The sequence below is a fragment of the Lactuca sativa genome, chromosome 8 (genome assembly GCF_002870075.4).
Source record: "Lactuca sativa cultivar Salinas chromosome 8, Lsat_Salinas_v11, whole genome shotgun sequence".
Lineage (NCBI taxonomy): Eukaryota > Viridiplantae > Streptophyta > Magnoliopsida > Asterales > Asteraceae > Lactuca > Lactuca sativa.
The window spans coordinates 280,308,385-280,380,473 of record NC_056630.2 but is presented as its reverse complement, the minus strand read 5'-3'; the positions used below and the strand labels follow the sequence as shown (position 1 = coordinate 280,380,473).

General features: G+C 37.8%; 1 protein-coding gene and 1 long non-coding RNA gene across 2 annotated transcripts; both read left to right on the top strand.

Annotated features, from left to right (window-relative positions):
• Nucleotides 1-37,739: 37,739 nt before the first annotated feature.
• LOC128127549 (uncharacterized) lies at nt 37,740-41,199 on the top strand. The gene is made up of 7 exons (XR_008225428.1): nt 37,740-38,253; nt 38,630-38,702; nt 38,851-39,029; nt 39,113-39,243; nt 39,313-39,391; nt 39,494-40,539; nt 40,615-41,199. It is a non-coding gene; the product is annotated as an uncharacterized LOC128127549 (long non-coding RNA).
• Nucleotides 41,200-42,940: 1,741 nt separating this feature from the next.
• On the top strand, nt 42,941-43,869 carry LOC128127991 (uncharacterized). The gene is made up of 2 exons (XM_052766743.1): nt 42,941-43,402; nt 43,495-43,869. The coding sequence occupies exons 1-2, from the start codon at nt 43,049-43,051 to the stop codon at nt 43,867-43,869; spliced, it is 729 nt and encodes a 242-aa protein (XP_052622703.1). The 5' UTR covers nt 42,941-43,048.
• Nucleotides 43,870-72,089: the final 28,220 nt, after the last annotated feature.

Below are 72,089 nucleotides of genomic sequence, written 5' to 3'. Positions count from 1 at the left end.
ACATATAGTAATCAAAGTACAACAACCATTGCATTAATAGTAATAGTTTTACATAGTTTACATTACATAGAAACATCATAGTAATACAAGTAATAATAAAGGTGCAACTTGGTACTAAACGGTCTTTACCAAAAGCGCCTGGGATGTACCTGTCTATTGCTGACCTGAGAATACAAGTTATTTGAAAGCGAGTATCAGCATTTTTACAAATGCTGGTGAGTTCATAAGTCTTTAGTGGCATTTGTGTAAGTTCAAAATAACTTTATAAAAGTCATAGTTTAGAGTCTACAATGGATTAGAGTCCTTTCCAGAAAATCCTATATTTTCTTAATTAAAAGCAGTCTTCTACCAAGACTTGACAGAGTTATGTTTGTAAAAGTAATTTTTCCTTAAACACTATCATTATCAAAATACGGTGTTTGATTTTAAAGAAAGTAGGAGAATATCAGGGAAAATAACATATGCCTCAGCAGTGAGGACTGCTGATTAAGGCGAAAGAGATCATAGACTCTAGGAGAGTATCGAATGAACGAAACGTCTGGCTCAGTCTAACAAGAAGAGATACAGACCCCAGACGGTATCAAATGAATGATACGTCTAGTAAGGTCTAAAACAGTGGATACAGACCCTAGACATGATCAAATGAATGATACGTCTAGCAAGGTCTAAAACAGTGGATGCAGACCCCAGACAATATCAATCGAATGATACGTCTAGCAAGGTCTAAAAACAGTGTAATTCTAGGTGTGTATATTCGAGGTGTGTATTTTCTAGGTGTGTATTCCCAGCAAACAACGTTAAGCATCGTTACCTTAAGGTCATGAATTATAAGGTAACCCCGAGATACTCATAACCATACTGATAGACACTAGAGAACTCGACGCCCTGCAAGCGTCAAAATAAAGATGTGACATTTGTCACCCCTTGGCTTGGTAGGCCGTGGACTATAGCTAGTAGTCAGGGTGCGGGGGTGTCAATCCCGTATAGATCTATACACGCAATGTCCGCTCTCCCTACAGGAGACTCTGGTTACCAACTAGACAACAGAGAAGGCCGTGTCCTGAAGGTGTATCCCAAATAGTGGATTCTGATGTAAGTGTTGGACTAGCAGTAGAGACTCATAACTGAATGGATCGATGTAACCCATATGTCTATACATGTATACATGATATATAATTAATGATCAAATGACCTTCGGATGGATATCCGATCCCACCAGACCACATCTCAACGAAGAAAAGGAAATAGGGCAAACTAGCCTTCCTAAGTCCTTTAATCATTATTTATATAACTATACATGCACAGGCATACATTTAACTAAGTGGAAACGTATCGTGAAGTAGAAGCGTATCGTGAAGTAGAAGCATATCGTGAAGTAGAAGCGTTAATAAGTATAAGTGAAGTGGAAGCATTATCAAGTATAAGTGAAGTAGAAGCGTTATCAAGTATAAGTGAAGTAGAAGCGTATCACTAAGTAGAAGTGTTTCACGAAGTAAAAGCATTATCAAGTAGGAGCATTAACTAAGTAGAAGTGAAGCATTAGTATCCTAACCAAGTAGGAGTATAAAAACATGGAAGAAAACTTTGATGAAAACTTTGGAAAACCTTTATACTTAAGAAAATCACGGCTTGGTATTCTTTTGTAAATTAAGTTTGAAAACCTTTTGAAAACCTTTCGTAAACGAGTTTTAAATGAAACTTTGATAAAACATTCGGCATGAGAGTCAATTTGAGTAAAGCTTTGTACAAGTAAAGACGTTTTAGAAAACCATTTACAGTATCATACTTGGTAAAACAGTTGACAGTGTAGTAAATCCTTCTGCATGCGGGTTATCAATCACATGTGATTGATATGATAACTGGCATGTTTAACTTGTATTCCCCCCATAAAACATGTAAAACCATTTAAAAGGTTCATTTATGGGTATGAACTCACCTGTTGTAAGTGGATCGAACGAAGGTGCCGGGTGGGTGCTTGGTGTCAAGTAAAGACTTGAACACACTTAGTGACCTATTAACATATGATAACATATGTTTACATACAATTAGTACATATAATACTAATTAAACAAGTATACGCATCCTAAAGTGCGAAAAACACTTTGATTAAGTGCTTAGGGTGTCCCGGGTAACATTTAAGGGTGTGTATGGCTTAGATGGGGAGTTTACTTTCCTAAAACTCACTTTAAGTAAGTTCACGGTTGGGAGGCCACCTCCCCCATGATTTTACGACCGTAAACTCATGGGAGGAGTGTTTTTGAATGGTTTCAAGTCTCATGTGGTTCTAGAAATAGTCTTAAGGAATTATACATGGCTATAGGGGTGTTTAAGGGTCCAAGAGTATACTCCCTTGGAGTTTACGGCCCAAAGGCCACTCCTTGGGAGTTTACGGCCGTAAACCCTATGGTTTATGGTAGTAAACTCTCATACACCCCGTTTCCTTGATTTCTAGGCCTTTGGTTTAATTCTAACAAATTCTAGTAAAGGTATAGGGCTCTTTAGGGGGTTTAAACTCCCATTTTGTATGATTTAGGGGAGTTTACGGCCTAAGCACATGCTTGGGCTGTGAAATCTATTTCACCCCTCAAATGTTTGTGTTTAATTGCTCCAAACCCGAAATAGCAAGTCCCTACGCCATATCTTAAGTCCAAGGGTGATTTGGGATTGTTTTTGGACGTGATTTACAAGTTTAGAGGGTGTTTATGGCCTAAGCATGTGATTGGGCCGTAAACCCTCTTTTATGACCTAAAAATTGATGATTTGGGGTTCAAACCCTTCTAGGTTAAGTCCAAAACAAATCTCTAAGCTCAAAGGGAACAAAATTGGGACTTTTGGCCTCATTTTAGGGGCTTACGGCCTAAGGAGGTTCTTAGGCCGTAAACTCCTCCTTAACAGCCCTTATGTTCAATTTTTGTGTTTAAACCACAACCACTGATGTCTAGAACAAGTTAGGGTAGGAGATCTTACGTTTTGGAGGCGGAAACTTGCGGTTTTGAGTCGAAAACGAGCTTGAGAGAGAGGGTAGAGGGAGGAAATGGGTTTAGGGTGGTAAAAAGCTTCAATGAAGTGTTCACCCTCCTTTATATAAGGCTTGGGTGTTGCACCCGGTATACTACTACCCGATACTAATGTTTAACGAGGTTTAAACTTTTTACCCGGTTAAATGGTCGTAATAAAATTTAACTTTTTCCAATTAAATGGAACTGTAAATTATGTGTTTTTATTTATTTTATCACGACGATATCAACATAAAATATAAATAAATAAAACATTTATTTATTTGACGACCTCAAATTAACAGAACTTTTATAAAATGGAATATTCCGTTAACGGAAACGGGGTAATATAACGGAATAACTTTTGGGTTGTCACATCATCTCCCCGTTAGAGGGAATTTCATCCTGAAATTCAGGTTTAGGCAACGAAATAGGTATGAATGATCAGGTAGAGGCAGGAGGGTTCTTCCTATTCGGTTTGCCTTGCACTCCCAAGTGATCTCTAGCTTGTGTCTGTCATTCCAACAAACCTTCACCTATGGGATGCGGATACCGTCTCGTGTAGTTAGCGATTTCCTACAGATGTGTCTACGAAGTTAGGGTACTCAATGGTTTCTATCAAGATGAGTGGGATACAAAGTGTGACATCGGGCAAGCAATTGTCAAGTCTAAGAAGTGGATCGATCTGTGGTGAAACTTGTGGAATATCCGAAAGTAGTAGTGGTCTGATGCGGGTTGGATCAATCTCCGTAAGGAGTCTCAGATGGTCCTAAGCTCTCGGAAGGGTAGAGTTTTTCAGTACTTAGTACATAGTGTACTTCTATGGCGAGATCATCACTGGCGTGATTGCCATTCTGAAGTTCCAAACGTTCTCTATCATACTGGAAGTGTGGTCCTTCAGGTTGGTTCTTAGAAAGCTCGGGTTGTCCTTGGATTCGTGTTTCCTGTCAATTGGCTTTTAGAGACCTTCTAGATCATCGGATGGGTTGCGTGTCTACGGTATCTTTTTGTTGTAGAGTGGCTATCTCAATCTTGTGCAAGATGAACCTGCACTTCTGATTCTTGAGATATTCTAACGGAATCCCTCAGGGTTGGGGAGATAGGGTTTCACCAGACGAGTGTTGGACTATCTCGGGAGGTGGTTCTACTATTTTTGCGTGAGATAGTATTCGTGAAACACATGGTAGTCCAATGAATCTTGTAAGACATGCCCTAATTTCCAAGGCGTTGGTTTATTCTAGTGCGGAAAGCGCATGCTCCTGTATAACCCATCGACTAACACCTAGACTGGTTTCAAGTCTATAATCTCTTCGGGATCTGGGTTATAAGGCTTAACGCAACCTACTCTCGCACTTTATTCTAGTATTCTTGGCTGCAGAGGTTATCTTGTGGTTTTCGCTATCCTAGTGTTCACTTCGGAGAATGAAGTCTATTGTCTACAGGGCGACGACGACTTCCTCCACGCGGGAGGGCGGAGGCTCCTAGGCACTACTTGTCGGTAATCGGGTGGACGAAGTGCCTGAGTAGTGCGAACATCTTCTGCAACTACTCTTTCGAAGGTTTTGAGTTGCCTCGGTCTAGGTTAAATCTAGTGAGTATTAGGTTCCATTACTCGGAACTTTAATCTCCTCATCCACTCTTCTCAGAGTTTAACATCATTGCAGCTTTCGGAATTCTGGGATATCTGCTGAGATGCTTAATTCATGGGATTAAGCGTGAATGGATGGTCGTAGTCAATGTCCTTGACTCTTACGACTCAGATTTCTTTATCAACTGAGGGTGTTAGCTACTATGTTGGTCTAACCGGGAGGACTACAAATTTCGGATTTGTGGTCATTATAGTAGCTCATCCCGCCGTGGTTCTCTTGACTCTAGCTCCCATTCCATGGGATAGGATGAAGGGTCTTTCTATGGGGTTCGTGGTTGAGCTCATACTTAGCTTAACCACTAAAACTTGGTGTATGGAAGCCGTATATAATTGAGGTCTGGAGGATGTTCAGTTGTGCGACTCCACCCCAGACCCACAACCCAACGAGGAACAGGGAGTAGGGAGGAAGCACACATCTTAAATCTTTTTGTTCTCAATTATATACCACCTTTATGCATATACCCAGTTATAGTGGTCAGTCCCATGAGTTCTATCCTCTGGGTTCACGAACCTGATTTGTGAGGTGTGAAGGGTCTTTCCGGGGTATGTTTCGGGTGGTTATCGTCTTCTGGAATATCTGCAGTGTCTTTCGCTTCGGTTTCTATTTGTCTAAGGGGTTGGTTAACAGCGTGCGGTACCCTTCTCCTGGGTACTTCGGAAGGTCGAGATAAGAGGGACGACTGGCGGTTCGCATTAGGTCTCATTATCTTTATTATGTTTAGGTTCGAAAGAACCTATATTTGCCGACATGGCTTACGAAGAAAGTTCTTTTTACACAGCACTAGGGATTTACACATGGTTGCACTACGTTAAACCATGATTGATAGAGTCGTCGAAGTTGGCATACTTCGACATGATATAGAATAAGAGTCAATAGGGTCATGTGCTGAACGGGCACACCAGTTCTAGGCGTCTCGGGTTTTGTCCCGTGTATCAGTGTCAAAGATACTTGGACTGATAGAGTCGACGCGAAACTATAGGGAGTCCTAAGTGTTTCTGAGTAGAGTACCTTTTCATGAATGGCTTCTCACGAGGCATTTCTATAATCGCCTAACATATACTAGTCATGTATAATTAAGGTAGGGAGGACTATTGACTGAGTGACTCCGCCCTAAATCCACAACCAAACGAGGAACAGGAAATGAGGCGGCGTTCACTCACTCTAGGTCTATCCATCTTAACTATACATGGCCGTAACGTATATGTTTAGCCATTATAGTTTCACCTGATGAATTTTTAATTTTTATAACAGTGCTGCGACTTTCGCCTTACTGGGGAAATATTTACATTTGAATTAGCCTTTTAATTTTTCTGGTTAGTTATCTGAGATTGAGAGACGTACCAAAAATCCACCGGGTTCCTTGATGCTTCTCCCTAAGCAGTAGAGTTAGACTCCTCTTGTGTCTTTGTTGTTTCCTTCTGCTGGGCAGTCCCTTTTGAGGTGCCTAATCCTACCACATAGAGGGCAAACTATACTGGCCGCCACATTGGTGGTTGATGTAATAAACTCATCCGGGGCTCTGCAGGTACGTGAGGTGTGCCCATTCCTGTTGCATCTAGTATAGTAGAGTTCCCGACACATACCATGATGATGGTAGCTACACTTGCCGTAGTGGGGGAGGTTTCCTAGGTATGGTCTTCTTGAAGTCGGGGGGGGGGGGGGGGGGGGAAGGATTGACAGGGGCATTGACTGTCTCAGCTAGTTGCCCTTCGGAAGGTCCTTTAGTCGATGTACCTCCCTCCTTGATCTTTAGTTTTCTCTTCAGTGGATTTGGTTGAGGTTCTCGGGTGGCTGGGTATGTAGGTGTTGGTTGCTGCTGTCCATTGCTAGGATCGGAATTCCTGTCAGGGCCCTTGCTAACATTGGCATTGTTAGCATTCAGGTGAGCCATGACAGCCGGTACGGCTGCCGAGACTACAGCTTGGAAACGTTATGGGGTGGATGACGTCATATCAAGTATCACAACATATGCCATCTAGTAATCAAAGTACAACAACCATTGCATTAATAGTAATAGTTTTACATAGTTTACATTACATAGAAACATCAAAGTAATACAAGGAATAATAAAGGTGCAGCTTGGTACTAAACGGTCTTTACCAAAAGCGCCTGGGATGTACCTGTCTATTGCTGACCTGAGAATACAAGTTATTTGAAAGCGAGTATAAGCATTTTTACAAATGATGGTGAGTTCATAAGTCTTTAGTGTCATTTGTGTAAGTTCAAAATAACTTTATAAAAGTCGTAGTTTAGAGTCTACATTGGATTAGAGTCCTTTCCAGAAAATCCTATATTTTCTTATTTAAAAGCAGTCTTCTACCAAGACTTGACAGAGTTATGTTTGTAAAAGTAATTTTTCCTTAAACACTATCATTATCAAAAATACGTTGTTTGATTTTAAAGAAAGTAGGAGAATATCAGGGAAAATAACATATGCCTCAGCAGTGAGGACTACTGATTAAGGCGAAAGAGATCATAGACTCCAGGAGAGTATCGAATGAACGACACGCCTGGCTCAGTCTAACAAGAGGAGATACAGACCCCATACGGTATCAAATGAATGATACGTCTAGTAAGGTCTCAAACAGTGGATACAGACCCCAGACATGATCAAATGAATGATACGTCTAGCAAGGTCTAAAACAGTGGATGCAGACCCCAGACAATATCAATTGAATGATACGTCTTGCAAGGTCTAAAAACAGTGTAATTCTAGGTGTGTATATTCGAGGTGTGTATTTTCTAGGTGTGTATTCCTAGCAAACAGTGTTAAGCGTCGTTACCTTAAGGCCATGAATTATAAGGTAACCCCGAGATACTCATAACCATACTGATAGACATTAGAGAACTCGACGCCCTGAAAGCGTCAAAATAAATATGTGACATTTGTCACCCCTTGGCTTGGTAGGCCGTGGACTGTAGCTAGCAGTCAAGGTGCGGGGGTGTCAATCCCGTATAGATCTATACACATAATGTCCGCTCTCCCTACAAGAGACTTTGGTTACCAACTAGACAACGGAGAAGGCCGTTTCCTGAAGATGTATCCCGAATAGTGGATTCTGATGTAAGTGTTGGACTAGCAGTAGAGACTCATAACTGAACGGATCGATGTAACCCATATGTCTATACATGTATACATGATATGTAATTAATGATCAAACAACCTTCGGATGGATATCCGATCCCACCAGACCACATCTCCACGAAGAAAATGAAATAGGGGGAACTAGCCTTCCGAAGTCCTTTAATCATTATTTATATAACTATACATGCACAAGCATACATTTAACTAAGTGGAAACGTATCGTGAAGTAGAAGCGTATCGTGAAGTAGAAGCGTACCGTGAAGTAGAAGCGTATCGTGAAGTAGAAGCGTATCGTGAAGTAGAAGCATTAATAAGTATAAGTATACCACGAAGTGGAAGCGTTAATAAGTATAAGTGAAGTGGAAGCATTATCAAGTATAAGTGAAGTAGAAGTGTTATCAAGTATAAGTGAAGTAGAAGCGTATCACTAAGTAGAAGTGTTTCACGAAGTAAAAGCGTTATCAAGTAGGAGCATTAACTAAGTAGAAGTGAAGCATTAGTATCCTAACCAAGTAGGAGTATAAAAACATGGAAGAAAACTTTGATGAAAACTTTGGAAAACCTTTATACTTAAGAAAATCACGGCTTGGTATTCTTTTGTAAATTAAGTTTGAAAACCTTTTGAAAACCTTTCGTAAACGAGTTTTAAATGAAACTTTGATAAAACATTCGGCATGAGAGTCAATTTGAGTAAAGCTTTGTACAAGTAAAGACGTTTTAGAAAACCATTTACAGTATCATACTTGGTAAAACAGTTGACAGTGTAGTAAATCCTTCTGCATGCGGGTTATCAATCACATGTGATTGATATGATAACTGTCATGTTTAACTTGTATTCCCCCCCATAAAACATGTAAAAACATTTAAAAGGTTCATTCAGGGGTATGAACTCACCTGTTGTAAGTGGATCGAACGAAGGTGTCGGGTGGGTGCTCGGTGTCAAGTAAAGACTTGAGCACACTTAGTGACCTATTAACATATGATAACATATGTTTGCATACAATTAGTACATATAATACTAATTAAACAAGTATACGCATCCTAAAGTGCGAAAAACACTTTGATTAAGTGCTAGGGGTGTCTCGGGTAACATTTAAGGGTATGTATGGCTTAGGGAGTTTACTCTCCTAAAACTCACTTTAAGTAAGTTCACGGTTGGGAGGCCACCTCCCCCATGAGTTTACGGCCATAAACTAATGGGAGGAGTGTTTTTGAATGGTTTCAAGTCTCATGCGGTTCTAAAAATAGTCTTAAGGAATTATACATGGCTATAAGGGTGTTTAAGGGTCCAAGAGTATACTTCCTTGGAGTTTATGGCCCAAAGGCCACTCCATGGGAGTTTACGGCCATAAACCCTATGGGTTATGGTAGTAAACTCTCATACACCCCCATTCCTTGACTTCTAGGCCTTTGGTTTAATTCTAACAAATTCTAGTAAAGGTATAGGGCTCTTTAGGGGGCTTAAACTCCCATTTTGTATGATTTAGGGGAGTTTACGGCCTAAGCACATGCTTGGGCTGTGAACTCTATTTCACCCCTCAAATGTTTGTGTTTAATTGCTCCAAACCCGAAATTGCAAGTCGCTAAGCCATATCTTAAGTCCAAGGGTGATTTGGGAGTGTTTTTGGACTTGATTTACAAGTTTAGAGGGTGTTTACGGCCTAAGCATGTGCTTGGGCCGTAAACCCTCTTTTATGCCCTAAAAATTGATGATTTGGGGTTCAAAACCTTCTAGGTTAAGTCCAAAACAAATCTCTAAGCTCAAAGGGAACAAAATTGGGACTTTTGGCCTCATTTTAGGGGTTTACGGCCTAAGGAGGTTCTTAGGCCGTAAACTCCTCCTTAACATCCCTTATGTTCGATTTTTGTGTTTAAACCACAACCAATGATGTCTAGAACAAGTTAGGGTAGGAGATCTTACGTTTTGGAGGTGGAAACTTGCGGTTTTGAGTTGAAAACGAGCTTGAGAGAGAGGGTAGAGGGAGGAAATGGGTTTAGGGTGGTAAAAAGCTTCAATGAAGTGTTCACCCTCCTTTATATAAGGCTTGGGTGTTGCACCCGGTATACTACTACCCGATACTAATGTTTAACGAGGTTTAAACTTTTTACCCGGTTAAATGGCCGTAATAAAATTTAACTTTTTCCAATTAAATGGAAATGTAAATTACGTGTTTTTATTTATTTTATCACGACGATATCAACATAAACTATAAATAAATAAAACATTTATTTATTTGACGACCTCAAATTAACGGAACTTTTATAAAATGGAATATTCCGTTAACGGAAACTGGGTTATATAACGAAATAACTTTTGAGTTTTCACAAAATGTCTCATTCAGGAAGTCACCGTAGTCAAAACCGAGCTTCAATCTTCGATTGCTGATAAAGTTGTTTAATCCAAGAAGCTTGTTGAGGAAACTCACAATGCTTATGAATCAACCATTGCAGTGCTTCAGTCTACGATCAATCACCTCCGACGTTCCTTGACCGCAAGCTTTCATGGTCAAGAAATTCTGAAGCTCACAAAAGACATCCATCAAATGTTGTTCAACACAAAGATCCTCGACACTCAGCAACTATCTGATCTTTTCAAGTCTCAATTCAATAATGTCTTCACTAAGATTGATGGCCTCCATCAATGGTTTGAGGACCAATAAGTTACTTCCTCAAAAGGGAGAAGTAAACATCCAGAACCGCAACTCCATCAATCCCAATCAACAATCCCTAGTCCAAACTTCGGTCCATATCATTTTGCATCTATTCTACCAAGGATCAAGACTCAACAATATTCAATCTTGATTACTCCTCAAGCAGCAAAAACTCCCACTTTGGTGCCATCTCCTCCAAGATCTCCTCCTCAACAACAATAGATTCAGGTTGAACAACATGATTCTTCTCATCAAGAAACCCCTACTCAATTTCGGCACCTTGAGCCAACCATGTCATCAGAACATTCCAACGACTCTCGCATAACAAAAAAAAATTGACTGGAAAGCAGCCAAGTGTGCGGAGATGATATGGAGAGAACATGGGCTCGACACCACCATGGATGAAACCCATATCAACTCATGGGTTAATCCAACCCGTAGGCTTCTCAATGAAGACTATATGTCGGTGTTAACATATGATGAACCTCCTGAAGATGGTTACTGGGATAAACCCATCTCTCCAAATGCCATGTTCTTCACAATTTTTAAACCCTTCGAACAAAGCCTCCCTGATGATCAAAGGCTACCTCTAGAATTCAAACGTCTTATCATGTTTCATGGAAAGCATGGATCTAAATTCAAGGCTATATAGTCAAGTGATAGGCCTTCCGGAGTCAGGAACTACAAGATCTGAAAGTTCATGAAACCGAGTTCATTCAGTACACTCTGACAAGAAGAGGCTGTGATTATGTCATAACTGAGGCTGACTTTCCATGTATGAATCCAGAAGAGGTGTTCTTAATCGCAAGGGTGTTTCAACTCAAGTCGGAGAAACACTCCAAAATGAAGATAGCTTATGAAAAAGCTTGTGAGTACCTGAGCTGTACAGTGTGCGACCTTGCCAAGATAGATGCTGATATTCATCCGGCCCTTGTTAAGAAATTCAACCTTCCTCCACTTGATCCCGCACCCGTTTATAGTGAAGGATATCAAGAATGATCCTTGGGTGCTACCAACTTTCCAAAACTGGGAGTTCTGTTCAAAAGAGTTAACATCAATGTTAAGTACTTCGTTCCCATCACTGCGATACACCTCCTAACCCGAAGGAAAATGGAAGTCACTCTGACTTCGGTGCAGAGATCGAAGCACACAACTGACGAAGCCAAATTCGAGATTACACGAAGGATCAAATGGTTGGGTGAAGTTAGAAAATTTTGGTGGTTGCTGATCAAGTTTTTGAAACTCAACAAATGAGAAGGTTAAAGAGGCGACTTAGGGGGAAATTATTAAATCAAGAAAGTGACCCTCTTGAACTTCAATCTGAAGTCCCTCTCTCTACCGCAATGTTGCTTCTGCTACCGCAACGAGATGTGTTGAAGACATCCGCAACCTTCATATCGGAATAAAGACTTAGTGTTTTTAACTTATATATTTACTATGATTTGTCTAGTGTGCCTTGCATGGGCACTTCTTTATCGTCTTTGTTTATTCACCTGTAATGTTCTCAGAACTCTATAAATTGATTCTTCCGCTTCAGTTGCAATATACATCTCTCTTACATCTTATATCTTACATTTTCTCTCATTACTCTCTTATTTTCAAGATATTACAGAACTTAAATTGTAATCTTAAGATTATAATCTCTCATTCGGAGCAAGTCACTCTTGACTTAATCACTTTAAGCTGATCACACTTACTAACTTGTTTGAATGCAATCCTTGTTAAGAATCAGATTAGTGTTTACTTGATATAATAATTGTTGTCATTTATATTTCCTTACATTTTTGTCTTTACATTTCCACATCTAATTATCTAACTATCTAACTCTAACTTCTTATTATTGTTGACCTTTATGATCCTTTGAGTTAAACTTATTCTGCATTATAACTTGTTCTAACATTTGTTCAAGTGTGTTTCTTAAAAGTTTTTCTCTCAACACATTTTATCTAGCTCAAACCTATGTGCTAGATCCATTTGAGAGAAACTCAAAAATGGTGTCATGTGACAATGTCAAGAATCTTCTAAAGGAATCTTGTATGTTGGCCTTTTTCAAGATACTGTCATTTCATGCAAAAAGAATTTAAAAACCTTTAACATTCATCTTTATGAATCTCTTATAGATTTTACATTCCAAGAATGTATCTTGTTATTCCTAAGTCTTTCATTTTAGAAATACTTTCCGATTCAAGTTGAAAACCACCTTGCATAGTCGGAATGTCATTTCAAATTATTAAGTATGTCTCTTTCATATAAGATTAGGAATATCACTATCCTCCCACTAGTTCTTAGCAAACACACACTCACACATGATCTTTTTCATTTTGATATAAAATCATACCTTGTATCTTTATATTAAAATTGTTGGCTTTTGAGCATTCTAACACTCCTAAGTTTACATGCAACCCTAAATACCTTGGATCTATGTTTTCTCTATTATACATGCACATATGCGTATTCCAAGGTACTGTCCTAACTAGCATACAAACATTGATTCATATGGAATAATATAAGTTAGAAGACATACCTTTTGATGTAGCTTGATTCCATCGAGCTTAAGAGCCTAGTGCCTCAAGTGTGACACCTCAAATGGTTCACACAACACCAAATACATTTAGAATAACTTGAGAGAAATGAGACACTTCATGAAATCGGCTAGTGCTCACCATTCATACATAGTGGTCGATTTGGGAAGAACAAAATGCTTATAGTTTATGGTGCATTAGCCCACTATATAAGTATAGATGATTTACACAATCAACCCATATATTTAATTAGTCTCCTTTTTGATAACTTAATTAATTCCAAATTAATTCTTGATCAATACTAATTAACTAATCTTATTAATATATTCGAACTTATAATATATAAATAAACCTTAAGTGTTATTTCTTTCATTTTATTCTATCCAAATGCATGATGCCATGCAACCCAAATCGACCATGCCAATCGGGTCAAGTTCATACCAAATATAGTTATGTACTTAGACACTAATCCGAAGCATATGGGACACGATTCATGATGTCTCAGATAAAGATTAGACCAGTATTTTTACTATAATACTTCTATTTCTATTTTCCAAGTTCCTATAATTCATATTATGAAAAGGGATGCCATAATCATAATCGAATTTTAGAACGCAAATAATGTACCCATATATAGAATTTCTTTATGTTGGGCCATTCCAACATAAAATTCATATACATATATATATATATATATATATATATATATATATATATATATATATATATATATATATATATATATATATATATATCCTTAACTAAAGATGATTAAAACCTCAATCTTACTTTTAGACTCGAAATGAAGTATAATTTCCTCTCCCTTAATTATAGCAAAACTTTTCCCAATTAAACTTTTGTTTTTTTTTCTATAATTAACATTGCTAACTTGCAATACTTATCATAATTATCATGCTCCCACTAACATGATAATTATTAGCATAACACTTATGCTCCCACTAGATTTGACATGTACTCAGAAATCAGCTGGACTTCTAGAAATTAATACTTTATTGACTTTCTTACCAAAGTTGAGATTTCTTATATGAGATGCTTTGATAAAACTTTATCAAAATCATACACCTTTCCTTAGATAGCTCACATGTGTGTCTAAACAATCTTAGAACTATGAAAAGGGATGCCGTAATCATAGCCTCAATTGTTTAGACCTTTTCCATTTCTCACAAGTCCATATTAGTGTGTTGGTTAACCACACACGCTCTACTAACGACTTTGAGAATGCAAATATCACAATTGGTATCTACTTAAAATCTACTTAGTGAAAACGTTTCCTCACCATCATTTTCATGAATCCGAGAGAAACCTTATGACACTTAGATTTTATGGAGTATGAGCTCCTATCCATGTGAATTTGTCAAAACCATAATCACAAGACAAAGTTAGTGACAAATCCAAACTCATATGCTCCGAACTTGTGCAATCTTAAATTCTTGTCACCTGGCAGCACAAAGGTCTACCATTGCTTCTAAGTTGTTTATGCAACCAATTGAGAACTCTCAAAACTCATATGCGAGGCTAACTTTAACTGGAATGGGCATAGAATTAGGAATATGTCAGCACGATAGGTTATAAAACTCAAGTCTTGAGCAAGTAACAAAATACAAGTTTTATTCTTGATTAGAACCTTTTCCAAGATCGTTAAGACTTACACCGTCCTCTTGACATATAAGACTCACTTGCCAAATATTCAAGAGATAGTGCGGATTCTTTATCAAGACAAACACTTCATACAATTGACCTTAGTTGTTCTTTGTGTTATCCAAAACATCACAACTTATCAATTTCAAATGTACAAGAGTAGGACACTTTTACTCTTAAAGTTGACAAGTGTTATAAACCTTTATTTAAGATATGTCTCTCAAATTACAATATTGGAGTATGACTCTAAGACTTTTTTGGGAACAAAGTATGACTCATCTTCCAGATTTAACCATTTCAACATTTCTTGATTCCTCTTCTTAGCCATAGGAATGCACTAAGATGTCCTTAGAGGACCAATTATCATATGGTTTCTTAATCATTAAGATGATCACAAAACATGATACTAAAGTACTCTCCCATCTTCTCAGATTTGAGAAACTTTTATCTATCTGCTTAATTTGATTCTTCTCATTCGTTTTTCCACACATCGAAACTTTTCCAATGCTTCATAACTATACTTAAACTTGTAAGTATAACCATATTTGCTACACTTTAGTAAATCATGACAAATAGTCTTATTGATCTTTGTGGTGGACTTAACCAGTGCACAAGAATGTGTACTCGATCCCTTAGTCCTTTACTTGACTCACATATAGATGTGAACAGGGAATTAGTCTTAATTTTCCAAAGATGAAAATCATCATTCATCATACAACTTGCATGATTCCAAGTTTCGGTCCAATTGAAACTTGGGTGATGAGAATCTTTCCTTATTTGATAAATTTAGACATTACCACAAAGGACCGAGTCAAATTCCTATTTCCACTATTGCTATCAATGGAATCATATAAACAACAATTTTTTCCCACACATTCCACTGTAAGGATATTTAAAATAAATAAAATTAAAATTTTTTCCTTTTATTTTAAAACTTGCAGAAAACTTATCCTTACAATGAAAATGCATATGACAGACTTGTTGTTATCTATTCCTAAGCAATATATCATAACTCCTTAGTAACAACACAAAATTCTGATCACCGAACCATGCGATCGAAATCCATCTTCGCGATCAGAATAAGCATATACTTCCTTTAAGCTTCCTCTCTTTTCTATGATTCTTAAAACATCAACATGTGACCCATTCACATCATGTAATAAGGATCTCCAAACAGGAACTTAATAGAGTTAGACAATGGACTTTACATGAAGTAGAGTCAAACTTGTTGACTTTACTATCCTTATGATCTTTCAGGTAAATTTGGCAGCTTCGTTACCAATTCCTCTTCCTTTTGGCAATAGAAACATATGGATTCTTTGGTAATGGTACATGGGACTATCGCAAGCTTAGCCTTTCTCTTTACCATTTGGTCAAACGAGTTGACTGTGGCCGATCCCTTTCCATTGAAAGAGAAATCCTTTTCTAGATATCTAATGTTACCATTGTCAATGTCCATTGGGAAGTTGATCTCCTAATCAAATTTTCTTTACTAGTCCTCAAATCATTGCAGATTAAGAAGCACCAAGCAAATAGATAAGATCATTAAGGGTTATGTCATAGTCTGTTTCATAGTAGTCCCAAAGGAACTCACTATGTGACTTAGAAAGTGATTGAACATCCAACTTTCTTAAGACTTTGACACCCAAATCTCCTGGCTTGTCAATATGTGACTTCATCTCCAAGATGCGATCACACATAGACCTTGCTTGCTAATAGGGCTTGAGTGACCTTGAACTATTCAAAAACATGTGGGTTAGGGAGAATAATTGGAGGAGGAAAAGAAGTATGATTTCCATGATCCAACCATGGAACATCTTCCTTAGGAAAGCTTGTTCCAAAGGATTTGGGATGCTCATAGATGTCTAAACCAAACATCTAATCAGAGAAATTCAAGTTTTTTGATTTAAAGTCTTTAATATAACACCCAATATGAGATATTAAGGTTAGGACGCAACACAATATTTTATAACTTGGAAGAGGGATGCCGTAATCCAAGCTATAAAATATTTGAAGCTAGGCGAATGAAGATTCACCAATTTCCACCATGAAAAACGAAATAATGTATTAGGTTTTAATTGGATTTGAAACTCCTAGATCATTTGAGATTCATTGAACTTTTCAATGGCATGTTTCAATCTCGATTGTGCCCTCTAAAGTTTTGTGACTGGGATGTCAAGGATCACAAAACGAGGTGTGAATAACTATGCAAATATAGTTGGTACCCTTAATATTTACTCCTCAATAGATGTGCTGGTTAACCACACGCGCTCCACCGATACTATGATAGACATTAAGTTACCCTTTTCCTACCTTGTTAAATCAAGCTAGTGTGCCGGTTAACCACACCTGCTCCACTAACCAACTTAAGCAAAATGCAAAGTGTAATTTCATGGGTTAGCACCAAATTCACATTTTCCTAAGTAACTAAGATTGGGTATTAATAAGAGTTTGGTTACTTAGTATTTATCATTAATACTCTTAATGAAGGGAGAATTATAGTCCTTGTCCTACCCGTTCGGCTAACAACCCTCCACTAGTCAAGGAAGCGGTGGGTGAGAGTGGATACCCATTAAGCTACCATTTTATAGGCAAGAACCTTATACCCCCTTATAGTCTGGCTTCATGAATGAGGCCTACTAACAGTAAGACTGACTTGCTCTTATATATATATATATATATATATATATATATATATATATATATATATTATTAACTTATAATACCATAAATTATAAGGGTTGAATTTTAACTTTTAAAATTCTAAGGGATTAACTTGGAATTAAAGTATTCATAAGGGAAAACTTTACAAATTCCAAAACTCGTGGGAAAGTTTTGAAACTATTCAATCCCATAACTTATGTGTTTAAAGTAGTTTTAATTCAAAAAAGTCTTCAAGTTCCATAACTTGAGGACAAGTTATGGAAGACATTAACCTATTAAATGAATGACTCTTCTTTATTCATAACCTATGGAAATGTTTATGATTTTATGAATCTTAAATGTGACTTTTCATATAACTTGAGGACAAGTTACAAAAACACATTTTAGAACCAACTCTTAGATTAATTTGGATTGAAAACAATAATTTCACATAACTTTTCTATTAATCTAAGAAGCTCATAAGAACAAGATAATTCAATCAAACTTTTTCATGTAATTAGCCTAACCATTAAACTAATACAGAACATGAATCTATTGACAATTATCTTTGAAATTGGATTAGCATGAACATTACCACATCAAAAACTGGTTTATAAGCTGAAAAACAGCTTAGGGTAATGTTCGTAGTCCAATTCCAGCCAAAACAGTCGATGATATGCTATCTGGGGTTCCAACTCGTCGAGTGCATGATCCAACTCGGCGAGTTGGATGAGTTTAGCCTTGGACTCGTCGAGTCCCTTCATGGACTCGGCGAGTCTGCTGAGTAGACAGCAACAAACTTCGATTTTTTTTATAAATTTTAGCAAGTATAACAAGAAAACAAGCCTAGGCTTTGATACCACTGTTGGGTTTTGAGCATTCTAACACTCCTAAGTGTACATGCAAACCTAAATACCTTGGATCTATGTTTTCTATATTATACATGCAAATATGAATATTCCAAGGTAATATCCTAACTAGCAAACAAACATTGATTCATATGGAATAATATAAGTTAAAAGACATACATTTTGATGTAGCATGATTCCATGGAGCTTAAGATCCTAGTGCATCAAGTGTGACACCTCAAATGGTTCACACAACACCAAATACACTTAGAATAACTTGAGTGAAATGAGACACTTCATGAAATCAGCTAGCCCTCACTATTCATACATAATGGTCGATTTTTGTGAAGAATAAGATGCTTATATAGTGTGTTACAAATAGCGTTACACCATGTAAACCCTTATTGTCATGGACTTTCATTTCCATGATCCATAGGTGAAAAAACACCATGGAGCATCCTATGGAGTTTAGCCCAACTTGATAATCCATGGAGTATTAGCCCACTATATAAGTATGGATGATTTACACAATCAACCCATATATTTATTTAATTTACTTTTTGATCACTTAATTAATTCCAAATTAAATCTTGATCAATACTAATTAAATAATCTTATTAATATATTATAACTTATAATATATAAATAAACCTTAAGTTTTATTTTTCTCATTTTAGTCTATCCAAATACATGATGCCATGCAACCTAAATGGACCATGACAATCGGGTCAAGTACATACCAAATATAGTTATGGACTTAGACACTAATCCAACAAAAAATTACTATTCCAACCTTGAGATGTTTGCTTTATATTCACAAGTGGATCTTAAGCATTACACATTTGGTTAGGATAACATGCATTAAAAAAAACCTCCAGTCTAAGCTATAAAGATATCTTCTAGTAGATGTCTATTAAGAAAAGCGGTCTTTCTTGAAATATATTTGCTATATCTCATATTAAGAATCTAAAGTTATAGTAAATAATATCCCTATTGATCTAATCATAGCTACTTGTGAAACGTTTTGATTACAACCAATGTCATGAGTATAAAAAGAACCATAGTCAATGACATGAGTATGATAAAATCCTTATATAAAAAGTATTACTAAATGTGTGTGTGTGTGTGTGTATATATATATATATATATATATATATATTCTTTCTAGAAGAATCTCTTACTCCTTAAAACCTTGCTATAGAAAGAAAGATTAATCAAGTCGATACTTGATTATTACACATGGATTACATCTCATTTTTCATGACTCTAAGTCATTTTTCAGATCGAAGATCAACTATAACATTTTATAGTTGATGGTGTAACTAGAAACCATCAAGAACTCATCATTGATAGATTCCACATTTCTCAAGTCATAGATGATTTCTACTATTATTGTGAACAATTTGTGTTTATGAATAATTATTATTCATGTTTAACAATTCCTTGTTTAAACTAGTGACAACAACATCCAACTATGGTTCTTGAGTTGCTTCAAGTTCCACGTGCCTCCCACTTGCTTTTTCATTTGAAGGTTGCTTTCTGCTAACTCGTCTTTCAAAGGAATAAATGAACTTATTCTTAGTGGGTTTGTATATAATAATCTAAATCCCCTTTCAGAATATTCTACAATTGTGTAATTAGTTGGTGTTTGTATTCTAGATGTAATTAATAGTGATTGAAGTATAATGCCAAAAGGTTAAAAGGAGGATTTTCTACCGATAAGAAAGTAAATCATACCAAATAAGATTTAATTCATCCTTTATTATCATTAAGGCCATAGATGATTTTACCGGTTTGTATCTCAACGTTTTGAAACCTTCAATATAATTAAAAGTACTATAGTTGTTAATAAAGTTGATTTGGTATCTTGTGCTTAATCTCAGACATCCATTAGAAATGAAGTCATACATCAAAGTGTATAGTTCCTTAATGATTATTTTCTCTACACTTTAGTGAAAATATTATTAGGAATCTTTTATATATAAATAATATTCACATATGTCAAATAAACTATATTATTTGCCTTCAAAGATCCCTTTTGTTGAAGTTGGAATATGTTGATTTCATTTATACAATAAAGATAACAATGTCATTAATAAGTTTGATTTAAAACAATTTTACGTGAAAAGTGCTTGCATATAGAACTTAATTTTATTTATAAAATGTTGATATTTACTTTGTAATTCTAGTAAGAAATCAAGTCTCAGAAATTGAAGTCATTCATTTCAGAATATGAGTACTATCGTTATGAAAATAACGATCTAGTAAATAATCAAACATTTAAATAAATAACTGATACATAAATATTTAGACATGCTAAATTTAAAACATACATTATTCCAAAACAAACATTGTTTTATATTACAGGAAAACATAAATAATAATCTAAACTCCGAGAGTGTAGTTCCAACTTGCTTGTGCTCAACTAGATACTCCTCTGTAAATATTTGCAATCAAGTTACAGATATTGGATTAACATTCAAGAACCGAGTACTTGAGCGTTACATGAAAAGTATGAGTTCTATCCAATAGATATCTGAAGTACTAGTCTCTTTCAGACTTTCTTTTTAGATAAGAGGAGCAGTTCCTCTACCAGTGTCTAGTTTCTTCACAAAAGAAACAAAATCCATATATATGGGCCTTATTGGATTTTCTTGGGCTTAAAGGTGTTCAATCCATAAAATATGGGCCTCCTGGATCACACAAGGTGATTGTTTTAGCCTTGCATTATTCCAATGTTTAAACTAGATTTAATTAAAATATCAATGCATTTATCCGAATATTGCTTGACCTGTAATATCATCAGATATATGTTTAAACCATCCAAAACTTCCCACAAGTCATGAATAGTTGTTCCTAGTATGATGTAAGAAGCGTCTTGAGCATCACAATGATGCCTTTACTAGGTAACATATTTAGTTCTATTACTCAAATTAATTTGTGTAGGATTAGGACTTTAAGTGTATACAATTCCACATCTCTCAAGAGATTGTCTCTTAATACATGTACCTATTAGTTGAAGTTGTCTATTGAATGTTATTGTTTCATTAAGTCATTTAAAGAGAAATGACAATTCATGGTTATGAGAGTGGATTATATATCTACAAAATTTTAACAAAATTCATTTAGTATTTTCAATATTTAATCTTAAATAATTAATACCCTTTTAGTTTCTGAAAACATTATTTATTAAAGTCTAGGCTCCAAGTTGCAAAACAAATAAATGGTTAGGTATCATTTATCACATTCATTTGAATTCAACCCGGTAGATATCGATTATCAATTATATACTACTATATAATTCCTAGATTTATGGGATCACTAATAACAAAATTAATTAGACATGTTTGATCCCATCTATGCTTCGAAACTCTCTTGCTTAGGTATCCTTTATCACAAGAGATTTCCAATCAAATCATCGAATTTGAAAAACTTGTGTAATCGTCCTGTAACTTGGTTATAGAAATCGTGAAAATACCCTGGCCATCAAAAGATAACACTAAGTGGTTTGTTATCCTTTATCCCACTAGTGCATACAAGAGACGTGCTAGTGTTCTTTAAAAAGGATTGCATAGATTTGAGGTTTGTAAGGGGTCTTTGATGATTTTATAATTCTAGTTAAAAAAACATGTTATATCATGGTTATTTCATGCATTCAATAAACCTTGGTATACTTTAAAAAACTTATATTTTTTTAAAATCACATTTTTAACAATGTTCTATATATAAAACCCGATTTTATATAATTATCGCCATCGAAGTTTTAAACTAATAACTAGTATTAAGTTATATCGTTTGAGTGCTTTAGAACATTTGGAAACCTTTTAATAAAACTTCATTTTATAAAATAAGGTTTGGAGTTTGATAATTTTACAAATCTCTATTTTAAACTTTTACAATTGTAATCCCAAAATTTTACCGGTTATTAGTTTTCACGATAAAGCTTGTTTCATTGTAAAACTATTTTTAGCATCTTATGTTAAAAGTTAAATTTCATTATTACCAAACTCCTTGTGATGTTTATTTATCTTCAAATATTATTTTTCATTTGAAAAACTAATTTATCAACCATAAAATAATAATAATAGCATAAGTATGTATAACATTTATAACATATGTGCATGAACCAAACCATTAACTAGTAATAATTTTGTAAGCCATCATAAAATTATCAAGTCCATTCCTAAAGGACACAAGGTACATTTATCTTGTAAAATCTTCATGTGTCCCACTTGCTTCAACACCTTGTAGCAAGTTTATAAAAATAATTTATAAAGTTTGAGAAACTTTAATAAAATCAACTTTATGAAATTTTGATCTTCAAAATGGACACTATCTTCATTCTTGTTACGTTTTATAAAACTAAACTATTTCTAAAACTAATATATTACTTACAAAAGTTAACAAATGAAAACTATCTATTTAATTATTACATATCATATGTATAAATAATAAGTTACAACTATTTTAAATAAATCAACACATCCAATAACACAAAGGTCCATGGCAGGTTTATGCACCTCAACAATATTTATATACTTAAAATTATGTAAAACAACTCTTTGTTTTTCTAAGACAACTTTCATGACTAAAAAGATGCATGTAAACTTTTGGTCAAAAATAACAATTATAAACTTTTTAGAATTGTCATAGAAAATAAGTATGGATTTTTCTTGCTAAGACAAAACCATCCATGTTTTCCAAAAACAAAGATTTCACCAATTTAACAGAAATCTAACTAATCGTGCAAAAATGGATCTGATACCAATTGTTGGGATTTTATTCAAAAATCTAGTTTCACAACCGGTCAAATTAACAACAGAAGCTTTAAAATTGTTGAATAAAACCAAAACTATTTTACCCACCAATGATCATTTTGCAAGAGTTAGAAAGATTAAAATAGCCATAGAAGGGAAAGCATAACAACCTTTGAAGACTTTGATCCTTATGGGAGGTTGGAATTTGATGAAGTATGGTATGAAACTCTAAAACAAGAGTTGTCTAGAAGTATCCACCAAACAAGTGTAGAACCATTAAAACATGCTAGTATTCACTTGTAATTTGTTGTTCATAAGCTTTTGAAATATATACCAAATATATGTTCAAAGGTGAAGCAACAAAGGGACTTTGTCTAACATCAACATACAAGTGAATGGAGGAGAAAGGAGAGCCTGAAATTCTAAAAATTTAGTAACCCCATAGAGACCAAGGTACTCTCGGTTTTCATAGTTAAGAAGAAGGAGAATCTTGCTCATGAGAACTCACCTCTAAGGCCTTCATACTCTCCCTTATATAAAGTCCAAAAACCAAAGGGGAGACCATAAAGCAAAAGCATGGGACAACACTCGTCCAAGCATGGAATGCACCATTAAATAATTCAAAAGAAGACCATGCTTGGTCTCCTTTCAATTTTCGAAAAAAGCATGTCCCAAAAGAAGAAAAAAGTTGTCTCATGGCTAGTTTATATACACATCCATGTCATCTTTATAAAAATCAATCATTTTTAGAAAGAATTCACAACATGTATTAGTTATATCACTAGTCATATATAAATATCTTATTTTATATAAAACCATCTGTTATATAAATTGTAACTAGCTTATTTTATATAAAACTACATTCTATATAAATTGAACTAGTTTATTAAGATATAAATATAACCTATAAATAAACATATTTTATGATATATTTCATAAGTTGTTATTTCTCCAATATATATTATTTCCACAAACAATAAATCACCAATTAGTAAAATATTATTTCCATGAAACAATAATTTTCCAATTAAATACAAGTGTTGATATATTTATTAAAAATCAAATTCTACTACTAAATAATCAATTAACGGTAACTTCCTATATGGTGTGATCCTATAGGGTCATATATTATTAGCAATATCATTCTATAATGACTCTTGTGCTTACTAGATCTTTCATTCAATAGCAATATTTTATATTACCATAATATATAAACTATAAATAAATGTATGATTATCAGGGATAATCCCACTTTAAATAAACAAACTATATTGTATGTACTAAATTAGTTATTTTGTCAATTTTATGTCCGAGAAGTACCAGAACATAAGTAACAGGGAATTTTAGTAAACTAATCAATACAAACGAGTATTTTAATAAAAATGACTATTTTTCAAAATTTGGAAAATGACCACCAACTCCGGAATAGAGTATTCCAAAGTAGTAATGTTCATTCCATACTTGGTGGTGATTGGTGGGATATGGCATCCGAAATCTGATACTAGTACATTACGGCTTAAAAAGTGAATTCCAGATATATGTCTAGAATGTACGATATATTTGGAGTACTCTTCTGGAGTGTTACTAGTTTGGTATTTCTATTTTCATTGTTGCTTCCATTTGAGAAAATGTTATTATCTTGACTATACAACTTTGTGATATTAAGAAAATGTGTTTAATACTTGTTTCTAGTGAAGGGAAATGTGTTCTTACGTTGGTTGCTTCGAAATCTATGTTACATACTAATCAAATACGTCTGTATTTTCTATGTAATGGATCAAACATATTTATGTAGGCTATTGATGATAGTGATGTTAAATATTTTTTAGTTTTGCTAGTAGTATGTCTCATAATCTAGTTCAACTAATTGTTGTTAATCATGTTGTAGAAAGTGAAGTTAATCAATTTTCAAGGGGAAAATCGTTAACTTGGAAAAGCATCTTTTGGTGCTGGAAGTAACCAATTTTGTAATTTATTATCTTTGACATTAAATCAAATTTCTTACAGTGGGCCTATAGATGGGGGTGATGTTAGGTACAAAAGTAAATTTTTTTGCTTGATGTTGGTCCGACATTTGATGTTGATGAATTTACAATATATCAAACAAAATTGATGATGTTGGTTAATGATAATAATATACTTCCATAAGGAGACTCGATGGAAAATTATAGTTATTATTTTTCAAATTATGAAGAAAAAACCACCCATTAGGGGATACATGATCCCTCTCCATTACTCAAATTATAATATAAGAAACGTAAAGATTTTGTAGCATAAATCCATCTTTGTATGCGAGCTATTTCAAATTTTTTAAAGCAAAAAAGAGATTAAGCTTAATTTGGGATTCAAATGTGTTAATGAGAGTTTCAAATTATAGTGAGCAAATCTGTAACATTCAGGTTTGAAGCAATTTGTTTTTGTGAAAATATGTAAATGGCGGTTAAGAGCTACAAAGGATAAGAGTATTAATTCATTTTAATTTTGTAAACTATCATAAAGTGATACTTGCTCAAATACATCTACGTCCCCATCATCACCAATCCAACAAAAAGTATTTGAGTCACTTTTCGAAGGACATATTGATTGATAATACATGGAAGATGCTATAGAGAAAACAAACCCAACGAACTATAAATGATCGCTTTAGTGTACATATTTCTTACTGACAAACATGTACGACAAAATGTATGCTCTAGATTTGTTGAGAGAGACGACTAAAGAGATATTTCAAAGAATTCCTTTACATTGTTACAATATAGGGTGGAAGAATCCAGGGACCATTACATATTTAAAGAAAGATGACAACAACATATTTGAGTATGTTTTCTCCGTTATCGGGTGCATGTTAATATTTCTTATGCATAGTTTTTTTGTACTTGTTGTACATGTAATGGATCTAATTACTTATCTATTATTTTCTAGATTTGAGTTTTTCAAACTCGTTTGCATCCTCTTATTATCATTCATGAAACCCATATACAAGGGAAATACATGTGAATTATATTCCTAGCAGTAGCCATGGCGGTAATAACTAAATCCTCCCACTTGCATTTGGCATTGGAAAAAAAATTGGCAAGTCATTGATATGTTGTCTCTTATTTCTGATAAGCCTAATTCCATCAAAAGGACTATTCAAGTCTTGTTCCAAAACACATATTGCATACTCTATTATCGACATTTATTGAAGACTATGAGAGAGAACATCATAAAATAATACACGATCAAAATTTTTTTTTGGAGATAATAAAAGCTTATCGATAGTAAGATTGTTGATTTTTTTTTTCAAAAATTTTGTTTCTAAAACACCAACATATTTAAGGAAGCATGTAAGATTTGAACAACATAAAACTAGTTTATACCCACTAAAGGAGGATTTTGCCTTAATATGAAAAGATTAACACAACGATGGGAAGAAAAGAGTAAAAGACTTTGAAGCCTTTGGTTCTTTAAGGGGATTATAGATTGTAGATGAAGAATACAAGAGAACAAATAAGAACTACTTTAAAGATGGACACCAACAATTACAAAATTAACTTGGATGCTACTTGTAATTTGTAAGGATGGACTTTTGACAAAAGGGTATCCTCTTCTCAATCAATCCTCTTTGCTTCCTTTCGCTCCATTTAGGTTGCATGGCACCGGACTAATTTGTAAGGATGGACTTTTGAGATGAGGATATTTATGATTTATTAATATATATTATAAATTCTGATATATTAATATGAAATCATATTATTTAATTAGTATTGATCAAGAATTAATTTGGAATTAATTTTGTGATCAAAAGAGACTAATTAAATATAAGGGTTCAATTTGGTAAATCTTTCATTCTTATGGTGCGGGCCAATGATCTATGATTCCTTAGGTTGCGCTAAACCCATGTGACAACCCATAGATGATCCATGGAGGTTTAAACCCATGGAGCCTAAGGAATATGGAAGGTCATGGTCATTAAGGTTTAAATGGTGTAACCCTAGTTTTGCCACACTATATAAGAGACCCCATAGCTCCTAAAATCGGAAACCTAGTGTTCTTGGAAGAGCTATAGCCGATTTTTGAGTGCAAGTATTCTCTCTCAAGTCCTCCATTTTTGGTGGTGTTGTGTGAAACATTTGAGGCATCACATTTGCGGTGCTAGAATCTTAAAAGTCCAAGGAATCAAGCTACAAGAAAAGGTATGTCTTCTAACAATATTTTTGTTATACTAGTACCCATGATTGTATGCTAGTTAGGGTAATGCTTTGGAAAATAATTTTGCATGTATAATTAGAGAAAACATAGGTCCAAATCATTTAGGGTTGTATGTGCACCTTAAGGTTGTTAGGATGCTTAAAACCCTTCAGTGGTATCAAAGCGTAGGGTTCTTTTCTATTATACTTGATATTATTTTGATTTTCAAAGTGAAAAAATCAAATTTCTACCTTCTGCCCAGTGAACTCGCCGAGTCCACTGGGTGACTCGTCAAGTCGCCTTGTTAAACATGCCAAAATACGACCCAAAATTTTTTGTTTAATAACACTAAAACCATAACATCGAATGTTATAAAATAAAATGCATATGTCAATATCTCAAAACATAATAAAGTATCGTGATAAGAACTGTATCCAAAACAGTATCAAATCATGTCTAAGGAAACTGAACAAACTCCCAGGACAAATTGAAGCTGTGGTGTGTGTAATCCCATCATCACGGGCTCTTCCCTTTACTTGCGGAAGTACCTGAAACCAAAACTGAAACTTTAAGCACGAAGCTTAGCGAGCTCCCCAAACTACCACATACCATACAAACATATAAACAACTACTGGGCCTTGCCCACTGCTTCGGACCGAAGTCCGAAAACTATATCGGACCGGAGTCCGGAACTAACCAGGGCCTTGCCCTCCGCGTCGGACTGAAGTCCGGAAACTGCATCGGACCGAAGTCCGGAACTGTCCGGGGCCTTGCCCCCTGCATCAGACCGAAGTCCGGAACTAACTGAACATAGAATAGCATAAATATGTCAACTAGCATAAACACATATACTGCATACTGCATCGGGCCGTAGCCCGGAACATATAACACATGAATCCTGTCTGAACCACGAAGGCATCAGACATACTAACTACTGCATCGGACCGAAGTCCGGAAACTGCTGCTAACTAGACCGGCCGGAATTGTGGCCTTAGACCCATTCCTACTAGAAGGAAACTCACCTCGTAATCTGGCTACTGGATGAACTGCTCGGGAAACTGTCTGCTACTGCTCTGGTATCTCCCCGGCTACAATTTTCATAAGTACACTCAATCAATTACTGATAACTATACTGAGGGTAAAATGACTATTTTACCCCTGGTCAAAGTCAACCTCTTGGTCAAAGTCAACGTGCATTTGACCTGACTCGTCGAGTTGGGCCTCCAACTCGCCGAGTCCCTACTCTCACTCCTCGCTTTTGCTCGCTACTACTCCTCGAGTTTGGCATAGACTCGACGACTTCCTCTTCGATACTAACACTCAGTAACTCTACATCCGACTCGCTGAGTTGTATGAACAACTCGTCGAGCTCTCCTTCATCACATGAACACTCTAGCTGTGACTCGCGGAGTTGTATGAACAACTCGTCGAGTCTGTTCTTGAGGTATGAAGATTTCCTTGGACTCGCCGAGTCAGGGCATTGACTCGCCGAGTCTCTTCATGAATGATTCCATTCTCCGACTCACTGAGTCCACCTCTAATTCACTGATTCCACTTGACATAACACATAAAAGGGAAGAAATCGGGGGCTTGCGACTCGACTCGCCGAGTCTGAAGAACAACTCGCCGAGTCAGTTGCATGCAACACTACTCCGATGATTCTGGTCAAAACCAATGCATGTAACTTACAGATCTGGGTTCCTAAAGCTTGATTAACATGTAAAGTTTCCAAATTTACATGTATGTAGGCATCAATGCAGGTTTAAAGGCTCAAAATGAACTAAAGGAATAGATCTAGGGTGTTCATGCAAAAAGGGTTCCATAAAGGCAGAAGATTTGAGCTTCTGGAGCTCAAACATAGATAGATGTGAAGGCTATATGACAACACATGCTTTCAATACTACTACCATGCAAAAAATGATAAAAACAAGCCAAACAAGAGATATAATTGAGGAATGAAAAAGGTTTGAGCTTGATACCTCAAAGAAGATTGTGCCACCAAAAACTCGGATCTATTTGCTTCTCCCTTGATTCCTCCTCTTCTCTTCTCTTCTTCTATTCCACAATGAACTACAACTTCATAAAGTAAGAAAATCACACCAAAATGATAAGGATGGCTAGGGTTTTCGTATGAGGCTCTTCTGTGGGTGAGGGACGCTACTGAATGCCCAAAGAGTCGTTTAAATATGACACAAACCTGGGGATTTAGAGTTTCATTCAGACTGATGGACTCGCCGAGTCCCGAATGTGGACTCGTCGAGTCGACCACTTACACGTGCTTGAAATCCCGTCTCTACTCGACGAGTCGGGCTACTGACTCGTCGAGTCCCTCTTGAAACTCGAAAAAGAATAACATTTAAATAACATATAAGAATCAGGGCGTTACAACTCTCCCCAGCTTGTCTCAGACTTCGTCCTCGAATTCTGCTGCTGCTGCATCTGGAAACAACTCTCGGTAGTGCTCCCTCATCTCCTCCTCTGCCTCCCACGTCCACTCAGACCCGTTCCGGTGCTGCCATTACACCTTTACCAACTGAACCACGTTGTTCCTCAAGGTCTTCGTTTTTCGGTCCAAGATCACAACCGGTCTCTCCATATAATTCAGGCTGCTATCAACCTGAATATCTTCCAAGGGTACAACTGCTGACTCGTCCACCAAACACTTCCTCAACTGGGAAACATGGAAGGTGTTGTGGATCTGGCCAAGCTCTACCGGAAGATCCAACCGATAAGCAACACGCCCTACCCGGGCCAAAACCCTAAAAGGACCGATGAACCTGGGGCCCTGCTTGCTCCTCTTTCGGAATCTGATGACACCCTTCCAGGGTGATACCTTCAGGAGGACCATGTCGCCCACCTGAAACTCCAAGTCTGAATGCCTCTTGTCGGCGTAACTCTTCTGCCGACTCTGCGCAGTCTGGAGTCTACTACGAACCTGCTGGATCAACTCTGTCGTCTTGAGCACCACTTCGGTGCTCCCAATGACACGTTGACCGACCTCGCCCCAACAAATTTGGGTCTTGAAATTCCTCCCATAGAGCATCTCGAAGGGAGGGCGGTCAATACTCGCATGATAACTATTGTTATATGAAAATTCCGCTAACAAAAGATACGTATCCCAACTACCACCGAAATCTAGGACGCATGCCCGGAGCATGTCTTCAAGAGTCTGAATCGTCCTCTCGCTCTGCCCGTCCGTCTGATGGTGGAAAGCGGTGCTGAAATGGAGACGAGTACCCATCTCATTGTGAAACCACTTCCAGAATCTGGAAGTAAAACGGACGTCTCGGTCTGACACCACTGATACAGGCACTCCATGTCGTGCCACAACTTCTCACTTATATATATATATATATATATATATATATATATATATATATATATATATATATATATATATATATATATATATATATATATATATATATATATATATCGGCTAGCTTCTCAGCCGACATGCTCTCCTGGATCGGTATAAAATGAGCACTCTTCGTTAACCGATCCACTATAACCCAAATAGAATCCACTCCACGTGCGGTCCTGGGAAGCTTAGTGACAAAATCCATAGTAATATCCTCCCATTTCCACGCTGGAATGTCCAACGGCTGCACCTTGTCGTGAGGCCTCTGGTTCCCCGCCTTAACCTTCCTGCAGGTCAGGCACCTCTCCACATACCAGGCGATATCCCGCTTCATGCAGGGCCACCAATAGTCGGGTCGAAGATCCCAATACATCTTTGTTGCCCCGAATGGATGGAAAATCGAGACTTATGAGCCTCGTCCATCAACACTTGTCGTACTCTGCCCCAGTACGGTACCCATACTCTCCCATGAAGGGTCAACAATCTTCGGCTATCATAGTCAAAAGAAGCTACTCGGCCCACAATCCTCTCGCACTTCTGTCTCTCCTCCTTGAGGCCCTCGACCTGATCCTCTCTGATCTGCTCTAATAATGGAGTAATCACTGTCATCCTCAGACATATGTCCCTGATCGGGGCTGCCGCCGCCTTGCGGCTTAGGGCGTCGGCCACTATGTTGGCCTTTCTTGGGTGATAAAGGATCTCACAATCATAATCCTTCAACACATCTAACCATCGCCTCTGCCTCATGTTTAGATTCGGTTGATCCATGAGATACCCCAAGCTCTTGTGATCCGTGTAAATGGTACAATGGACCCCATAGAGGTAGTGTCTCCAAATCTTGAGGGCAAACACCACTACCCCCAGCTCTAAATCATGTGTAGGATAGTTAGCCTCGTGAGGTTTCAACAGTCTCGAGGCGTAAGCTCTCACACGGCCTCGCTGCATCAACACTGCCCTCATACCTGTGATCGAAGCATCAAAGTAGACTACAAAATCCTCTACTCCCTCTAGCAGGGTAGGAATCGGGGCTTGCACAATCTCTGTCTGAGGGTCTTGAATGCTGCCTGCTGCTTAGGCCCCCAGCGAAACACCACCGACTTCTTAGTCAGTCGGGTGAGCGGTACTGCTATCTTGGAGAAATCCTGAATGAACCTCCTGTAGTACCCTGCCAAACCTAGGAAGCTCCGAATCTCAGATGGAGACCTCGGGACCTTCCACTACATCACGGCCTCTATCTTGGCCGGATCCACCAAAATACCCTTCTGGTTGACAAGGTGTCCAAGGAACTGCACCTCGCGCAACCAGAACTCGCACTTGGAGAACTTTGCAAAAAGTCTCTCCCTCCTCAAGATCTCCAACACCTCTCTCAGGTGCTCCTCGTGCTGCTCTTGAGTCTTGGAATAAACCAAGATGTCATCAATAAATACTATCACTGACCGATCCAACAAAGGCCTACAAACACGGTTCATGAGATCCGTGAATGCGGCTGGAGCATTGGTAAGCCCAAACGGCATCACCACGAATCATAATGACCATACCGAGTCCTGAAAGCAGTCTTCTGCACGTCCTCATCTCTGACTCGCATCTGATGATACCCAGAGCATAGATCGATCTTGGAAAACCAAGACGCTCCCTGGAGCTAATCAAAAAATCATTTATCCTCGGGAGTGGCTAACGGTTCTTCACCGTTACCATATTCAACTCCCGGTAGTCTATGCACATACGGTGCGACCCGTCTTTCTTCTTCACAAATAAAATCGGTGCTCCCCAGGGCGAACTGCTCGGCCTGATAAAACCCTAGTCTAGCAGCTCTTGCAGCTGCGTAGACAACTCCTCCATCTCTGGGGGAGCCAACCAATATGGTGCCTTGGCTATCGGAGCCACACCAGGGATCAGGTCAATCCCGAACTCGACCTGTCTCTCGGGAGGTATTCCAGGCAACTCCTCTGGAAATACATCCGGGTAATCTCGTACTACCGGAACATCGTCAAATGTCGCCTTGCCCTTCTCCCGGGCATCTAAAACATAGGCAATATAACCAACGCAACCCTGCTGGAAATAGCGCCTCGCTCTCGCTGCTGAACACAGAACTGGTCCGCGATGTGGCCTTTCGCCCTGAATCACTAACTCTCCCCCACTAGGAGTGAAAACCCTCACTAACTACAGCTCAAAATCTATCACCGGCCCATTGGGGCTCAGCCAATCCATGCCTACTATGACCTTATTCCCTCGCAGGGTGATAGGGACCAAGTCCACCGGAAACTGCTCATCGAATAATTGTAGGGAACATCCTCGGTGCACTCTTGCGACCCTAACGATCCTCTCAGCTGCTATCTCGACCTTAAGTGGACAATCTAGCTCCCCTGGAGCTCTGATAAACCTCTTGCTAAGCGCAAAAGAGACGAATGATCGGGTAGCCGCCGAATCAAACAATAATGTAGCTGAAATGGCGTTCACTAAGAACGACCCTATACAAAACATATAATCATAAGAAATAATCAATAACAAAAGCAGAGATAAGGGAAAAATACATACCCATCACCACGTCAGGAGTCGCTCGCGCCTCCTCTGCTGTTAGCTGAAAAGCCCTACTCTTCGCCACCGGCGTCTCAGCTCGGCCCTGACGGCCGTCTATAATCCTCAAAGTAGCAGGGGCAGGTGCTAACACCTTCCCCACAACAGCTAAACTCAGACACTTGGACTTTTTATGTCCCCTCTGATTGCACTGGAAGCAAATCAGATCTAATGCCGCAATGGCGGTAGTAGTGGCTGTACAATCTATGCTCATACGCCCAGTCCGACCGCACTTGTAGCAGCCGGCACTCCCTGCCTTGTACGCCCCATCGTGCAATCTCCCACACTTGCCACACCAACCGTGGCTCTGCTGACTTCTGGATCTGTGATATGAAACCTTGGGCTTTTTGCCCGAACCCCCTGTACCAAAAGCTGCCTCCAGCTTCCTCTTCTTCTCCATCTCAAGGTCAGTCTTTCTCTGTCGAGCCCTGGCAATCATGTCATCCAGCATTTTACAGCTGGACCGGCTAACAAACTGGCGGATATCACTCCATAGCATCTCATGATAACGAGACTTCTTCATTTCCTCATCAGCTGCGTACTAAGGAACAAGAAGTGCCCTCTGCCACTGTCTCTGTAGTCTGGGTGAGGTCCTGAAACTCCATAGCTAACTGCTGCACCTCAATAACCGGTGCGAACTCAGCTCTGAACCTGGTAGTAAAGTCAGCCCAGGTCATGTCATCCAACGTTGCGTCATCTCCAATGGGATGTCCGACCTCCTCCCACCAATCCTATGCCCTGTCCTTCAAAAGACAGAACACCAATCTAACCTTGTCCCCCTCGGGACACCTGCTCGTGCGGAAAGCGTTGGCCACATCCGCCAACCATCTAGTACTCGTTATGGGGTCCCATGCCTCATGATAATCTGGAGCTCCACATGCCCGGAACTCCCTGAACGTAAGCGTGCGCGACCCCATCATGGCCGCCACCTCGGCATGGAAAGTGCCCAACCTCTCATCCATCAGCTCTAGGATACGCTCCTTGATCGAACTGAAAATCATAGGAGTCTGCTCAAGTATGATGCGAGTAATCTCTGAAGAGAGAAACTCCATGGTCTGCTCATCTAGAAGCTCGGCTCCCGAGCCTGATCCTGACCCCCCTCCGGCACCTGAACTGCCGCTTGCTGGTCTAGGGCGCAAAACGACCATTCTGAAAAACACATTACGATAAACATCAGAAACACTGATATATATCGAGGGATCACTACTACTACATGCCTTCTGGTCTCATCTCAGCCTTCCTCGATTCAAGTACGGATCCTCTGCTTCCAGTAGTATGGGCCCCTACTACCTTCCATATCTATCCGTAATCTCCTCAAGAACTGCCTCGACTCCACCAAACCATTACTACTGCTGCCGATCTCTACTATTCTCATCCTAGTCTTGCCCTAGGGAAATCTATGACTCAACCCAACCCGTCCTCACCTGCTGAAGGCCTCCTTGTAATGCCAATTAGCCATTACCTGAATACAACCACACGTGACGAGGCTCAGATAATCCTTCGAGTAAAAGACTCATCCCTACAACGGTTTGACTCAAACAAGAGTTGCGCAGCAGGTCCAAATCCAACACTCTGAGATTATTCAATCCTGATCACATGTGATGTGACGTACTCTCCTAATGGCTAACTCCCATCACTTAGAGTCCCATAAATCACAAAGCAAGCCGCATTCGGACACGGGAAACTACTCAAGCAATTCAATCTCAAAAATACGACCCAAATTTTTTTGTTTAATAATACTAAAACCATAACATCGAATGTCATAAAATAAAATCCATACGTCAATATCTCAAAACATAATAAAGTATCATGATAAGATTTGTATCTAAAACTATATCAAATCATGTCTAAGGAAACTGAACAAACTCCCAGGACAAACTGAAGCTGTGGTGTGTGCGATGCCATCATCCCGAGCTCTTCCCTTTGCTTGCGGAAGTACCTGAAACCAAAACTGAAACTATAAGCACGAAGCTTAGTCAGCTCCCCCAAACTACCACATACCATACAAACATATAAACAACTACTGGGCCTTGCCCACTACATCGAACCGAAGTCCGGAAACTGCATCGGACTGAAGTCCGGAAACTGCATCGGACCGGAGTCCGGAACTAACCAGGGCCTTGCCCTCTGCATCGAACCGAAGTCCGGAAACTGCATCGGACCGAAGTCTGGAACTACTGCATCGGACTGAAATCCGGAACTATGTGGGGCCTTGCCCCCTGCATCGGACCGAAGTCTAAAAACTGCATCAGACTGAAGTCCGTAACTAACTGAACATAGCATAGCATAAATATATCAACTAGCATAAACACATATACTGCATATTGCATCGGGCCGTAGCCCGAAACATATAACACATGAATCCTATCTGAACCACGAAGGCATCAGACATACTAACTACTGCATCGGACTGAAGTACGGAAACTGCTGCTAACTAAACGGGTCAGCATTGTGGCCGTAGACCCGTTCCTACTAGAAGGAAACTCACCTCGTAATCTGGCTGCTGAATGAACTACTCGGGAAACTGTCTACTGCTGCTTCGGTATCTCCCCGGCTACAATTTTCATAAGTACACTCAATCAATTACTGATAACTATACTGAGGGTAAAATGACTATTTTACCCCTGGTCAAATTCAACCTCTTGGTCAAAGTCAACGTGCATTTGACCTGACTCGTCGAGTTGGGCCTCCAACTCGCCGAGTCCCTACTTCACTCCTCGCTTTTGCTCGCTACTACTCCTCGAGTTTGGCATAGACTCGACGACTTCCTCTTCGATACTAACACTCAGTAACTCTGCATCCGACTCGCCGAGTTGTATGAACAACTCGTCGAGCTCTCCTTTATCACATGAACACTCTGGTTGTGACTCACGGAGTTGTATGAACAACTCGTCGAGTCTGTTCTTGAGGTATGAAGATTGCCTCGGACTCGCCGAGTCAGAGCATTGAATCGTCGAGTCTCTTCATGAATGATTCCGTTCTCCGACTCACTGAGTCTACCTCTAATTCACTGATTCCACTCGTCATAACACATAAAAGGGAAGAAATCGGGGGCTCGCGACTCGACTCGCCGAGTCTGAAGAACAACTCGCCGAGTCAATTGCATGCAACAGTACTCCGATGATTCTGTTCAAAACCGATGCATGCAACTTATAGATCTGGGTTCCTAAAGCTTGATTAACACGTAAAGTTTCCAACTTTACGTGTATATAGGCATCAATACGGGTTTAAAGGCTCAAAATGCACTAAAGGAATAAATATAGGGTGTTCATGCAAAAAGGGTTCCATAAAGGTAGAAGATTTGAGCTTATGGAGCTCAAACATAGATAGATCTGAAGGCTATACGACAACACATGCTTTCAATACTACTACCATGCCAAAAATGATAAAAACAAGGCAAACAAAAGATCTAATTGAGGAATGACAAAGGTTTGAGATTGATACCTCAAAGAAGACTGTGATACCACCAAAAACTCAGATCTATTTGCTTCTCCCTTGATTCCTCCTCTTCTCTTCTCTTCTTCTATACCACAAATGAACCATAACTTCAGAAAGTGAGAAAATCACACTAAAATGATAAAGGTGGTTAGGGTTTTCATATGAGGCTCTTCTGTGGGTTAGGGAGGCTACTGAATGCCCAAAGGGTCGTTTAAATAGGACACAAACCCGGGGATTTAGGATTTCTTTCAGACTGATGGACTCGCCGAGTCCCGAATGTGGACTCGTCGAGTCGCCCACTTACACGTGCTTGAAATCCCGTCTCTACTCAACGAGTCGGGCTACTGACTCGTCGAGTCCCTCTTGAAACTCGAAAAATAATAACATTTAAATAACCTACCAGAATCAGGGCGTTACACCTTGTAAAATAACCAACTCGATGAGTCCAGTTGATGCACTCGCCGAGTTGGTGCTCCAGTGGGCTGATTTTCGACTTTTTGCCATAAATTGGATTAGGATCATTACCACAAAATGTTTTTGAACCATGAAACCTCTTTTCATAAGTTAATGATCATGCTTGTCCAATTAAAAGATAATTGTTAAAGTTTCAAGAGTTATATTAGTTTATATGATTTCTTGAAAATTGTTGATGTGAATTATCCATGCTTATGAGTTTAATTAGATCATAGATATTATTTGACAATTCTTGTTAGTTTAATTGCATGAACTAAATGGTTTTAATGGGCTCCATAACTTGTCCTCAAGTTATGGAAAACCAAAAGTCTTTTCTTTAAAAGTCATTAAACTCATAAGTGAAGAAAATAAAAAGTTTTGAATAGTGTCAAAACTTGCCCTCAAGTTTTAGAATTTGTAAAGTCACACTGATGAACTTTAATTCTAAACCCTAGAATTTTAGAAGTTTAAAATTCAACCCTTATACTTTATAATATTATAGGTTTAATATATATATATATATATATATATATATATATATATATATATATATATATATGAACAAGTTAGTCTTACCGTTAGTAGGCCTCATTCACGAAGTCGGTCTATAAGGGGGTATAAGGTTAATGTCTATAAAATGACAGTTTAATGAGTGTCCACTCTCACCCACCGCTTCCTCGACTGGTAGAGGGTCGTTAGTCGAATGAGTAGGATAGAACACTAATTCTTATATATATATATATATATATATATATATATATATATATATATATATATATATATATATATATATATATATATATATCTTAAAGATGACCACTTTTTCGGAATAGTGAAGTGGAGTGTTTTTTGGCAAGAATGGTCCCCCTTTATGTATGTGTGTTCAAATCGTCTTTAGGGTATTTTCGTGTCAATATCCGTATAGTCTGTGGACACGCATGTTGATCATCGTTTGGATTTATCCCTTCTGGATCCTTCCACCGCCTCCTTATCTAATATCCCTTTTCATCTTTGTCCACCGCCTCCTTATCCAATATCCCTTTTCATCTTTGTCTACTGATTTCGTCGGATGTGCGATGTTTTTCATTGTTTGGATTTATCCCTTCTGGATCCTGGAGAAGCCACCCGACTTTCTTCTCCAGGTGCTTATAAGAAGATTCAAGTTTGAGAATCTTCAATCGCCTCACATTTCTTCTAGCAGTCACCTCCGACTTTCTTGTCAGGTTCACATCCATCGACCTTTCCTTCCCCTTTTTTCTGCAATTGATTTGGTTTCGTATTCTAAAATTGTCAACACCGCCATCACTCACGCTTCAGCTCTCATATTTACCCAACTAATCACCAGACGTAACCTCCTAACCTCCATCGGCGAGACCCTAGGAACGAAAATTGTGAGGTAGCTTCACATGTCCTCATTCCGATTCTCTAGTCACTGCATCCACTGCAGGTAAACACTTTAATCTAACACCCTACTACCGTCTTAGCACCATCTCTATCTTTTGTTGCACTCTCCTCTCCGTTCCAATAACACCATCTCTCTTCTTTGGCTTGAAACCCTAATTAAAGGAACGACATATGTAATTGCGGTGTGCTTTTCATGGTTATTTGGCCATACTCTTTTGTTTTTACGAATAACCCTTCTCTTTATGAACTTTGTAATTTTTTTCTGATGCTTTTCCTTTTAGTTTAGGGCTTATTGTGTAATTGTGATTACCTTCTTTTACATGTAATGATACAAATCTCTATTTTTCATGTTAAAAAGACCATTAAAAGTTGGTTCACTTGAGTATGAAAGTAATATTTTGTTTCTGATGACGTTTTAGGGCATACCAGTGGTGTATATCTATTGCTCTTTAGACCCTTTGGATTCCATCTGTATCGATAACTTCATATCAGGTAATTATTGGATTCCAAAACTCCATTAATTATGGAGCAAAAAAGGTGTTGCTGTAATTTACATCTCCTTACACAAGCTCATGACTATGTATAGTTTATGTAGTCCACTCTAGGCTCCACCCCTAATCCTCTATTTTATCTTCTCCAGCTGAAAACTCACGCATATACAGATCATAACATGATAGTGAGCTCTGATTACGGAGCGTTCATGGAGAAATTCATTCTCCCGGTGCAACTCGCCTTCAGTAGCCTCACTTTTGGTGTGAAAGACATCTTCAAGTGGTTCTGATGTAGCAGTTAGTGCGAACCTTACTAATTTATCTTTAGGTGAGTTTATAGGGAATTCTCTTTTTTGGACTAAATGAAACAAGAGTAATTGACCATCTTGACCTTTTTGTATATATGTGTAGACACTTACCCAGGTGGAGGTGTAAGAGTTCCTGGATCATACTGTGGAATCTTTGGGGTTTTGCCCATGTCATGGAATCTTTAGGTTTCCATTGAAGAAATTATTCCATGGCACAGTGTTTTGATATTGTTGGTAATATTTTGATCTTGCATATAAAATGACCATGTTGCCCCTGATTTATATCTAACTTTGGTGTTATAGGTGATGTTTTACAGTCTGTTAACATTGGAGACAATATTCAAAGCAAGTTTTCAAGTTTGAATTGTCACCTCCTCACAGAGTACGTCTCTGAATCACCTAATTTTTAAAAAAATTTAATCTCTCTTCTTTTTTATGAGTTTTGTGGATATAAAAGATGTATATGGCTTTAATTTCTATGCAGATGGCACTTGAAGAGGCTATAGGTTATGTGGCTTCTGACTTACATTATTACTCTCCTCATTGCATTTATCCAACCTATAATGATTCTCTTTAGGATTGAATTATGGGCCTATGATTGTTTTAAGAATTCTAATCGCCAACATTGGTAAGAAATCCAACTCTTTTCATAAAATTGTAATGAAAATTGAAATTTGTAGCATAAATAAAGGATTAGCCATGTGGATATATCTTTGTTCTTAATAAGTCATGATGAAGCTTATGGATTATGAACCAAAATTACAAGAATTTTTCTTAAGCCAAAAATTACAAATTTAAGTTGTAGTAAGGGACCAAAAAGTTAATGAACTTCATATTTAAGAACCAAAATTGCAAGGAAAAACTCCTTTTTGTTATAATTCACTTCAATTGTTTCTAATATATGAAAATTTCATATCAAAACAAATGTACAAGAGAAAAAATAAGAAGCTTCACATGGTGGAACACAAGATATTTGGGTGGGGTATGTATTTATGATCATAATCATATATTTTAAACATTTTCCAATAGATATTACATTATGATTGTAATTCATAATCATATATTATGTCTTTTTTTATTTAGATGGGCATGATGATTCAACATTATCAATCCCAACTATTACTGTTGTTCTCCAATACATGCTCTCTCCAACACAAATGAGGGTAATTTACTAAAATATGGCATGATATTAATTGTAGTATTAAAATAATAAAATCCATGAACTTACACAATCAGTTGACATTCGTCTGGCTTTTATTCAGATTAGATACTGTCATTTTTTTGTTTTATGTATAAATTTAGAGTTAAAAGTTTGTGTAGATTTTGGATACAAAGTTTTTTGGTGCTCCTGTGATGCTCTGTTGTTGTTGTACATTTCACTTATTGATTTTAGTTTAACCTAATTAGTTGTTTTTATGTTTTCAGATTTCATTATGTTATAACTTTTAATGTGAACACCAAAACAGGAAGTCCATTTGGAAGCATAAGGCAAACAGCTGAACAATCATCTCTTATGCTGATCGTTACATGGTAAATCAAATCACTATTTTCATAAACTTCATTCATGTAATACTTCAACATTATTAATCTTCTTTTTTCATACAGTTGGCTGCCATTCTTGTCTTTGAGATCACCGAATGACCAAATATCCCTTCACCTTTGTGTCATAATGATTCATTTGCTGATTTCCAGGTAACTTTGGTGTATTCAACAGTTGATCATATTCGATCTCCCCAATTAAAATCAAGCTTCTTTATAGAACTCTTTGATATGTTCTATTTTTTTGAAGCATCCAAAACACATACATATCTAACAGTGGCTCACTTTCAATTCTTTTTTAAATCTTGTCGGAGAGGGGATTATGATCGGATTTTCCATACCATCCGACCTTTGAAAATCATAATACAAAACCTTATGGTTGTTGCTATTTCTTTCATTTAGCCCAAATCTTAACATTGTCATTGAATGATGGAAGAATAGGATCGTTGCTTTCATGAAATTTGTGTCAACATGCCGTTAGAGTTTTCTTTCCACTTTGCAGAATCTGTTTTGGTACTTTTTTTCTTATATTTAAGCACAAATGTTTTTTTGGCATATATATTTCTTAAATATAGGCATCACAGTATGTTTGCAATTTGTTTCTTTGTTATTATATGATAGTTTGATTCAGCTTTTGAATATGTTCAACAATTTCAGGTATTCTCATCAACAAATGTAAAGTACAAATCTTTCAAAATAGATACGGTGTTACAGTTTCTTGGATTTATTTATGGTCTGTTTGTGTCGTAGGCGGATGATTATGTTGAAGATTGTTAATAGGAAATTTTACAATATGTTGACTATTTAGCCCCTGCTTGTTGATTTCAGGTGTGGTGCTGTTTTGGTGCTTCGTGTTCAAGGATTTCATCTCTTTTCATCCACCTTCATTTATTTTGGTTTTCTATACTCCCAACGTTGCTGGTGCAAGAGATGTCAATATACTTTCGTTTATTTGTTTATTATTATTTTTCTATTTTGTTGGATTTGGATAAAAAAGATTGGGTGATGCAGATGCAAAGCCTAACAGTTAATAACATTTACAAAGAATATACAACGGAAAAAATTGTCGCATCCGACCCCTGCAACGCGGGGTTCCCCACCTAGTTCTCATTAAAAGTATAATGATAATTACAAAGTAACTAAATGTTTTATTAAATTCCTAATCTTAGTTACTTTAGGAAAATGTGAATTTGATGCTAATCCATGAAATTGCACTTTGCACCTTTCCAAGTCGTTAATGGAGCGTGTGTGGTTAACCGGCACATTAACATTAACTAGTAAGGGTGGAAAAGGGTGGCTTGATGTTTATCATAGATCGATGGAGTGTGCGTGGTTAACCGGCACATCGATTAGGTGATAAATGACATCAAGAGTACCAAGTACATTTGCATGGTTATTCACACCTTGTTTGTGATCCTCGGTATTCCGGTCACAAACCTGAAGGGCATAATCGAGATTTAAACATTCCATTGAACTGTTCAACGAATCTCAAAGGATCTAGGAATTTCAATCCAATTAAAATTTAATAACAGTTTCATTTTTCATGGTGGAAATTGGTAAATCGTCATTTACCTACCTTCAAATATTTTGCAAGTTAGATTACGACATCCCTCTTCCAAATTGCAAAATATTGTGTTGGTTCCTAGCCTTAATATTTCATTTTGGGTGTTATATTAAGGACTCTTTATCTAATCTAAACTTTGTCTTTCTTTCTTTTCAGATGTCTTCCAACACTGCTTCTAGCTCAAACCCTACTGGCTCCTTCTCTCTCTTGAACCATTATGGGAGAGTCATCTTTGATGGTACTAATTTCAATGATTGGATTAGGAACATCAGGATGGTCACTCACTATGAGGATAAAGAATATGTCCTCGATAAGGAGCTAAAGGAAATTAATGAGTCTTCTGCTACTCCTCAGGAGATTGATGAGTTCAGGGCACATGATAAGGATGCCACCAAGGTGTCTTGTATCACGTTGGCCACCATGAAAACCGAACTCCAAAAGTCCTATGAGGACTTTTACCCTTTTGAGATGCACCGAGACATGATGGAAATATACCATCAGAGTGCTCGTCAATTAACATATGAAATCATCTGCTCCATGATTACAACAAAGATGAAGGATGGGGAACCTATCACAGCCTACTTGCAGAAAATGCAAAGGTTTGTGGACCGTTTGCTCAAATTTAATGTTAACTTTGATGAAGAGTTCGCCATAGATATTATTCTACAGTCGCTACCTCCCTATTTTTTTTGAAAGGGAACTTCCCTAACGAGGGTTTCCGGGCCAGCTTTCGAGCACCGACTAATCCCCCGCTGAAAACATGAAGCTTTGCCTCATGTCCTGGAGTCACTTCAGGCGAACCTCCATGACCACAAGGGCTGAATAGTGCTAGGTTTTGAACATGGGTCAATAGGTTATCCGCCATATCTTCCACATGTCTTACCAAGTCACCACAATCAAAGTGGTTCGCTACATCCCCGTTATGATCCGTTCCATATGACTTATCATATGAACAAAGAGGAGGACACTCTGAGCAAATATCAGGGCCTTTTGAAGACTGTTGAAAGTGGTCTCAAAGGTAAAAATGTTGTATCTACTCCTACTACTAATTCCCCTGTTCTGGCAATTGGACAAGGGAAAGGGAAAAAGAGGAAGTCTCCATCAAAGAGCTGCAAGGGAAAGTCTCTTGATGGATCCTCTTCAAGTGGAACCAAAGGTGGTTCTACTACTCTCTCTACCGTTCCTAAGGAAGCAAAGTGTTTCTATTGTCATGAAAAGGGAACTGGAAGCAAAGCTACCCTAAATACTTGCAGGATGTCAAGGATGGGAAGGTTAAAGCCACCCATGCAGGTATTTATACTTTTCTATCTAAAAACTCATCACATTCTAACTCTTGGGTTCTTGACACAGGTTATGGATTTCACATTTGTTCTGATGTGCAGGGCCTAAAAAGAAGTCAAGATGTGGAGTACGGGAAGATAAACTTGATCATGGGGAATAGGAAAGTTTCACCTATCACCAAGATTGGAGTTTACTCTTTATTGCTTAGTAGTGGATTAGAAATAGATTTGAATAATTGTTGCTACTCGTCTGATATGGAGAGAAATATTATTTCCTTTCATGGTTTTTACAAACAAGGCTATAGTTTTTCATTTGATAATAAAATTGGAGCTATTAATGCTTTTTACAATGGTGTATTTTATTTTAAAGCATTACCTTGTAATGGTGTATATGAAACTGTGAATGTTGTAGACAACTTAGAAAATAATGTGTTACATATTGATTTTTCCAATGATTTGGATAAGGAATCATTGTAGCATTGTCGTCGTGGACATGTCAACAAGAAGCACATAGGCCAACTCCAAAAGGTTGGAGTTTTGGAGTCATTCGACTTAAGTTCGGATGACACTTGCGAATCTTGTTTGCTTCAAAAGATGACTAAATCACCCTTCACTGGTACTTGTGAGAGGAGTGAGGGTTTGTTGGATCTCATACATACCAATGTGTGTGGGCCCTTCAGAACTGCCATAAAGGATACTAACCACTTCTATGTGACTTTTGATTATTACAGTAGATATGGCTATGTCTACTTAATCAAGCATAAGTCAGAAACCTTTGAAAGATTCAAAGAGTTTAAACAAGAAGTGGAGAATCAGCAGGGTAGGAAGATAAAGATGCCCCGATCCGATCGGGGTGGTGAGTATCTTAGTATCGAGTTCCTAGACTATCTTAAGGAGTGTGGAATTGTTTCACAGTTAACGCCGCCTGGGACACCGCAACTTAATGGTGTGACTGAGAGGCACAACCAAACCTTGTTAGACATGGTTCATTCCATGATGAGTCGAGCTTTGTTACCAATCTCATTCTGGGGCTATGCCTTAGAGACTGCCGCCCATATCCTTAATCTAGTCCCAACAAAGAAGGTTGACAACACACCTCACGAAATGTGGACAGTGAAGGTTCCCTTGTTATCACACATCAAGGTTTGGGGTTGCGAGGCTTTCGTGAGACGTGAGACTCACGAAAAGCTCGAACCTCAGAGTGAGCGGTGTATTTTCATCAGCTACCCACCAAAATCCTTTGGTATCTCTTCTACAAATCGAGTGGCAATGTTGTCTTCGTTGTGAGGAGAGAAGTCTTTTCGCGAGAGAGAGAGAGAGAGAGAGAGAGAGAGCTCATAGGCCAAGGAACCTTAAACACTAGCGATCAACTTGAGGAGGAGACTCCTGTTGAATCGATTTTTGAGTCCGTACCACTTAGGTGTTCCGGTAGAGTTAGAGTTCCACCTGAGTTTTATGGCTTTCGTATTACTGTAGAAGGTGATACATTTATCAGTGATAGCACACTCCTAAATTTGGATGAACCTAACAACTACAAGGAAGCAATGGCAGGACCAGAGTCTGCTAAATGGAAAGAGGCAATGGACAGTGTGATTTAGTCCATGTATGACAATCAAGTTTGGAACTTGGTTGACAATGTACCAGGTCATAAGACAGTCAGGTGCAAATGGATCTTCAAGAAGAAGACTGACATGGTTGGGAAAGTACACACATATAAGGTATGACTGGTTGTGAAGGGCTCTACTCCAACTCTGGGAGTTGACTATGATGAAACCTTCTCACCAGTAGTGAAGATTAAATCTATTAGGGTTATACTAGTCATAGCTACATTTCATGATTAAGAAATATGGCAAATGTATGTCAAAACTGCTTCCCTTAATGGTAAGTTGGCTGAGGAGGTTTACATGAGTCAACCAGAGGGTTTTGTCAATGCAAAGTACCCTAATAGAGTGTGTAAGCTTGAGAAATCCATTTATGGATTGAAACAAGCATCTCGAAGATGGAATCTTTGTTTTGATGAGAAAGTCAAAGAGTTTGGCTTTTAGAGAAGCAAGGATGAGTCTTGTGTATATGTCAAGGCTAGTGGGAGTATATTTAGCTTTTTGGTGTTGTGTGTGGATTACATACTACTCATAGGAAATGACATCCCAACCTTGCAGGAGGTTAAGTCCTGGCTTAGGAAGTGTTTCGCTATGAAGGACCTTGGAGAAGTTGCCTATATTCATGGGATAAGGATATTGAGAGACAGGGATAAGAGACTAATTGGACTTAGTCAAAGTACCTACTTGGAAAAGGTGTTGAAAAGATTCAGCATGATGGATTCCAAGAAAGGTAACTTACCGATCCGGAGCAATCCCAAACTGAGTAAAACTCAGAGTCTGAATACAAAGGCAGAGATAGTTGAGATGAGTCGAATACCATATGTTTCCACGGTTGGATCGATCATGTATGCTATGACTTGTACTCGCCCTAATGTGGCCTTTGCTTTGAGCATGGTATGCAGATATCAAGGAAATCCGGACAAGGCTCACTTCACTACGGTAGAGAACATTCTTAAGTACCTTCAGAGGACTAAGGACTGGGTCCTTACCCTCGGTGGGAATGATGACTTGAGAGTGGTGGGGTATAGTGACGCCAACTTTCAGACCGATAGAGATAATTTCGGCTCTCATTCGGGCTGTGTATTTACCCTGAATGGAGGAGCAATAACTTGGAAAAATATCAAGCAGGAGACATTAGCTTATTCAACGTGCGAATCAGAATACATAGCAGCGAGCGAGGCAGCGAAGGAGGCGATATGGCTGAAGAACTTCATCGAAGACCTTGGAGTTGTGCCAACTATAAAGGAGCCTATGGAGATTTTTAGTGACAGTGAGAGTGCGGTTGCCTTAGCCAAGGAACCAGGGGTCATGGCAGATCCAGACACATCTACAAAAAATATCACTTCATAAGACATCGAATAGAAGAAGGACTCCTTGTTGTAAAGAGGGTATCATCGGATCAGAACCCAACAGATCCCCTTGTTGCAAAGAGGGACTAAGTAGGGTTAAGCATTTATAGCATGCGATGCGCATTGGGCTGAAGGATGATATTAGTTTTAATGATTAGATAGCTGTTTCGAAACTTGTAATAGAAAACTATAATTGACATTTGATGCTTAAATAAAAGGTTTTTTATTTACTAGTATGGTACTGTCTCATGTTAATTGCTTACTATTGTTTCACTTTCCATGTTTTGACTTCCAGAATAATTAAAATTATTCAAACCATCTACAGTCGATCATATCTTGGAAGTAGGTATTGAGGCAAGACTGTCATGAATCTGGCTTGTAGATGTCTGAATGGTTTAGACATAGCAAAGGATTGCTACAATATTGATAAGTGCTCATAAGGTCTGAATATTGGATTAAACCCACACTCACTTGTATCGCTTCAAGGAATTTATCTCGAGTGATTGTGAGACAATAATATCATATAAGTCTTCAAACCAAGAGATATGAGTTGTTGACTATGATTTGGTTCTGCATTGATAGCACGAAACTGCTTCAATATCTTGATGCTATAAAACGTGTTGTTGTGTACAATTTGATGAGTAGTTAGTAAAAGCATAAGAGCCGAAGTTTATCTGTTCCTTTTAGTCCTTGGAGGATTAAAAGTGATATCTTGGGCCCCTCGATGATTTCGTTTTGAATTATGTGTCGGGCCCGGTCAGAACTAAATTGATGTGTTCGATTAATTTATATGTCAAACAAATCGGAAATCCGGAAACAAAATGATAGATAATAAGTATGACGTTGTTCCATGTATTTTTCCAGCTGATATCTTGAGAACAGAGGATTATATGATCACTTATCTAAAATGGAGCGTCACAGTTCGACAGAGGCTTTTAAGAGCTACAGTTGCTAGTCGGATCCTGAAGTTATACTTACAACTATAGTTATTAAACTTATCCAAGTGGGGGATTTTTGGATAAGGTGTCTAAGTCCATAACTATATTTGGTATGTACTTGAACCGAGAGTAGCATGGTCCATTTAGGTTGCATGGCACCAGAATAATTTGTAAGGATGGACTTTTGACAAGAGGATATTTATGATTTATTAATATATTATAAGTTCTAGTATATTAATATGAAATAATATTATTTAATTAGTAATTATCAAGAATTAATTTGGAATTAATTTCGTTATCAAAAGAGACTAATTAAATATAAGGGGTTGACTTGGTAAATCATTCATTCTTATGGTGTGGGCCAATGATACATGATTCCTTAGGTTGGGCTAAACCCATGTGACAACCCATGGATGATTCATGGAGGTTTAAACCCATGGAGCCTAAGGAATATGGAAGGTTGTGACGACCCGATATTTCAACTCCTTGTAAGGACCAAAATGGGTCAAGTATTGTAACCGCTTCTAAGTAATAAAAATTTACTTTCATATTAAAACGTACAAATAGTTCTGTTTAATTTCCTTCTATGTTTAAATATCTTTGAAACATAATCGTACGTGAAAAGAACGCCCAAATCCGACTTCATATAGCGAAGATGTGATTTTTCCAAGTTCGGCTTAGCAACAGACAGCTAAAAACTCGAATCGGAGATCGAGCGACTTTTGGCCGGAATGACCTAAACGAGAATCGAAAGTCTCGACAATGGTATTCCAGCGGTAAAAAGTCTGGCAAAAACCGACATCAGATAAAGAAGTTATGAATTTTCTAAGAAATTTCTTAAACACGATGGATTTTTAATAAATAATAAAAATAAAATTTTGGAATTTGCCGACGGAGTCTAAACGAAAGTTGTAGAGCGTAGTCTCACCTACGTGGGGATATAAAGACCATCGAAAACGAAGTTTGTATGAAGAAGATATGAATTTTGGAAGTCTATTAAATAAATTAGTTAATTATTTAATTCAAAATTCGGACATTATCCGAAGGGGAGTCCGCTTCCTCATCCGGGTACGCGCCGCGTACCTCTGTACGCCCTGCGTACTCGTAAGACTTGGCCTCGGATCGTCCACGTCGCCATATCCGAGGAATCCGATCCATCCGACCCACCTCCCCAGCAACCCGTCCCATCCGACCCGAGAACCCAACAACCCGTCCCATCCGAACCGAGGCAGTCGAGGCTTCGGTCATGCATGACGTGCGCGTACGCAGCGCGTACGAGCGTACGCCCCGCGTACCGAGGCAGACCAGCCTTACTATAAATAGGATGCGAGGGTTTCCAAAGAAAGGGTTCATTTCTCTTCTCTCTCTCTCAACTTTGCCTCGTTTTCCGTGTCCGTTCAAACCCGAAGCTCTGGTCTTTTTGGCTCAAGTCACGAAGGTCGATTTTACTCCCGAGATTCCCGAGAATCCCGAGGAAAATCCGTTTCCCGAGACGAAACTCTGCCCGGTTTTCCATCTCGCTATCTTCAAACTTTCAAGTGAGTTTCATACCCCTTAATCAACCTTTTTAATTATTCTAAATACTTTTATATTCTTTCAAGGGGGGGATTACAAGTAAAACACACGAGTATTATCGTGCGTTACATAAAGAAATTCTTTTATATACTATTATATATTCAAATCACATGCGATTTATAAACATTTAAAGGAACTTATATATATATGTATATATGTATATATATAACATATGTCACAATAGCATTTTACCTTTTAAAATATAATGTTGTTGTAATGCATGTATAAACTAAACTATTCTTAGATTTTTCTTGTCTATCCTAGACTCTACACCCGAAAATCTATACTTTCATAAACAAGCGATTCCTTTTCTCAATGTTTCTAAACAAACAAGACACGCTTTTTGGAAACTATAATAGGTATAGTTTTACGAAACAAATTTCTAACTCTTATGTAGTAGAATCACATATTTCAAGAAGTTCACTTTCGTGTACAAGAACAAACGTAACATTTTAACAAGTAGATCTGTTTTTATACCACGGATTTGTGAGACACTAACTTCATGTACGTTCGAGTACACATTTCAAGTCCTGTATTATATACCAGAATCCCTTGGAGGGGGAGCATGGTGTTTGTGTATAGATCTATACGGGCTTGACAAACCCGCGCCCTGACTGTTAGCTGCAGTCCACCGTTTGGGGTGACAAACGTCATAACATTCCAACGCCTGAAGAACGTTGTGTATAGGCATTCAGAGTCAATAGTATGGTTATAAAACTCACAAGGGGTATTAAAAATGCATTGATTTACAAGGTTTTCAAACTCATTGGTTATTTTACATATACATACATTTTGGAAACAAACATTGGTCTTGAGTGAAGACTACTTTTATACTAGTAGAAAATATAGGATTTTCTAAACACAAATAAACAAAGATAAAACATTCCATCTCATTCAAGCATTGTCACTTAAATACTTATGAAATTCACCAGCTTAAATGCTGATCTACTCTTTCAAAATTACTTGTATGTCCCAGGGATTCAGTAATTTCAGGTACTAATATGCTTTTGAAGAAGAGATGCTGCGGCGCCAGTTTAATCTCATATTTTGACATCATATTGTAATTGGTTTTGAACATGTAACTTTTGACAAATGTAAACTTTCAATTATATATATGATGGTTGTATTGCTTTCTTTACTATGTATTCATTTGTTACGTTACCACATGAAGTCATCCGCCCCCGAACGTTTCCGCCGTTCAGGTTTGGGGGTGTGACAGATTGGTATCAGAGCAATGTTTATAGTGAACTAAGTATATCGAACCACATAAGATATACAAACTATAAATGCTTAAGGGACTAATACTCTCTGACAAAACAAATTTTCTTTTTTTTCACTTAAGCAGCATTTCGTTCAACTTAAATTGGTAGTTCATTTAAGTACAATTACATGCATACCACAAACTATTTTCATGTTATACAACTATACAAGTATTTAGACAAGTTGACACTACGATTGAGACTCGATATATGTAATCAGATTTTGGACAAATATAGCATGATCAACTATATTTGCCCAAGATTGGACCAACGTATATCGAGGAATGATCGTAGTAAGCAACAAGTCAAAACTTACCAAACCATTACAAGAATCAAACACAAGCACTTAAATACTATAGGAGTATTTGCTATATAAACTAGTTTAACTTACATGTTTTACATGTTCCGGCTTTACTCAATTCTTATAACCCTATTTCTCGTACAGTCAAATGGTTGGATTTCACCACCCTGGCGACCCCTACTTTCCCAACCAAGGCAACGGAGGATGGATCGAAGATGATCCCGAAGAGGACGAGGAACCCATAGAAGTGGGTGATGACTCCGGTACCGACTCAGAGCCGGAAGTTATCGATCCACCACCCATTCAACCTCCCGTCTTCGTAAGGAACTTTCAAGGACCGACTCCCGTCTGGGGAAGTCACCTCCACCATTGGAGCCAACAGCAAAACCTACGCCCTCCCTACGGCATGTGCCGGGACTTCTATGATGTCCACGGCGGAGGTTCGGCTGATCGAGCACTCCCGGTAATGGTGGGTAAGTTAGCCAATCAGTCCTATCAGTCTGGAGTACAAGCTAGCCGACTCCGGGATATCAACGTGGAAGTGCAGGTTCACACTTCTGACATCCGTAGGCTGGACAAGATGCAAGACAACGCTCAATTCCAAACCGAAGCCTTTCAAGCGCAAATGATTGCAGCCCTCGCCGAACTAAGGGAACAACAAGCCGCTTTCGATAGGCGTCTAATGGTGTCAAAGCAATCAGATGCGGAGTCAAGCTCCAAGCGCAACCTTCGACGCAAGTAGTGCTTGTCAAGGACTCAAATTTTGTTATAGCTTAGGACATCGGCTAAAAGTCTTTAAATTTCTCGAACTTTGTAATCGGAGACCCTTATAGGGGTCAAATTTTCATGATCGTTGTAACAACTTTTATATTAATATAAGTGGCACTATTACTACTATGTTGAGTATTTCGTTCGAACCTTGAATGGTCCTTGTGAACCCAAATACTTGTTTCATACCTTCAGTCTTACAAATAACTTTCATTCTTCTATTTTAAGACTCATACTATCATCTGTTGTTGATCTATAGCGATTTAGTTCATGAGACACATACATTTTTCCATTCTATGAAATTCTTATCCTTGTCTTTTCAATCTATAGTTGAAGGATGCCTCCGCGTAGGAATCCAAGGCGAAATAACGGTGAGGAAGCACCTATACCACCACCACCTCCACCACCCCAATTTGATGCTGTAATGTTTCAAGCAGCAGTTACCGCAGCGGTGGCAGCTGCCATGTCACAGATCAATAACTCGAGTACTAATGGCTCGGGATCTGGCACACACCTATCCAACCATGGCGAGAGTCATGGACCACCTCGAGAATGCACTTATAAGGACTTCACTAATGCCAAGCCCCGAATGTTTTATGGTACTGGTGGTGTGATGGCCCTGAGGCAGTGGATTGAAAGGACGGAGGCAGTCTTTGAAATCTGCTCCTGCCCCGAGCACAGCAAGGTCAAATTTGCAACTTTCACCCTTCTCGATAAAGCTTTAACTTGGTGGAATGGCCACGTTAAAGTACTTACCCTAATCGTGGCAAACTCCATAAGCTGGGAGAGCTTGAAGGCCATGATGATGAGAGAATACTGCCCACGGGGGGAAATTGAAAAGCTTGAACACGAGCTATGGACTCTCGGAATGGTGGGTACCGACATCGCTACTTATACCAACAGATTCTGCGAGCTGGCAATCCTTTGTCCAGATATGATTGCTCCTGAGAGCAAGAAGATAGAAAGGTACATCTGGGGACTGACGCCCCAAATGCGATCAAGCGTGTTAGCTTCTAAACCTGACACCTTTGAAAGTGCTAAGGAACAGGCACAATCTCTGATCGACTATGGAGGTCATCAGAACTCAACCACTGCTGCACCAGCACCACAGAAAGGAAACAACAACAACAACAACAACAGCAACCACAACAACAATGGCAGGAAGAGAGCATGGATTAAAGGGAAGGGTGGGTCTTCCCAAGAATCCGCAAAGAAACAGCTGGTGTCAGTAAATGCTGCCACTGTACCTGCTACAGCCCCTACAAACACCTATCCAACAAAGCCCTATATAGGCAACCTCCCAAAATGCACCAAATGCAATTACCACCACCATGGACCTTGTCGAGATATGCAGTGCGCCAACTGCAGCAGGAAAGGACACACAGCCCGTTTCTGCAAGGAACCCGCGAAGCCGATCACTTAAGTTCCCGGTGCGGGTGTAGGGCAGGCTTGCTACGGTTGTGGCGAGGTGGGCCACTACAAGAGAAACTGTCCTAAGGCAGCAGGCACCGGAGGTGTGGGATGAGTTTTGGCAATAGGCCACGACGAAGCTGTAGCTGACCCAACTATAGTTGCTGGTACGTTCCTTCTCGATAATTCATACGCATGCATATTATTCGATAGTGGAGCGGAGAGAAGCTTCGTGAGTCAAAACTTTATTCATTTACTTAAACCTAAACCTAGCAAGTTAGAAAAATCATTCACTGTAGAGATGGCCAATGGAAAAACCGAAAACACAAATTGCATATACATGGGCTGTACGTTAACATTAGACGACCATTCTTTCCCAATCAATCTCATGCCGGTTCAAATTAAAAGTTTCGACGTCATCATCGGCATGGATTGGTTGAGTCTTCTTCGCGCCGACATCATGTGCTTTGAGAAAGCAGTCCGTCTTAACCTCCCTAACAACGAAACATTAGTTGTCTACGACGACAAATCTAGTACAAACCTTCGCATCATTTCGTGCATCCAAGCTCGAAAGTGCTTGCGGAAGGATTGTCGAGCATTCCTAGCGCACATCGTCGATACAAGTCAAGAACTGAAGGACATCAAGAGCATCTCGGTAGTACGCGACTTTCCCGATATCTTTCCAGAAGAACTGCCAGGATTACCACCGCAACGCCAAGTCGAGTTTAGAATCGACTTAATTCCAGGAGCTACCCCAGTAGCGAAGTCGCCTTATCGTCTTGCACCAGCAGAGATGCAGGAACTTTCCTGTCAACTTAATGAACTCCTTCACAAAGGATTCATAAGACCAAGTTTCTCACCTTGGGGAGCACCGGTCTTGTTTGTAAAGAAGAAAGACGGATCGTTCCGTATGTGCATCGACTACAGAGAGCTGAACAAACTTACTGTCAAGAACCGCTATCCTCTACCCCGTATCGACGACCTATTCGATCAACTTCAAGGGGCGAACTACTTCTCCAAAATAGACCTGCGATCCGGATATCACCAATTACGAGTTCTAGAGGGGGACATTCCAAAGACAGCCTTCCGAACTCGTTATGGACACTACGAATTCGTGGTGATGCCGTTCGGATTAACCAATGCACCAGCAGTATTTATGGACCTTATGAATAGGGTATGCCGCCCTTACTTGGATCAGTTCGTCATCGTCTTTATCGATGATATACTTATCTACTCTCGAAGTGAGGAAGAGCATAGTCAACACCTACGAAAAGTCCTAGAAACACTGCGAACGGAGAAACTCTATGTGAAGTTCTCTAAATGCGAATTTTGGATTCGAAGATTCGAATTTTTAGGTCACGTTGTTAGCGAGAAAGGTATACACGTGGACCCTTCCAAAATTAAGGCTATTGAGAACTGGTCGGCACCAAAGACACCTACAGAAATTCGTCAATTTCTAGGTCTAGCTGGCTACTATCGCAGATTCATAAAGAACTTTTCGAGCATTGCGAAACCTCTTACTTCATTAACCCAGAAAGGAGTGGCCTTTGACTGGGAAGCGAAACAAGAGAAGGCATTCCAGACACTAAAACAGGCCTTGTGCACCGCACCGATACTATCCCTCCCCGAAGGGATAGAAGACTTCGTAGTGTATTGCGATGCTTCAAATCAAGGACTTGGTTGTGTTCTTATGCAGAGAGGGAAGGTTATCGCTTATGCCTCCCGACAGCTTAAGACACACGAAGTGAACTATACGACACACGACCTCGAGTTAGGAGCAGTGGTATTTGCTCTGAAGATCTGGAGGCACTACTTATACGGAACAAAGAGTACTATATTCACCGATCACAAGAGCCTTCAACACATTTTCGATCAGAAGGAACTCAACATGCGACAACGACGATGGGTTGAGTTACTGAATGACTACGAATGTGAAATTCGTTATCATCCTGGCAAGGCCAACGTAGTAGCCGACGCCCTCAGTCGAAAGGAATACACTGGTCGGAGGGTCAAATCTCTGACCATGACTATCCATTCCCACCTATCCACACAAATTAAGGAAGCACAAATGGAAGCTTTGCAACCTGAAAATGTGGCGGGTGAATCCCTGCGAGGAATGGAGAAGAATTTAGAAGTCAAGGGTGGCGGAGCCTACTATCTCATGGACCGAATCTGGACCCCAAATCATGGTGGTTTCAGAAACGTAGTCATGACCGAGGCTCACAATTCAAGATATTCCGTTCACCCGGGTTCAGATAAAATGTATCTGGATCTTAAGAAACTATACTGGTGGCCTAACATGAAAGCAGAAATTGCTACCTTCGTGAGTAAATGTCTTACTTGCGCTAAGGTTAAGGTCGAGTATCAGAAACCGTCAGGACTACTACAACAACCAGAGATACCGGAATGGAAATGGGAGCGGATTACTATGGACTTCATAACCAAGTTACCCAAGACGATAGGTGGACTCGATACCATATGGGTCATTGTCGACAGATTGACCAAATCCGCACATTTCCTACCCATCAAAGAGACTGACAAAATGGAGAAGCTTACAAGAACTTACTTAAGGGAAGTAGTGCGACTGCATGGTGTTCCAATATCCATTATCTCCGATCGAGATAGTAGATTCACTTCAAGATTCTGGCAGTCACTACAAAGTTCCCTGGGAACTAGGCTAGACATGAGTACAGCCTACCACCCACAGACAGACGGACAAAGTGAGAGAACAATACAAACTTTAGAAGACATGCTGAGAGCCTGCGTGATTGACTTTGGTAAGGCATGGGATATTCATTTACCCCTTGTCGAATTTTCATACAACAATAGTTACCATACAAGCATAAAGGCTGCTCCGTTTGAAGCCCTCTATGGTCGAAAGTGCAGATCCCCTCTGTGCTGGACTGAAGTTGGCGATACCCAGTTAGCTAGAGGAAGAGTTCCTGAAAGCACACTCACAGGTCCGGAGATCATACGTGAAACAACAGAGAAGATCGTTCAGATTCGTGAACGATTGAAGGCCTCAAGAGACCGACAGAAAAGCTACGCTGACCAAAGGAGGAAACCTTTAGAATTCCAGGTAGGAGACCACGTCTTATTAAAGGTCTCACCGTGGAAGGGTTTAATACGATTTGGAAAGCGTGGGAAACTAAATCCAAGATACATAGGGCCTTTCGAGATTCTTGCCAGAATCGGCCCTGTGGCTTACAAGCTTAACCTACCGCGTGAACTTAGTAACATCCATCCAACCTTCCACGTCTCAAACTTGAAAAAGTGTCTGTCCGACGAGACTCTTGTTATTCCACTCGACGAGATCGAGATCAACGAGAGCCTCAACTTTGTGGAAGAACCAGTAGAAATCATGGATCGAGAGGTCAAACAAACAAAACAAAGTCGCATACCCATCGTGAAGGTTCGCTGGAACGCCAAGCGGGGACCTGAATTCACATGGGAACGCGAAGATCAGATGAAGCAAAAGTACCCTCATCTCTTTCATGTTCACTAGTATCTTTACTACTTTAAATTTCGGGACGGAATTCTCTCTAACGGGGGGATGATGTGACGACCCGATATTTCAACTCCTTGTAAGGACCAAAATGGGTCAAGTATTGTAACCGCTTCTAAGTAATAAAAATTTACTTTCATATTAAAACGTACAAATAGTTCTGTTTAATTTCCTTCTATGTTTAAATATCTTTGAAACATAATCGTACGTGAAAAGAACGCCCAAATCCGACTTCATATAGCGAAGATGTGATTTTTCCAAGTTCGGCTTAGCAACAGACAGCTAAAAACTCGAATCGGAGATCGAGCGACTTTTGGCCGGAATGACCTAAACGAGAATCGAAAGTCTCGACAATGGTATTCCAGCGGTAAAAAGTCTGGCAAAAACCGACATCAGATAAAGAAGTTATGAATTTTCTAAGAAATTCCTTAAACACGATGGATTTTTAATAAATAATAAAAATAAAATTTTGGAATTTGCCGACGGAGTCTAAACGAAAGTTGTAGAGCGTAGTCTCACCTACGTGGGGATATAAAGACCATCGAAAACGGAGTTTGTATGAAGAAGATATGAATTTTGGAAGTCTATTAAATAAATTAGTTAATTATTTAATTCAAAATTCGGACATTATCCGAAGGGGAGTCCGCTTCCTCATCCGGGTACGCGCCGCGTACCTCTGTACGCCCTGCGTACTCGTAAGACTTGGCCTCGGATCGTCCACGTCGCCATATCCGAGGAATCCGATCCATCCGACCCACCTCCCCAGCAACCCGTCCCATCCGACCCGAGAACCCAACAACCCGTCCCATCCGAACCGAGGCAGTCGAGGCTTCGGTCATGCATGACGTGCGCGTACGCAGCGCGTACGAGCGTACGCCCCGCGTACCGAGGCAGACCAGCCTTACTATAAATAGGATGCGAGGGTTTCCAAAGAAAGGGTTCATTTCTCTTCTCTCTCTCTCAACTTTGCCTCGTTTTCCGTGTCCGTTCAAACCCGAAGCTCTGGTCTTTTGGCTCAAGTCACGAAGGTCGATTTTACTCCCGAGATTCCCGAGAATCCCGAGGAAAATCCGTTTCCCGAGACGAAACTCTGCCCGGTTTTCCATCTCGCTATCTTCAAACTTTCAAGTGAGTTTCATACCCCTTAATCAACCTTTTTAATTATTCTAAATACTTTTATATGCTTTCAAGGGGGGGATTACAAGTAAAACACACGAGTATTATCGTGCGTTACATAAAGAAATTCTTTTATATACTGTTATATATTCAAATCACATGCGATTTATAAACATTTAAAGGAACTTATATATATATATATATGTATATATGTATATATATAACATATGTCACAATAGCATTTTACCTTTTAAAATATAATGTTGTTGTAATGCATGTATAAACTAAACTATTCTTAGATTTTTCTTGTCTATCCTGGACTCTACACCCGAAAATCTATACTTTCATAAACAAGCGATTCCTTTTCTCAATGTTTCTAAACAAACAAGACACGCTTTTTGGAAACTATAATAGGTATAGTTTTACGAAACAAATTTCTAACTCTTATGTAGTAGAATCACATATTTCAAGAAGTTCACTTTCGTGTACAAGAACAAACGTAACATTTTAACAAGTAGATCTGTTTTTATACCACGGATTTGTGAGACACTAACTTCATGTACGTTCGAGTACACATTTCAAGTCCTGTATTATATACCAGAATCCCTTGGAGGGGGAGCATGGTGTTTGTGTATAGATCTATACGGGCTTGACAAACCCGCGCCCTGACTGTTAGCTGCAGTCCACCGTTGGGGTGACAAACGTCATAACATTCCAACGCCTGAAGAACGTTGTGTATAGGCATTCAGAGTCAATAGTATGGTTATAAAACTCACAAGGGGTATTAAAAATGCATTGATTTACAAGGTTTTCAAACTCATTGGTTATTTTACATATACATACATTTTGGAAACAAACATTGGTCTTGAGTGAAGACTACTTTTATACTAGTAGAAAATATAGGATTTTCTAAACACAAATAAACAAAGATAAAACATTCCATCTCATTCAAACATTGTCACTTAAATACTTATGAAATTCACCAGCTTAAATGCTGATCTACTCTTTCAAAATTACTTGTATGTCCCAGGGATTCAGTAATTTCAGGTACTAATATGCTTTTGAAGAAGAGATGCTGCGGCGCCAGTTTAATCTCATATTTTGACATCATATTGTAATTGGTTTTGAACATGTAACTTTTGACAAATGTAAACTTTCAATTATATATATGATGGTTGTATTGCTTTCTTTACTATGTATTCATTTGTTACGTTACCACATGAAGTCATCCGCCCCCGAACGTTTCCGCCGTTCAGGTTTGGGGGTGTGACAAAGGTCATGGCCATTAAGGTTTACATGGTATAACCCTAGTATTGCCACACTATATAAAAGACCCCATGGCTCCTAAAATCGGCAACCTAGTGTTCTTAGAAGAGCTATAGCCGATTTTTGAGTGCAAGTATTCCCTCTCAAGTCCTCCATTGTTGGTGGTGTTGTGTGAAGCATTTGAGGCATCACATTTGGGGTGCTAGGCTCTTAAAAGTCCAAGGAATCAAGATACAAGAAAAAGTGTGTCTTCTAACTAAATTTTTGTTATACAAGTATCGATGATTGTATGCTAGCTAGGCTAATGCTTTGGAAAATCATTTTGTATGTATAATTAGAGAAACACATAGATTCAAAGCATTTAGGGTTTTATGTGCACCTTAAGGTTGTTAGGATGCTCAAAACCCTTCACATTAAGCTCATATGGAAGAAGGATCTAAAATATTGGAGTTCTGATTCATGAAGAAAATCATTTGGTTTGTTGTTCTGACCATGATTAGTATTCTGATTGTTTTTCCTATTGTTTTTATTTTCTGATTTTGGGCTTTAAACCCTTTTACTTTGCCTTAGAATTAGATGAACTATTGAGATTATGGATTAATTTTCTATAAGGATTATTTATTATTATTAAATTTATTTTGTCAATTTTGATTGTAGATCAATATATGTTAACGATATATCGTTACTTTATTACTTATTGTTGAGATTATGTAGTTAGAAGATCAATCGAATTACATCTTCTTGAATCATCGTTGTTTTATGACATTAAAATAGTTGTGAATAGAATTTGACTCAAACATAGGGTTGGGTTAATAATGTTGGATTAGGTTTCTAGGCCCATAATTAGTATAAACATGAATTGATGGTAGCACGATCCTTTTTGGGTTGCCCTAAAAGCTAGCAATTAGACAAAATTATTTTGGAGAGAGAGAATAATTTATTTTGTGATTAATAATATGGAAGAAATTATTTTCTAATATATTATGAGAATATTATATTAATCATAAATTATGATATTTAATTAATAATTCATCATAAATTAATTAGAATTAATTTTAGGATTAATTGATTAAGTAATAGTTCAGGGTTTGTTTGATTATTTATTGGAAGTTAAACGAAGGAGCCCATGTACCTCATTAGATGAGGTGAGACGAAACTCACTTGGGAAAGCCCGAGAAGATTTCGTCCAAGCCATCAGTTGAAAGGGAGTGGGATTCTTGGTCACCTAGCAAAGGGATTAGGGTTTCCTCTTTAAATGCTAGCTTTGACACCAAGCTATCTCACCTATATAAAGGGCATTACCCTTAACAAATTCAGCACTCCTAACCCTAGAAGAGATATGGATGAAATCCGCCTCCTCCCTCTCAATAATCCTTAGTTGCTAGTCTTGGGTGTGAACCACCAAAGGTACAATTCTTGTGGTGCTAGCCGCCAAAAGATTTGAAGAAGGATTCAAGGTTGTTTCCAGTAACAATATTAAAAGTTAGTTTTTCTTGTCTTATGAATTAGATAGTTCATAGGAAAGCTTTGTAGGTTAGTGTTCATAGTATGTTGCTAATATGTAAAAAACATCGATCAAACTCAGTTGCATGTGCCATATTCAATTGAATTGTTTGATTGTTTTTCCCCTTAAGGAATTGTAGTTGTAACCTCTATTTCCCATCAAATAAAGTTATGAAATTTAATGTGTGTGCATGCTTAAGTGACTACTCTATACATGGTTTAATTCTTATGACTATTAGGATTAATAGAGATCAAATATTGGTTAATAAGAACTTAAGACTGATAATTTACATAACTAATTACATGACCAATGCATAATTAACTTTATGATCATTAGTGTTAGATCCAGATGAATAGATAATCAATTTACGAATTAGTGAAAAATTAGGAAATAACCATTGCAATATAATAATTAACCATGATTTTGAGATGTAATCAAGTTTAAACCAAATTACCTAAAGTGATTTGTTTCCAATCAGTTTATCTTCTTTGTTTTAGTTATTTGTATATAGTTATTCGAGTTTTATAATCGAAATCCCTTTTTATTTCTTTTGTTTGTTTGGTGTAACATATAATCAAAATTCAATTGTTAATTCACTACCGTTCACTAATTTTCGACACCTTTTCTTTCCACAACTATACTATTTCACGATTAGGAAGAATATCGAATGTGTGAAAGCTAGTTGATATAGAATTGGATTTATAAATGTAAAACTAATGAAATATAATACACATCACTAGTCCTTCACTCTTAAACTTTAAGACCAAAGAACAACTTTGTATTAATATATCATACTTGGCTTCAAGAAGTAAAAGAGAAAGTGTACACGAATTAATATATCATACCTTAAGATATATTTTGATACTTGTTAATAAAAATTATTATTTCCATAAAATAAATTATTTCCAATGAATAAATAAATACTATCAATATTTTAACAAGTCAACACAACCAACGGTACAAATGTTCAATGGATTGCTTTAACACTTCAAATATACATTTATACATAAAACAACTTTCCTAACCAAAATTGCATGTAACAAATTATTAATATTTTAAAGTTATCATAAAAAATATATATGACTGTTTTCTTACAAAATAAAATTATCCATATTTTCCAAAAAAAGATTATTCCAAATAATCTTATAATCTAGTCATGCATGAAAAAATGACTCTGATACCAACTGTTAGGTTTATTTGAAATTTGGTTTGCAAAACACAAAGATGGCATCAAAAGCATATATGATTTGAAAAACATAAAATTAACTTATACCCACCAAATGATAATTTTGCATGAACACGAAAAATTAACTCAGCCATATGAAGAAAAGAGTAAAAACCATAGATGCCTTGGGTTCCTCAAGGCATGGCCGGTCCTTAGGATTCAAATGTCCATGCCGAGCCAGAAAAAGGCCCTTAGGCCCTAACGTGTAACGATTTAAATTATATAAACTAAATTCCCAACCAAATATTACCTTCCTACATAAGCCAGCAGATAAAGATTTTTATCATTATTTTTTACGTGATCTACCGATTTTAGCATATTAATACTTAAACAACCAGTTACTAGCTATGGTTTCATTTGAAATAGGCATATTGTATTTCCATGACACATAATTTTGAAATGTGATTTCCTTTGAGTTTGATTTCACTATTGAATATTCATTTGTTTTCAAAATAAGAAAAATAAAGACGATAAATAAGAAAATGCAAGAGAGATAACACGAAAATAGTTGTGATATACTCTAAGAAATAAGCATATGAATTCAACAAAATATGTTACGTAATTTTATTTGTTCTTGCAACAATGCTCTTATTGATTTCTAAGGATCCAAAATTTTTTTGTTTGGTGTATGTGACATCCCCAATTTCACGGACAAAAAAGACCGATTTGTTTATGCTTTATTTGAATATCAGAGTATGCTTTTTAAAGAGAAATGTTGCGGAATTTGTTCACAGAAAAAAACATGATAATGATATTATCAAAGCATTTCCGAAGAAATGCATTTTGTTTGTGTTAAAAGTTTGAGATGTCATCGTCAATACAGAAACATAAGCATAAACAGACCTTACACGTATTTACACTAATGATTGTCATATCCTTTAATCTCTCAGTGTAATATACCTTGGTATGGACACCTGTGAAACAAATAAACTGAGTGGGTCAGGTTGGGAAACCTAGTGAGTACATAAGGTTTTCAACCCAAAATAAGAAAGTTATTATGTTTCATCATCACACAATTAGCCCAATTACTCATCCCCATTATCTTCTTTATTTCTTAAGGATATACCCTAAGAATCATCTATCATTCACTTTTCATTCCCAATGATTCTCCTAAGGAATAGGCACAAAGTCCAACGTTGCCTATGGCACGGCTGCCAATGTTATCTATTAGGCACAACTGCCAATATTATCATTTAGGCGCAGCTGCCAGGATTATGACGTTCTCTATTAGGCGCAGCTGCCGATATTATCATTTAGGCGCAACTACTAGAATTATGACATTCTCAATTAGGCGAAGATGCCGATATTTTCATTTAGGCATAGCTGACACAATTATGATGTTCTCTATTAGGCATATCTTCCGATATTATCATTTAGGCACAGCTGTGAGATTTATGATGTTCTCTATTTGGCGCAGCTGTCGATATTATCCTTTTTGCATGGCTATTAGGATGTTTAGAGTACATTGTAGTTCAAAAACATCTACAGGTTGTGGTGCAGATGCCAAAATTAATCTATATCATCTTTCATCCCTCATCATTTATCTCCCCATGTTCTACCCAACATATTTGTAGATATAACATACATATACATTTAGATATGAAAATGTTAAATCTTTCATCCAGCATAAATCTCAAGATATAAAATACATATAGAGTTTAGATCTGAACAAAAAAGGTTTAAATCTTTCATCCAGCACAAATCTCAAGATATAAAATACATATACAGTTTAGATATGAAAAAAAAGAAGTTTAAATCTTTCATCCAGCATAGATCTCAAGATATACGGATAATAATCACACATATCATGTAATTTATATAAAATACAACATATCTATGTGTAATATGAAAGTAACTATGCACTCACTTGATGATGTGGTGATTCCATCTTGGAAAGCACTTTGCTTCAACAAAACCGTGTGCTTTGCTTGAAAATTGGACTCTATAGGAGAAGAGTTTCCAAACCGAAAAACTCTTTTTCTCAGAGTCTTCGGCCACTTCGGGGCTTCCTTCTCGTGTTAGGGAGGTTTCCTAGGCTTGGGGATGTTTGGGAGGTTTAGAGAGAGAGAGAGAGAGTAGAGAAAGAAAGAATAAGTGGGTGGCGTGAGAGATAGATCAAGCTTCAGAACTTATTTATAAAACGGAGTTTGCGGTCTTCGATGCGCGTACCTTCGGTGATATGTTGGGCGTTCCTCGGACCGCTGGGCGTACAAGGGTACACGGCGCGTTCATACGATTACGTGTCAAACTTCGGGTGGTGCATCGTGGCTTTTTTAGGACCGAGGAATGTAAAACCGCAGGGCATACAGGCTTTGTACGCAAGGCATACTTCGGTACTCGGGGCGCCCGAAGGGTAAGTTGGGCGTAGTCTCGCACCAATCTTGCAATTTACAGCTCCGACTTCTAAAATTCGTAACTTTCGCATACAGCTCCGTTTTCGATGTTCTTTATATCCATACATAGGTAGAGATGTACTCTAGAACTTTCGTTTAGACTCTCTTGGCTAATTTTGACTTTATGTTTAAAGTTATGTTTTTAACAGGCTGGGACTAAAAAAGCCTATTAAAAATGATGGGTTTTAGCTATAAGAACATCCTATGTGCTCATACAAACCCTAATGCTTGGATCTAGGTTTCTCTATTGTTCATGCAATTCATCCAAGACTATAAACCCTAGATCTAGTATATGATAATCAATATAACATATGAATTAGGGTTTAGATCATACCTTGATTGTTATGTAGCAATAACAATCTCAAATCCTCATTGTAATGACTTTAGGAAGCTTAGAGTCACAAACGTCACTCCTCTAATGGTTCACAAACACCAAGAGCAAGAGGATGAAGAAGAAGGAGAGACGAGACACCCAAAAACGTGTAGAAACCCTAAGGATTCAGTTGCCCACGTTTTTGGTGCCCAAGGGGTCCTTAAATAGTGAGGCTATTAGGGTTATCTAACACGGAAACCCTAATTTGGATGCTTAAGCCCTAAGCAACCCATGGACTCCTTCTTTAACAAGCCTTGGATGATTTCTGTTGGGTTTCCCCATAGAATTCGTCCAACCTTATATTATATGGTAATCCATAGCCCAATTGCAATTATCTTATAATTACAATTCCAGTCCCTTAAGTTTAATTAATCTCTTTTAGTCACAAACTTAATTCTTATTAATTCTTGACTAATATTAATTAAATAGTATGATTTCTCCTTTAATATATTATTCTCATAATATATTAATAAATCATATTTAATCCTTTCTCTCCATAATTCATCCTATCAAGTTGCTTTGGTGAAGGCAACCCAAAAGGACCATGCACCATCGGGTCAAGTACATACCAAAATAGTTATGGACTTAGACACTAATCCAACAGTCTCCCACTTGGATAAGTCTAATAACTATTCTGCATATGACTTCAGATCCCGATCTGCAATCGTAGCTTTCCAAAGCCGCTGTCAACTCTGATCTTATCAGATACGCGTGTCCTTTAGATAGGGGATCATATATTCCTCCATTCTAGATATCGTATAGATATAAGACATGAATTCCAATCATTCTCTCTATACTATTTCCCAACTTCCGATTTATGACGACTGACAACAGACTATAATTGATCACATCAAATTAGTCCCGGCTTGGCCAAGTGCTTAGGTGCCATCACTAAATCATCGAGGGGCCCAAAGATATCGCTTTTATCCTGCTTTGGATAAAAGGAACAGATAAACTTTGATTCAATGCTTGCTTGCACTCACTTACCGAATCACACACAACAATATGTTTTATAACACCAAGTTACTGGTGCGTTTACATATTATCAATGTGTAACCGACTCGCAAGATACAACTCACACATCTCGGTTTCAAGAATACAAGATGTTATCGTCTCACCAATCACTTGTGATACAATTCATGAAGTGATCCAAGTGATCGTGGGTTTAATCCAATGCTCAAATCATATTCATAAGCACTCATGAACGTTGCAGCAAACATTTGCTTATGTCTAATGCTCTTTAGACAATCCACACACCAATTCACGACAGTCTTCATTCATATCTACTTCCAACATATGAACAACTGTGGCCCGTTCGAATAATTTAACTGTTCTAAACCAATTAAATTATTCAGGAAGTCAAAACATGCAAAGTGAAACACAAGAATAATACTAATCCCATATGGCCTTAAACCTTTGAGTATAAATAAAACACCTTTTATTTATCACCATATCGATTACTCATTATTTGTTGTTTCGGTTAATCAACTTCTTACTTGAATTATTACAACGCTTGTCCCATGCTTTTAGCATGCACACAATATTTACCTACGATTCTTACTTTGTGAAATATATCAAATGAACACATTTCCAATCATACTCATTTCACAACTCCCAATCCTTTCTACAAGTGAAAGAATATCAAATTCTTGCCTCTTATAGAATATGCTAGATTCTAACATTTTATGCAATGATCCTTTCGTAATGTCATAGCACAAAAGTCACAATGACTATTGCCATTGAAATTACAAGGTTCTCTATTTGTGATTGTTACAATACAATTCCATAGACGTGATTTCTCTCACTCAAAGTACATTCCTTTGAACATTCTTTTGCATAAAATTTCTAATCTAGACATAGACTCTCAATATCCAACTCCCAATATGGAAACATTTCCATATTTTCCATATGACAACTCATTCTTAATAGAATCTTTTCTATTCATAATAATGTCGATATGGTCCATCCAATACTATACTTCCAACTACTCACAAGTGATCAATCCTCGGCGAACTTTGGATTGTCCTTTGATAGTTGTTTAATTATCTTAGTCAAAACCGATTCTTGTCCTTTTTCCCTCTAAATGCGCTAGACATTTGGAAAATTTTAGAATGGTCAAATATTATAGCACTTGCAATTGATCCTATACCCGAAGCGTATGGGACACGATGCATAATGTCTTACATAAAGATACGATACTTTATCAATCTTCTGCCATAATAACAGGTTGGGACCGAAAAAGCCTGTTAAAAATTCATAACTTCGTCGTCTAACATCCGTTTTTGTCTGTCTTTTTATCGTTGAGCTCCTATTGATGAGATATTCAATTCTCGTTTAGGTTGTGTCAAATATTAGAAAATTCATGACAACTCATAACGTTTTCGTTATAACTCGGATTTCGGCATTCTTTATATGTATAAAATCCTTTTCACGGTCACTACAACATTCTTCATAGATATCCAGTTTGTCTATATTTTTATTTTGGCACTTATTTTCATTCTTAATTTTATATATCATTATAAACAAGTATAAAACCCAAAAATTCACATAATTCACGTAATACTCAAATAATTCCTTTTTATTACTTCAAAATAAGTTACATTTGTCAACCCTAACTATTATATCATCGTATTAGTGCTTAGCCTCGAAACACGGGCATTACCATTCTTACCCCCTTAGGATGATCCCGGAATCATCAACAAGACAGGGCTTGTATAATGACTCCATACGTTATCTCTTCATCATAGGTAATAGCCGTAACTATTATGTTCATTCGAATGAGTATCTAACTTTTGGTATTATTGTCTGCAGCCAATTCTTAATCTTGCACAGGCTCCTTATCCCATGTTGGACTTTCAATCGCGACCTTCAAGTCACAATCTCGATCCTTATTAGAGACTCCTCCTTCTTCCTAACAAATTTAAGATAAGTTCTTTCCTTCAATTACCATAATAGACCGATGTGCCATGTTCTAATGAACACTCTCATCATATGATACACTGCTTAGACTCAAGTCATTTAGAGTCAAGTTTCTAAACAAAATATACCTTTCTTCATGTTCCAATGTTATAATATCACATTCTAGCATGTAGTACTTCTAGCTATGAGCGTCTTAATTTAACAACGATAGCGATACTTCTATTGATCATTTTTTTATTATCTTTTACTTCAATCTTCTAGTTTGAGTGGGATAATACATTGAACTTGGTTCTCTGAACCACGTGAATAACTCATCTTAGTTGGACTTGATTCGATATGACCTCTAGGGTCGGAATAACAATCATATTCTTAGTGATTACCAAAAGGATGGTAACGACATACTTGAAAAAAATGAAATCATTTACTAACTTTTTGGTAACCTTGTGACTTTCCCTGATCCAAGTGCGAGTCATGTGCTTCCGGTAGTATCGGCCTCTACTACCATTCACACCTAATCATACTCTTCCCAAGTATTGTCTTGCAGTTTTCCAAGTCATCATACAAGAATTTCACATAGTTATTTAACACATTAGAAAACATAACCAAGCTTTATATTATCTTTTTGAAATGATTATATAGACATTCAAGTTCAACCTATAATATGCATCTATCAGGCTATACCACATGATACTATTTATATGGATACTTTATAGATCCTTCCTCCTAATCCCTTGAATCATCACCGGCTTCACCAAGGATCATCTGGAATGCTCTTGCCTTTGGCTTTGGCGGTGCATTTGGCTTTGTAGCTCCTTCCCTCTTTGGGAAGCCTTGCTTGAAGTTCCCTTCTTCATTACATCCATAACACACCCTTTTCTTGAATGTAGACTCATTGGCGTAATGCCCAGACTTCCCACTTGAAACATCTCACCTCCTCGCCACATTTTCCAAAGTGTTTCTTCTTGCACTTATCGCACCATCTTGCTTCACCTCCTCCACCTCCCAACTTCTTTGAACTAGACTTCGAGAATTTTTTTTTCTCGTTGGACCTTGAAGATCCTTCAAACTTCCTTTATCGCCAACCTCAGCTCTCTCCAGACCCTTTTCTCTTATCCGAGTCTCAATATTCCCAGCCCAGACGACGACTTTCAATGTGCTTGATTGCTTCACCATCGGACCAAAGTCCACTGGCAATCCATTAGCAAACTTTTTGACCTTAGAGAGTTCAGTTAGAACTAGGTAAGGAACATGCTTCATATTCTCCATAAAAATTGCAGCATACTCGGTGACACTCATTCTTCCTTTCTTCAGGTTCTGGAACTCATTATTGATCTCCAGAAGATCCTGCTCAGAGCAGTATTGCATTTTTAGTTGTACCATAAGTCTTCCCAAGACATCTTGCTAGCTTCTCCATCGGGCATAGTATTAGCTAGTAGCTTCCACCAGTTTAGTACCCCAGTCTTTAACAGTGTAACCGCGAGAGCGGTCTTCTGTTTGTTAAAGCAGTCATAACTTTCAAACATCATCAATATCTCGGAGATACAATCCATAAATTCCATTGGTGTTGGGCTTCCAAAAAGTCTCAGTAGCTTGGATTCCATGAAATCCTTTGCATCCAATTCTGTCATTTCCTCCATCTTGGTTATTCATTCTAACCACTAATGACTCAGCTTGACCAACGGTCCTACTGTAGTCTCCTTCTTCAGACTGTCTGTCATTCAGTTCTTGTTGTTTAACAAGCATCGAAGGTTCATCCCTATTATTCAACAACAGTTTCCTTATTTCTTCCCTCTATTCGGTCATCATAGCCCGAATCATGGCTTGTACTCCAGCCATCGTGCCTGGCTCTGGTGCAACTTTTACTATCGGCACTTGCTCAACCCCTTGGGGATGAGGCTTCTGATTTCTATTCCCATTTGAGTTTTCGAGTCCACTTCGGGTTCCCACCATGTTGATCTATACACCAAAGTAGGTGATTTTAGATCTTTATTTACGATAGACGTTTGAATCCTCCTTATCACTCACAAACATTACATGTTAGTTCTAATTCGTAGTCGAACGTTTAGAATCCTGAACACATAAGCTTTCTAGATCCGGTCGGCAACAGATCATTGATCTGAACAAATAATAGCATATAAGGCAAACGTAAAGCATTTAGTAGATAAAAGCATTTTAGGTATATTTCCTAAAATAAACTAGTGCCCGTGTATAAAATATAGTAAACACTCATCTCACAATCATCGCTTACACTAATGCTCTAATACCAACTATGACATCCCCAATTTCACGGCCAGAAAAGACCGATTCATTTATGCTTTTTTTGAAAATCAGAGTATGCTTTTAAAGAGAAATGTAGCAGAATTTGTTTCAACAAAAAAACACGATAATGATATTATCAAATCATTTTTGAAGAAATGTATTTTTTATATCAAAACTTTGGGATGTCATCATCAATACAGAAACATAAGCATAAACAGACCTTACATGTATTTACATTAATGATTTTCATCTCCTTTAATCTCTCAGTGTAATGTTGCTTCGTATCGACACTTTTGATAAAAATAAACTGAGTGGGTCATGTTGGGTAACTTGGTGAGTACATAGGGTTTTCAACCCATAATAATAAAGTTATTATGTTTCATAATCATATAATTAGCTGAATTACCCTTCCCGATTATCTTCTTTATTTCTTAAGGATCTACCCTAAGAATCATCTATCATTCACTTTTTCATTCCTAAGGAATAGGCACGAAGTCCATCGTTGCCTATGGCACGGCTGCCAATGTTATCTATTCGGCACAACTACCAATATTATCATTTAGGTGCAGTTGCCAGGATTATGATGTTCTCTATAAGGCGCAACTACCAAGATTATCATTTAGGCACAGCTGCTAGAATTATGATGTTCTCTATTAGGAGCAACTGTCGATATTATCAATTAGGCGTAGCTGCCAGAATTATGATGTTCTCTATTAGGCATAGCTGCCGATATTATCCTTTTTGTGCGAATGCTAGGATGTTTTGAGTACATCGTCGTTCAAAAACATCTACAGGTTGTGGCGCAGCTGCCAATATTCATCTATATCATCTTTCATCCTTCATCATTTATCTACCCATGTTCTACACAACATATTTTTAGATATAAATTACATATAAATTTAGATATGAAAAAGTTTAAATCTTTCATCCAGCACAGATCTCAAGATAAAAAATACATATACAATTTAGATCTGAAAAAAAAAGGTTTAAATCTTTCATCCAGAACAGATCTCAAGATATAAAATACATATACAATTTCGATCTGAAAAAAAAAGTTTAAATCTTTCATCCAACATAGATCTCAAGATACACTGATAATATGCACACATATCACGTAACTTATATAAAATACAACATATCTATGTGTAAGATGAAAGTAAATATGCACTCACTTGATAATGTAGTGATTCCAACTATGACAGCGCTTCGCTTTGACAAAACCAAGTGGTTTGCTTGAAAATCAGAATCTGCAGGGATAGAGTTTCCAAACCGAAAAACTCTTTTTCTCGGAGTCTTCAGGCACTCCGGGGCTTCCTTCTAGTGCTAGGGAGGTTTTCTAGGCTTGGGAGTGTTTGGGAGGTTTAGAGAGAGAGTAGAGAGAGAAAGAATGAGTGGGAGGTGTCAGAGATAGAGCAAGCTTTGGACCTTATTTATAGAATGGAGTTTGCAGTCTACACTACGTGTACCTTCGGTGATACGTGAGACGTGCATACGATTGCGTGTCAAACATCGGGTGGTACATCGTGGCTTCTTCTGGACTGAGCAATGTGAGACTATGGGGTGTACAAGCGTTGTACGTATGGTGTAATTCGGTACACAAAGCGTCTGAAGGGTACGCTAGGCGTAGTCTCACTCCAGTCTGGCAATTTACACCTCTAACTTCTGAAATTCGTAACTTTCTCATAAGGGCTCCGTTTTCGACGTTCTTTATATCCACACGTAGGTAGAGACGTACTCTACAACTTTTCTTTAGACTTCGTCAGCTAATTATGAATTCATTTTTAAAGTTATATTTTTAACAGGACAAGACAGGAAAAGTCCGTTAAAAATTCATAACTTTGTCGTCAGACTTCCGTTTTAGTCTGAATTTTTATTGTTGATCTCCTATTAATGAGATCTTCATCTCTCATTTAGTTTGTGTTGGCTAAAAATTGCTCGATCTAAAATTTGGACACCAGGCTGTTCATTGTTATGCCAAATCTTAGAAAAATCATTACTTCCTTATACGAAGTCAGATTTGGACGTTTTATTGATTGCACGCTCTCGGTTTAATGTATACTATGACTTTCGTTTAGATTGCTAAGGCTAAAAATTACTTATCGTAAACTCACTTTTTACGTCACATAGCGTCATGCTGGTTTTGGCGCGAAACTTTGACATGTCATAACTTCTTCGTTATAACTCGGATTTCGGCGTTCTTTATATGTACGAAATCCTTGTCACAACCAAAAATAAAGAAAATTGTGTTTAGATTTTACTTTTTAGTGGCATGAAATTAGTTGGTTGGATGAATATAAACATTATATTAATTTTTTTTTTTAGTTTTCAAGCATCCTCTTCGCCTTTGTTATCCAATTTTCCCTAAGCAGAATTATCATAAAACAATATTTTATCAATCCAAACCTGATCACTTTCAATTTTGTGTTTTATTGTTTAATTTACTTTACACTTAAACTAAAATTATGAAAAAACTTAACTATAGAGAAATTATAAACTTATAGAGTTAAACTTAAACACGCATAAAATAAACCCTAAAAAAACACAGATTTAATGTTATCCTAATGGCCTAAGGGTGAATACTTCCAACTAATTGATCTCATCTTATATATAAACTACAAATCTAATAAGTAGAAGTATTCAACATTCTATTTCTGAATTCTGATAACATAAACACAAGAATGATCGTTTAGTTGATTAGCAGGACTGTAGGTGTGGACGACTGGTAATTGACCGTCATATGAACGAGTGATTCCCGACTTTTTGTAGTTGATTAATTGAGTAATCGATCCTCGCTGAATGATCGCTTATGTTTCCTTCGTGTGTGGATTATGACTGATCGATTACATGAGTTTTCCTGGACTATCCTTTGCATTTGGGCATGATTCCTGAATATAGTATATATAAAATCCCCCCCCCCCCACCTTTAAAAAATAGGC

Coding starts and splice junctions, on each gene's coding strand:
- LOC128127991 (XM_052766743.1), top strand. CDS start 43,049: ATGACTTATCATATGAACAAAGAGGAGGACACTCTGAGCAAATATCAG. Junction 43,403..43,494: donor GGTTAAAGCCACCCATGCAG/GTATTTATACTT, acceptor TCTGATGTGCAG/GGCCTAAAAAGAAGTCAAGA.